Raw genomic sequence first — 72,089 nt, forward strand, 5'->3', positions numbered from 1 at the left:
AATACCAACACGCAAAACTCAAGACAAAATATTGCGCACTATATACATATTATTATGGACACGATGGTAAAAATGTCATCACAAAGTAATTCCTTTCAATTGTTTTTTGACGGAAACACAAGTGTTATGTGTGATTTTCTCATATATGTGCTACGATATGTAAAATGATTTGCTATTGCTAGCAAGAGTGTTTTACAGCAGTAAGCAGAGTCATAGAAAAACAAATACAAAACAAAAACTTATCTTAATTTCTTAATATCTTTATTTTTCACATCCTCTTACTATGAACACGATGCATACCAGCTGAGTAAACCTTGATGCTGGAGACACATCGCAACGTGGTCTGCCAATTTGCAATTAAATTCTTTACACTTGATTCATCGTCACATTATTGTTAACAGTCAATTTATTCACCATACGAATTAATAGATCATTTTAATGACTGGTATATTTCCGAAAAGTGATATAGGAAACTTCCCCTACACTCGTTTATTTACAGTTGCTAAAATCTCCATTACTGGCTGTTGCTTCATGTAATCGCCGATGTTTCTTCTTTGTCTTGATCCGTTCATGCGTTGTCACGGGCAGGTAGTCCAGACTACATTTAACGGAGTCTGATGCGCCTGTGTTGATTCAATCAATAATATGTGTGTGTAGGGTTATAGTTTTTGTATTTTGTCTGTATTGTAAATGAAATTGGTATATTTTCAGAAATACAAGACTAGAAGAAGTAACACCTCTCGCGAGAATGATAGGAAACTGGTTGTGTTCACGATTAAGGAGCAATTCACAAACAACAACTTTGATATTGTTTACATGTTGTGCCATGTATTTTTTAATAATAATATATTTTAATAAACGCAATTTATCGGAAAGTACACAATATATTGATCATGAAAATAGTACGAGAAAACGCCGTTTCCAAATTATTCAATCGTTTCGCGTTACAACGCTTTATAATTTTAAGGTTTAAAAATCGTCAAAAGATACATTTAATGGCTATTTTAGACCATGGTAAATGTTCAGTAATACTGTTTCTTCACAAATATCATAACTAAAACGAAAATTTGCGAATCTGAAACAACTTTTTTCAATTTTGTCAATTTACCAAAATGTGAAAAGGTCCCTTTAAATCTCTCAAAAAAAGGCAAAGCTGTAGGGCCAGACTTCCTTTTAAATGAGTATTTTACTGAAAGTATAGACATCTTGTGTGCTCACCTGTGCGATTTATTTAATGCCAATTAGAGTCTGGTTTCTTTCCCGACAAATTGATAGAAGGAGTTATCGTTCCTGTACATAAGAAAGGCGATACAAAAAATGCACAGAATTACAGGGGAATAACACTAGTTAGTTGTTTTTCTAAACTTTTCACAACTACAACTACTACTACTTCTACTACTACTACTGTTAGCGCTCTCCATTGTAATAGTGCTACTGCTACTGTTACTGCTACGACATTTGATCCAGCTTCGCTGGTTCGAGTCAAATCTCTGCGCGGAGGTTGATACAATGCTGGTTCCAGTCAAATCTCTGCGTGTAGGTTGCCGTTGTGATTGACATAAACGAATGATAAACGTTAGGTATAAGCAGCAACTTTTAAAATCAAAATCTATTTTCTTCAAGACGACATTATTGATTTTTAGTGGTGAACATCAAATACGCCTCGGTAAAAGTTATTTAGTTTAATTGAAAGAAGAAGATGAGTGTTTTGAAAGGTTTATGTGTTGTTGTTTTTACAAATATTCATATGCTAGTCAAATGTCAAAAATACGAGGTTAATGCTTATCTGCAAATCATAATGTATATTTTGATTGACGAATGTTGAGTGTGTGATTCAGTATATCTTTAACTATTTGAAGTGTAATGTCTGTACAGTATTTCAAAACTAATTAGTCTTATCACGTTCTAATTCCGATTTTCTCGTCCACACAAGTTGCGCGTATTTTCTTTGTTGTAACTTAAAGCTAGTATGGACGATTTAAATGTGAACACTGAGTGTTCTTAATATGAATCCAATTCACGAATATAAGCGAGAAATAGTAAATTAAATATATTAACAATCAAATAGCAGTACCAAACATAAAGTCTTGTTTACTTCAGTGAAATTCCAAATGACCAAGTTTACAGCAGTGAGCAGGGTCATTTCGTAGTTATCGACTGCACGCCTGTGATGCGATGGAATTTGTTTACATCGAGCTTCATATAAAACTCCAAACCTAAAGATATCGTTGTCAACCACAAGACAGTCTATTGCGCCAGCTTTACATATTGTCGTTGTAAAGGCAAGTTATTTACGTACTTTCTACATATTATTATGGTTAACCACAAGTTTATAGTAAATTGCGTCCTTATACACATCATCATGGTAACTATGATAGCAAACATGAAACCGTTTGACAGTCAACTGCGTGTACATACCATATTAGAAATCTTAAAACAGTTGTTTGCGTCTTTAATACATATTATCGTGCGTCACTAGTGAAAATGGTAATTTTTCAGATGACTTGTGAATTCAAATCGATAATCAATCGGTTTAACAAATATCATCTATTTACTTTGAACTTTGGTTTGCTCTAAGCTCTATTAAAAATCAGTCAAACAAGCCTATCAATTTGAAGTATTATGAATTGCGCATACCAACTTCAAATACTCATCGCAAGGAATAGTTAATAAATCATGTTTAATTGCCGAACTGGAACAAAATATTGATGTGCTGTAGCGCAGTTTGATCGGCTCAAGATTGAAGTTTTCAGATGGGTAAAATATAACTATAACTTACTGAAAATGATAACTGACCAAAAAGAAAGCTTTTCAGATCAGCAATTATAAAAAAATAACCAATTTGCTCTAGTAACAAAATGAAGGGCATTTCGCAAGTTTCACTGGCTAATTTATGCGTGCCCATATGATATGTATCGTGTGCTCGCGTCATGACTATCGAGTTCGCACGAAACAACGTTTGCGTATGGGCACGTCATAGCTTTCAAGTGCGCACTTATTAACTACCGCGCACGCACGTAATATAGACGGGTAAATACAATATTTAGTATGGCCAGTTAATGCTTCCGTTCGATCGATTAACTTTTTCTTTAGTTTAGTTAGTGTCCATCCAATCTTACGAGTTCACATGTTGTTCATATATTTAAATTATGTGAAGGGAAGGGGGGGGGGGGGGGATCGATGACTATGGTCAAATACGTGTTTAGCTCAACAGTTGCCATTAAGTATTGTGAGTTTTGTAGATTGTATTCTTGTATCGTGTTTTAAATCATATCATTATTTTCAAAAATCAAAAGGAAGTTTATAAACTTTCTTTTATTTGACAGTTAAAATAATGATTTGTGTAATAGACTGATTCACATACATGCATTATAAAACTCAACCGCGTGTATATACAACACCGATGCTAAACATTCAGCACAAGTACAAGCATTGGATCACACATGACTTAAACTCTTCACCACGTTTATAGTAGACTCTACTTTTAGAAAATATCTGTAAATAACACCGATGCATATAAATATTATGGCTAGAAGTGTCCAGAACAGAAACGCGTGATTGAAGAAGTACCAGACCACCTTCCCGTCCCAGTGGTGCCAGGAGCTGTCGTGGTAATGCACAATATAGTCACGGTAGTGAGGCAGAATGTAGAACTCGGACTTTCGAGGGTAGTTCAAATACCGGCCCCAGAAAAACGTCGTTCCTGAAAACGTTGTACAGTTGTCAAAGGTAAATCTTTTAATCAGTAACAATTGGTAACTAAATTTACAATTGTTACACAAGGAGGTGACGATCAACTACTTCGAAGGTCTCTTATTCTGCAAATTTAGCTACGAAACTCAAGGATTATGATTGTGAATTGCAGCTGAATGTGAAAGTATTTTATCAACATTTTGTCGTTCGTTAGTGTTTCTTTAATAATAAATGCTAGCTTCAATTGCTTATTTTTAAGATATACATGATCGGTATGCAGGATAGTCAGTACCTATGGAGAACATGTTGGTGGCGTAAGGGAAGACGAACCACCGCTTGGCATGCGGAAGTGCCGTCATAACGCTCCACATAAATGGGTGACGCGGCGTGGCGGCGAAGAAATCGTTGGAGAAGCCAACGGGGTCGGTCATCCGAACGACGACGGTACTTCGATTCCGCTCGGCTCCCTCCCTGATTGCTTCCAGTCTTTATTAAAATTAAATTTATCGCTAGGTAAAAAGAAAGATAATGTCACGGATCTTACTGCGAAGTTCTTGTTCTTGATATTATGACTATCATTTACTGTCATTACCATTTGTGCGTTGTAGTCATACATTTAATTACAGATAATTTACCAAAATTCAATAAAATATAACTTAATTATATGGTAATAAAATAATAATATTTACCCTTGTATGCATTCCATGTCCATGTCTAAGTAGAAGCCTCCATAGTGATATATGAAGAGATACCGTGCCATGTCCACCCTCCATATCCATTTCTCATAGCTAAGATAGAGGTTCAATAGCTCCGGGTAGTCTTCGTTGATCAGTTTTAATACACGCTGTTCATCCCATAACGTGTACGCATAATCCGGGTTCTGCACTCGACATGATCGCTGCGTCTTCTGCAATCGCACCGGAAGTTCACTGCTGCCATCTTGAGGGTAGTACACCTGGTGAATATGGCGAGGAAAGCTGGCGATCTGAGATGACTCCGTAGCTGCGCCACGACAGCGGTCACATTCCGTTATGTATATATTGCTTTGAAATACAAACTCGTTAAGCAAGTAACTAAATATTGACAATAAGTAAGTCACAAAAATAATAACAAAAAATGCAAAGATAAGCTTCAAACAAGCGCACGCATTTAATTTCTTCCATTTCTCAACATATAACGAATAAACATTTCCTAAATGGCGCATTATTTGAATAGCTTTCGTACTGTTTCAACGAACTGTTCATTTAAATTAATTTTTGAAGACTTCGATGTGACTTTTTTTATATAGTTTGGCGCACGATTGAAATGCTGATCGTGTACTCATTGGATTTCAGAGAGTATATATATTGAACGTTCTGGTACATTGCTCATCAATTGAATGAATGCTTACTTTATAAAGTAGGCACTCCATCGCAAAGCAACTAATTCGTTTACAAGGAATAACAGCAACCACGGAGCGTATATTGATACGAGATGAATCAAGTATTTGACCATTACTGTAGTAAATTCAATCTTATGCAAAAATTAATCATCCGATTTTATTGGTTTATACGTTATCTCGCTGCTTATTCATTCCTCTTTAAAAAAATAAAACTTTAAGTATATTCTCGTTGATATTAATGGATTTATAGCGAGTTAAACACAAGAAATAAACATGTTATGTTTTACCACCGCGCATTAAACCGTGTCGTAACTGAGTCACGTGACCGGTAAACATCGAACTTTTATAATTAGCGAACATCGAATCGCCAAGTTTAGACATTTTGATGTACCCACTAACGTCTTTTTTAAATTAGAGTTTTATATCTCGGCCGATTTTGACAGATTATATGTCATTAGAAAGCCTACGTTACGTAGTTTTCAGATATATAAAAATACATGTATATATTAAGATTTTCTTCTGATTTGGGCAGCCCGGCGGATTATAACTTTCACTTTTGCAAATATCATACCGTTTTGGAGTTTAAGAATCTAGATTTACGGTTGACGTGTTCGTACTTTATACCGATTTGTAGCGTTTATATTTGGAGTTCAGTTTAAAAAATTACATCTTGCTTTGGAGGATAGAATTCTGTATACGATCTAAAAAAGGTTTAACAAGTGAAAGTAAGTAAGGTTACATGAGGGTTACATGTTATAGCATGTTCCTTTGTTCCGACAACTCTTCGTGGAGATTGTTTGTTTATATTCATATTTTTACGTAGCTCATAGTGCTGCACTGCCGCCCCATAAATTTGCCGCCCTATGCGACCGCCTAGTTCGCCTAGTGGTTAAACTGGGCCTGGCGAAAATGAATGCATGTTAAGTTGCCTTATTAGTTATTATTTAAAATAACAGAGGGATTAGACACCACTTTCCATTTATGAACCACATGAGTTTAAATGGTGAATATACCAAAAATAATTATTTAACAGAGACGGGTTAAAACGGCACATACAACACATGAACCAAACACTAATATGGGTACCGACTGTGAAAATCTTCAAGAACTTATATTGGCTGCAACGGCATAAAGGAGTCAATCAACAGAATTTGTCAGCCAAGCGCACTTTTCATTTACCACACTAATGGCCAACGGGTTGAACGAAATTTGCGTTTAAATTTCAACTGGACCGCCATATGAAATGAGCATCATGCATGATTAACAGATGCAAGGGAACGCATTGACACGATTCCTTATGTCATTTAAATAGTGGTATTTGTCGTGTGTTAGCAGTTTATTCATTGTTTATTTTACTAAAATTGTCAGATTTGAATTATATATACAATAAGTAATCTTAGGGTTAGCAAATTGGTAAGCTATCATTTGTTTAGTCAATTACTTAAATGTATTTTTCCCCCCAAGTCTTACTAGCACGTATATTGCCGATCTCAAAATACGTCATTAAAATGAGTATATTTTATTATAAAATCTGTGTTATTTCAACCACATTAATAAAGCGTGATATAGGTTATGATAGTTTATCAAAGGTAGTGTTTTTAACCGTTTTATGGAAATGTCCATTATCTCATAATATCTGTGATTAACCTTGATATTTTATTAACCTTTTCATGCTATTGAGTTTACTCGTGTGAATACGTTGTTAAGTAGAAACATTTTAGCAAGTTTCTTTTCCTCGTTTTCACATTTAAGAGGAATACAATGCATGCATACATTGATCACATCTACAGAAATCACATCATGCACTACATTTGCACACGGGTGGTTTGCGTGTGGCTATGATATAAGCAAGTAAAAACATCATTTTGAATGTAAAATAATCAGATGTTAACAAAAATTAAAATACATTGTACCGTCAAATGCATCGCATTCGCATACCAGTATGCGAGTAAATATTGAAATCAATGTTTATGTCACCTTTGAGCTAATTACTTAAAACTGAAATAAACGTCGTATGTTTTATACAGGGTCAACCGCAAAAAAATCCATATGTTTAATTTTGATCTCAAATGAGTAAACGCTCTTCAAGACATTGATATCAATCTTAAATCCATTCACGATTGTTTGTTCGTGTAATAGGTTTAGGATTGTTTTACGTGAAGTTAGTAGTCAAGTAAATAGTAAATAGTAGTACTTAGTAAATGTATTATACGTGTAGTTATTTGCTTTGATTTACTTTCGAATGCTATTTTTTTCCTTAATAAAGCTTTTATAAAAACATTAATTTGTTCAGCTTGAATAAGGAATAATGAACTGCTCATTGTTCTTTATTCCAATAGCAATAAGGGTAAGGAAAATAGGAAAATGGAACCACCGTACCCTCCTTGGTCTCGTGTACCTAATGGTATATATTGAGTATGGGTGCGGAAAGCGTCTTATACACTTTATTTTTCTACCTATCTTGCTTGTTTAACATCAGCAAAAGCTGTTCTTGACATTAGTGTTTGGTAAGGAGCCTGTTGTTTATAGAGAATAACAGTAAGTTTTTTGCATTGCGTCATTTTAGTTATTATTGTTATCTATGGTTCGCATACGGCAAAAAATGTTTGCATTGTAAATATGATACATAATTAAAACATTATGTATGTAATCGATGGTATATAATTATACCTGTGTATATTATTAACCGTAACAATGCACCAATTTATTTATGAACAGAATAGAACACAACACATATTTTATTCAATTACATGTAAGTATAATTCAGGTCATCGTGTTTTTGAATTCATAATAGGAAATACATGCGAGAAAATAAAAAATAGTAAACAATTAATAATCAAAGAGCAGATAAATAACAGCCTATGAACAAAATAATGGATCTGATAATCTACTTGTGTGGGAAAATGGTGTACGTGCTTGCATGTGTGTATTATCGTGTGTATGCTATGTAGGATCGACTATACGTGTTTTCTATGTTTTGAATTAATATCATTTAAATGCAGATACCTTTTCTTTCTGTGTGTTCTTAAACTCGTAAAGAGGTTGAAAAATGAACACTAATTCCCCATATTCAATTATCTCGGATATTGTCCAAATCTTGCGCTGGCTTGTCAAAATACAGTTTTGTTGACTTGTCAAACCGTCATATTATCTTGTCCAAATGTGGTGTTGACTTGAACAAGATTTGGACAAGATATAACGACTTTTTGTCATAATAGGACTGTGTTTTGACAAGTCAACATCAAGTTTATAATGTCCTCCGCGCCTGAGGCTGCATTATGTGAGGTCCCGAAGTGTTTCCCAGCACTCCTACCTCATTTACATAAGAGACTCACGAACCTTTGGACGAAAAGTTAAAATCCAGCTGCAATTTCAAGTTATTAAGGTTTAACTGAAAGATATTATTGTGTGGTATTCAGCTGTGGGGGAAGTAGCAGTACCCAAAAGAAACCCCGCTAGAATTTGCGTCTGAACCCTGGTCGCCTATGTGAGAAGCGCATGAACCACTGTCCTCAATCCGCAAACACGTCCACGTTATTAGTTTGAAAACGTCGGTTATATATTTGTTGTTGTCAAATTCATCTTTTATGCAGATTATGGCGTTAACGACATTGACAATCCTACGCATAGATCCAGCGGTGGTTTTCTATATAAAAGCCTTTTGGGTATCGATGTATCATAAAATCGAATAATCGCGTTATGTGCATAGAACGCATTTTATAACAACATTTCAATAAGGATATTGCAAGTTAAACTTGTTAGTCGAAGGTTTGTTGAATAAATGAATGTTGAATTTTAAAATCGTATTACAAGTGCTTCGTTCCTTTACGCAGTTCCAGAGCTCTACAAATGAACTATCTTAGACATACATGTAGTAAGTATTATTAAACAGATTAAGAAGTATTGACGAAGTATTTAACGTGTACAACTTTACTGTCGTTGATTTCAGACCTTAAAATGAAAGGAAAATTCGACATTAATTTATAATATTCTTTTACACAACCGCGTCTCTATAAAATCTCTAAAACGAGCTCCGTTGCAACAGTTTTGATGTTGAAGTTTTAAACTGAACACAAGTGTGTGTTTTTTGGAAAACATATTACACGAACCAATATTATATGGAAGCAATATGAACTTGTTTTAACTGGTATGAACACGCGTGTTGCGCATGCTCGGCGTAAGTCACATGTTATTTAATTTGCAAACATGTACACACAGCTCCTTCACTAGATAACCTTATGTGAGTGTTTCTGGCAATAAACGCCACAAATTCAATTAACTCGCATTATACAGAATAGTTTTATCCTCTTCAACAAGTACCTATTAATACACAGTAGTTTCTATATGTTCCTATGTGTATGGCCCCCCTTTTCAAACAAGTTTTATATTTTCATTCCAACGAGTGTTTCACTATTAACTAATGAAAATTGACCATGAAGAGCATATTAATAGAAACAAGAAATATCTTTAAAAAAAGATATACAGCGTTGATTGTGGTAGGAGTTGGTGAAAGGTAAAGAGATCAATGAATGAGATCAGAGATAGCGAATGTCTTTTTCTGTGCAGTTCTTAGCTGCATCACACGCAGTACGGGATGTTACGCGGAGTTTTCGCGGCTTATTTAACATTATTACATATTGCTGGTCATAAACCTATAGATACAAAACAGAAAACCAAAAGAAGAATGGAAGTGAAATTAAAACATATGAGTCAGCCGGCCACACGCGAAGTATCCGTACATATTTTAAATATTTATACGCGCGTTCTTCGAACAAACCTGTTTTAGTGGTTTGTCGGGCATTGCTATTTGATTCGATTATTAACAGTATCGAGAATCATCGCGCTCATGCTTAATACATTAGTCAATATGGTGGAATAATTCGTGTTAAATTAATCAAAATAATATATATCATGGTATTGTTGAAAACACATTAAGAATCTATTATTGACATACCATAATTATATCGCTGAATATCTTCATTTAACATATTTCTGGTCTAAAGAAAATTCCAGTTCACTTAGTTCACGCGATAGCGTCTATATTATATAACGATTGTTTTACTGGCCGCGAACTGACACTGATACCTTGCGGGTTGGAGTGCGATGCATTAAAGTGAGGCCACGCTTCCACTGCTGGAACGACGGCTTGTTTAAACTTGATACTTTTACATGTTAAATGTTTAATTTCGAAAACAATTTAAAATGGTTTGGCCAAAACGAATATCAGGATAGGGAAAAACGATACTTTTATGAACTTAAATATACTAGTACACAGACAGGAATATGAAAGAAATTACTAAATATGAGAACATAGCCTTTAAGTACAAACGCTCTAGCGCTGGCAATCCTCTGAAAATAATAGGTGCACGCACAAACTGTATTGCTGTCGAGTGTTTAGTGTAAAACTGTTCTATCTATCAAGCCTTTTCATTAGAGATAAAAAAAATCATGCTAAACACGCAGTAAAACAGTGTTACAAAGACGCGTTCATGTTTCCAATGTTCTGGTGGTATTCTCAAATCAGCCAACGGACTAAATGAAGTGTATTCATTCGTGTCTAGCCGCGGGAAATTTTATTTGAATTTTATTGGACACTTACAAAGGTCAGGTAAGGTAAAAAGCTGGCTTATACAGCTATGCCGAAAAATCATTAATATACAAGTACTTGACATGAATGTTCGTCATGCGGTTTATGTTGTCTTTCTTACAAACAACAATGTCATTTTCTCTTATCAAAACATTCACTATCATGATCAGAACTTTGCAAGTAATTTTATGTTTAAAAACGAAATTCCGGTTAGCAAAATTAAATGCCCCTTTAATAAATATTAATCCTGATTTTACGCACGCGTTTAAAAATCAACCCCCGCGCAGAGATTTGACTGGAACCACCATATCTGGATCAAATACCTGCCGTTATCACCAACCACGTTATTATAGCCGAGCCACGTGGTACAATATTTTTCTCGTTGTTTTTTTTACTGTTCTTTTTCTTAATTTAAAAGTTGTTTTTTATTTTGAACCTAAATTTTTCAAAATATGAAAGAAAATGATACAACTTTCCATAATATAAAACTTAAACAATAAAAATAAAATCCTTCCGGATCTGGAAGTATTCTTTTGTGAGAAGGGGTAATCACATAGGGGGTAATCATGTGATAGGCATTATGGCGACGTCCATGCCGAGAAAGTTATTTTTCGCCGTTTTATACCCTTTATTACTGTTGTAGATTTTTTGTAAATGACGCACGCTTTCCAGCCATATCAGTAAACATGTGAGAAGCCTTTATTTTGTATTTAAATTCGCTTTATATATTGACTTTACTCCCTGCATTTTTTCTTAGCGGAGCCCTAATTAGGTCATTCCGCTTAGAAATTTCGCAGCGAATTAAGTCGAGATATAGAGCGAATATTACTATGAAATAAACGTCAGTAACTTTTTGCTAATATGGCTGGAAAGTGAGCGGAATTAAAAAAATAATACTAGTTATAAAGGGTATACAACGGCAAAAAATACCTGCCTCGGCATAGACGTCGCTATCTTGATAATCGCGTGATTACCCCCTCTGATGACAGCAAAGTGCACGCTATAATTTTAGTGATTTTAAGTAGGCTAATATAGTTGTTGTCGTTTCAATATTTGAAGTAAAGAAACAGTGGTATAGTGAATAGTATGATTAAGCTAGGCTTAAAAAAATAGAAAAGAAGCTTTGTACAACTAGTTGATTTTTTATTTAACCAAGTATTCCTCACCGTATGCGGGTTGCTATTGTTAAAGCGTTGTTCGTCCGCGCGTCATTCCACCCATATCCATGGATAAGAGGATGATGCACGTCAAATGCAGTCGCAGTTCATTGGCATGTAACGGAGTTATAGCCTTTTTTACTTGAAACTAATCACACTTGTGTGTCTGGAGCCACATAAGAACACTGTTTGGGCAGATTTTATTGAAATTAAGTATGACTGTGTATATGAATTATAGGATGATGCTTGTCAAATTGCGACGCAAATCATTTTGAATAAATTCACAAAAAATCTTAACTGTTAAGACATCACATTACGTCATTTTTACGACAAAGACTTATTTTATGCATGTAATTGTATGTTGTTTATGATTTGAATAAAGACTTCTTAATCAAATATCGCTCAAAGCCTTCGGATCCATCATAACTTATATAGGGCCATAGAGACTTGCCATTGCCTGTTCGTCCGTTCATTTTTCGGATTTTGGTGTCGCGCGCACTGCGAAAGCTATTTTTTTTCTATAGTGAATAAATTTAACAAATTTGACGAACATATTAGTCAGTGTGTGAGCTTTCGCACATGGATATTTCGATTAATGCTCCTCTCAAAATTACCCATTTTAAGCCAAAATTGATATTTTAAACTAAGAACTTGAAAGAAATATTTCTACAATTATGGAATGACACTTTACAAAAATATCAACCAGAACGTAAATTTCCGCACATGCATTTTACTAAATAACCAATATATGACCCGCTTTTAGCAAAAAAAAAAAGAAATTGAGTTTGTGTCACGCCTAACTAAAATTATTGCCGCTGAAGTCACGAAATTTTACACAAATACGAAACAGCTTGTGAACCAACAATTAAGTATGCTGGTGCATATTTTCGACATAAGTGAAGTTACGCACAAAATGAATCTGGGGGCGAACGTGTCCTTCGGAGACTAGTCGTGAGTTTATGCTAACAACATTATCAATTGTCATACTAAAGCGGTTTAATATTCATAAAAATGATTACTTTAATACGATTTGAGAGCGTATTTTTAATTCTTTTGTCTCTGTGCTTCTATTTATGTTTTTGTTCAGTTTAATTGTGTGCATGAGGCTCTAAGAGACAATCACTCCTCTAGAATCATACCAAAATGTTGCGTCGCCTGTACTTTTTTTCGGTTACATTGATTACGAATGCCTTTCACAAATAAGGCATGGTGCGCTTGCTGTTCGTTCATTCTGAAATACTTTTTACAAACCGCTTTTGATAAAATCCTCCATTTCCGTCGTCGCAAAATTAACAATATTTCATTATTAAAATTTTCGGAATTGTCATTAGGGCACCTTCGTTAGTTCAATTGGTACATAAAATGTCAAACAATTATTCTGTTTACTAGTTTTGTTACCCAGGTTCAGGCTTAGTGATTCAAAAAAACAATATTTCTTTTCTGAAAATGTACATATCTTGTAATATTTTTTTTACAAATGCTGGGTCAAATTTTAAGAAATAACGCGATACACGCCTCGCGTGACCTACACGATATCTACATTTCCAGAAAGGATATTTATTCCTGCGTTTAATAAGACCATGGAAATCGCTGCACGAGTAGTGAAGTTATGGCTTTTCAAAGCGATGCTCCCCGTTTTCGGGTCATTTTGAGTTGAAAGAATTGTTATATACATATTTGATAGTGAAAGTGTTTTTTTCAGAGAAGTTAATTTTTCGTTATAAATTGATAACTTTTTATTCAAATGGTGTTTTTACTAATTAATATCATAGCAACACGCTAACCACCTATGCACGCCGAGATAAAAAAACACACACCTAAACACACTATTTTATGTTCTTGTTAATTCGTCATCAACTCTTAGTTCGCTATGTAAATTGAACCCACATGTGTTTTTACTTATCTTGATAAATCTTGCTCGAAACGTTTAACGCATTTATGCCTAGTGGACTCTCCCATCCTTCTCCCATCTTTCTTACTTATGAGGGTTATTTACCCTCGGGACTTCGGTTAAAAACCCTAAGCCGATTAACATGAAAAATCAAAGCGCTGAAGGCACTTAATTTCAGTTGTTCGCTCTTTGAACGTATTTAATATTACTTACAGCCACAGGACATTAAGTTCGACTTTTTAACGTAGGCCAATCGGCCGACCACGAAAACTGCAAACACCCATGTAGTTTACCTTTAATTGTCAACACTGGTGATATTTTGAAAAAAAAACATGAAAGAGGAAAATGACATTGATTAACAATCTCTCATAATTGTAAACAGGATTCACATAAACTCCATTTATGATTGCAAAGATGAAAAAGTCAACTTATATCTACGTTGGCGCTAAAGAAAAGTCAGTGAGTATAACAAAGAATGAATAACAACATAAATATAATAATAAATGTATAATAAGAACTGTATTGGTATCAACGAACATTGTATTAAATTCTCAATCAAACTGCATTAAAAATATTTAATATTTTTTGCTTGACATTAAATGCTTCATCTAATGTATTTCCATTTGATTGTTTATTCATGTCCATGTACTGACATTACCGTGTAGCTTCTCTACTCTCCCACCCGTCACAAATATTTTTATGAACGTGACATCTACTGCAATGTTTAAGTTGTAAATTAACATATTTTTTCTATAGTTTAAATGGGTCAATACTTTCTCATCGTGGGCATTTATTCCGATTTACATTTTTGACGATGCTGGAACAGCATCGTCTAAGGTATGATAACCATCAAAAAATTCTTCACAATGGCGACCTATGTAAAGACCGAGCTAGTCCGATTGAGATAACTCGATTATTCAGTTACTTCCCTTGGGCATTCGCCACTGCGTAGGAACATTCTCCTAGCAGAGTTGTCGTTCGTGTTTCAACATTCAACAATGGCCGCCCCCATGAGAGTCTCGAGTCAAAACTTTCTTACTTCATAAATTGGCTTGTTTCGCTATTTAGAAGCTGTCATTTATGATATATGAAATATTTAATCACTAAATCTCCGCTAATGACAACAATGGATGGAATTCGAAGGATATATTCGATGTGAATGGATCACTTTCTCTGGCTTCGCCCATGAGAGACTTGATAACACTCGTGTCAAAACTTTCTTACAGCTTAAATCGGCTTGTTTCGCTATTTAGTAATGCAACAATAAATGGAATTCGAAAGATATATTCAATGTGAATGAAGCACTTTCTGGATCTCAACAGTTTGACAAGGAAAAACTGGCATACTGATGATACTGTTATTTTTAGTTATCAATTTAAGTCACATTTTGCTTTAGAAATTTTCGAGCATTTTGCGACTTATTGAATGGCTATGATACCCGATATCTACATGTCATATGGGATTTGCATATCACCAAGCTGTCCTGAAATACAACATTGATTACAAACTCTTTACTCAAATTACTGGTAAGTATGAATTCTTTCTTCTTTCTATTTAAGTAGTTGATATCATTATAGTCCAAATAATTAGACGTAATTTACCGTTTAGTCCATGTATATTGACCTCATATTTATAGGAGTAGATATTATGTTAAAGGGGCCTTTTCACAGATTTTGACATGTTTTGAAGTTTGTCATTAAATGCTTTATATTGATAAATGTAAACATTGAAAATTAAAAGCTCCAGTTAAAAATCCAGAATAAAATTCTTTTTAAAAAAGTAGTCCGCAGCAGGGCTCGAACCAGTGACCCCCTTAGTCCTGGAGTAAAAACGCATTAGCCTGCTCGACTATTCCGCCAAGTATAAATGGTTGACGTATTTTATACCTAAGATAAGCAATCTTCGTAGTTTCACACAATTGAACAACAACAGCTTCACACAATTAAACAACAAAAACATAACTCTTTCTGACAAAAAACTGGTACCATGAGTAGCATGAAACAATAATTTGTTTAAACATTTGTAATTGATAAAAGATGATTGCAAAAATATTATCTAGGGTCTAATAAAGCATTTTTATTTTATTTTAATAGGTTACTCTGAAAATTCTATTTTTCATGATTATTTTTTTTGCAACAAGGGGTTATGAAATTTAAAAAATGTTACTGGATTTTTAGACCAAACTGGTACTATGATAATACTATGATGCACTTCGCCAAAACATTTATAATTATATTGTTTATTCTTGAAAATGTATTTCCCCTATTCACTTAAAATAACACTTTTTATCAGAAAATTCATATATAATGATGTTTACTTTTATTTTCAAGAATTATAATGCCTCTTTTTAGTTGTATTCAGCCACAAGTTCTCGTCAGCCACTTAAGGGTTATATGTTGCCTTTCTTTTACTAAATGCAAAATAATTCTACACTTTGAGACATTCATAAAATATTTTATGTCTTTACAACACAGACAGGCTAATAAATTTATAAATCAAGTACTTCCATACTAACAAGACCATTCTAGGCGGGCAACCTAGCAACCTTGATTTGTTCATATCTTTCTATCAATCTGTTATATGTGTTATGAATCATTTGTTCGGAGAACATTTAATGTTTGTTATAACTTTTAAATAATTCAATGTTCAAAGTGATATTGTTATTGACCGATAAACCAACATACTGATTAAAAGGGAATATTTTATTAATTATTTGCATTTTATCTCACATGAGAAATATTTGCCATTATGTTTTTCAAACTATAGAGAAATCTATACAAAATTAATAATTGACGACGTTTATAAAAAAAAAAACATTTATGAAATGGAAGTTTAAAGATAAAAATAAATAATGCAAGTCTTATCAGATATTCGTAATAATTTCCAATATAATTGAGTGTCTGAGCAATGTGGATGAATGAATATATCGGATAAAACGAACACTTGTCACTTAAATTATGATTTATTTTTCAATATTTTATGCCCTTAAGTTTAGCCTTAATGCGTTTTTACAGGGACCTATACAAACATGTATAGGTCCCGGGGAGCCGTTTCATCAACGATTTACGACTAGTTGTAAATTACGATTTACATAAATTACGATGTTTCAATGAAATCGCGTTTCATCAAGCAAATCGTAAATTAAAATTACATAAATTTCATACATAAATATACGACTGGGTAAGGGCACCCGTAAATTAACGTAATGGCGGTCGTTTTTGTTATCCACGCTGACAGGAGACGAAAAATTACCAATGCTACGGCTTTTTAGGGGGAGAATTGTTCTCGAAAACCTAAGAGATGAGAACATTGCTTCGATATATCGCCTAAGTAAGGACGGATAGAGCGATTGTTGGTTTTGATCGGGGAAGACATAGCATCAACTTGCCGGCGAGCTCATCCCTTTCATTCCGTCGCTTAGGTATGTAAATAAGGCGAAGAAATCATTGATTTAAACAAGTATATTTATAAAATTGTATTTATTTTCAAATAGCAAATAAGTAGAATTTAACACAAAAACTTTAGAGTAGTCGCCCTTTGTTTACTTAGCATTTGAGGTTACAATATACTAAATCTTTTTGGAGTGCAATGCTATACTCTCTAAAAACATGAACATCATTTATTTGAAGACACGGTTCTCTGTAGGGTCACTTGCCATGACTTTATTTTAGTACATTTCTGTGTGCATGTGGCAGGGAAAACATTGTTGTTTACTAGAAATTCACTCTTTTATCTGAAGATTGGAGACTACATAAGACTTTGACAGATGGCGGGAAACCCTCATGAACTAGATAGAAGCCGGTAAATAGATGGCCGTAAAACAGTGACTTTTGATTCGTGGCGAGTTCTTTCTTACATGTCGCGTGACCTATCTTTTTTATTGCTTAAATCAATTCGGCTTGGAATGCTCTTCGAGAAAAGGTTTGGTTATGAGGGTCTCTATGCGCAAAAGTTTGACTTTATTTTTCGTTAAAGTTATTGCATTTACATTGAATTTGTGTAGGAAATCTTTTACTATATTGTAACCTTGACAACTCGGATTGTGCAAAATGGTTGAAGAATAAGTAATTGTTGTATCTTTTCTTAATAAAAGCATTCGATGATTACCGGTATTAGTTTAAGCATTTATTGTTGTGTTTCTTTACAAATGACTTTATGTTAAACTCATTCTATTTTGTGTCGACGTGCACTTGTCGATGACTTTAAGTGCAGACTGATTTACCGGTGTGTAGAAATACCGAAATCCCCGTAATTACCGAAATCCCCAGAAATCCCACGAAATCCCCAATAATATTTATTATTTATCAAAATACTGCGGATTTTAAGATAGAATATTGCAAAATACAATCAATTTACTGATGAAAAATTGTTTATATCCATGTTTGGTAGTGAAAAACTAAAATATATACATAATTATTGGGATTCCGAGTATGAATCCATAGTGCATAGTCATCAATGAATTGATTGTATTTTGCAATATTCTATCTTAATATCCGCAGTATTTTGATAAATAATAAATATTATTGGGGATTTCGGTAATTACGGGGATTTCGGTATTTCTACACACCCAAACTACCCCTGATTTACCCCACCCGCTAATGTTGAACTTGTAGTTGTACTACTTCTAGTTGTGATTGAACAATACCTTGAAATTGTTGATTTTAACATCATGATCATGAAAATGAAAATTTCTATATTGTCATCATTTGATGACAATGTTGTTCGATTGGTCATTGTCAGCTCGGATACTACTTACCTGCACCCTGGGTACTCTTTAAGTATACTTACATGTTGAGCTAACCCTGTTACAGTTAATATACTTTAACATAGCCGGAAATTTAATGCTAAATGGGTTGTTGTAGGCTTAATTTTTGGCCTGGGGCGAAGCCCCTAGGCAAAAGTAGTTAAACCGTTTTTTGAAGTGAGCTGACTTGGCTGGCTGCCAAAACAACCGCGAATGAATGAATTTGGAAAAGTCCGATTTACCACTTGGCGGTCATTCATACGCAATCAAAGAAGAGGGACCTATACAAACAAATAGGTCCCTGCAAAGAAGTTCTCAATTACTCGCATTATGAATACATAACATCACTATATAACATGACAGTGTCATAAAACGTGTAAAAAATATTATTGAAGCAAAATTCCTAAGCATTGGATACGGCATAGTTTTTATTATTGTTTGCATATTCATGCGAGAATCTCACTTCCGTTTTATGAATGAAATTCCATTTTGATGACGATGTTCTACGTTTCTAATCACGTGACCAATTAGTGGCATTTGATTGGTTTACTTTTAATGAAACGCAAAACAACATACAACTGTTAGCAATTTTTGTATTCTTTTTCTTTTAAATGTCTGCAAACGTGACGACGGTTGGGGTTTTTGGTTGTGTAATTTGAATGTATTGGATTACGGCGAAATGTGTAAAAAGAGTGTGACTAGTGTCCACTTTTCGATTATAATTTTATAAGAAGTTGACACTGGCTCGATGGACTGCCGACTGCGACAATCAAAGACACGGTTGATCAGCTGTACAAAGGCGTAAAACCTCTTGTATCTTGATCATTTTGGTGAGAAGTAAGTAAAATCCTTTCTTTCCGATTTCCTTGGTATCGGGGGCTTCCGCCCCCAAAAACCCCGCGTTTTGATGGACTAAATGAATAAACATAGCGGACGAATTTTGTTTATCATTTTCTTAGCAACGAAACGTGCACCTGCTGAAAAGTTTTCTGGAATATGCACCAACATGTTAAACCTGTTCAAACATGGTTACAAAATAGTCATCTGCCATATTTTGGATGGTGATTTTATGCATTTGTAACTAGCACATTAACCTTACACCGAACACAAAAACATGTGGGAGCCAGACAACTCGCCCCAAAGCCAACTCGCCCCAGGACAAGTCGCCCCGAAAATCTGGACAAGTCGCCCCAAATATGTTGGACAACTCGCCCCAATCGAAAGACAACTCGCCCCAATTTTGTTTCTTATATATAGTATTATAGAAATTTTGTTCATATAAAATTTGTTAAGTTTAATGTATTAATATTCGTGATTATTGTTTTTAGGAAATGTAGTTGTATGATGTTGTTTTTTTCATTTCATATTGTAAAACTTTGTAATTCAATAATTGTTTACATACCGGATTGCTTTTAGTAATAAATTGTTATTAGCTTTTTTATGAATGTGTTTATTAAAATAAGCCCCATTTAGTTCGTCTTGTTTTGAAAACGTGTGAAATGTTAAACGTTTATTTTGACGGCATGCTTTCATTTTCTGTTCAAAGATTGTTTAATGAGACATTTTGTATGATAGTTTGGTTTAATTAAAGAATAATGGAATGTCTTTGTGTTAGTTATGTTTTGAAAACGTGAATTGACGAAAATTAATTAAGCCGGCATGCTTTTATTGTCTGGTCAAAGATTTATTAATAAGACAAACGGTATGACAGTTTGGCGTGATTAAAGAATAAATAAGGTAACACGCTTAACCAGACAACAATGCTGTTTGCAAAGTAATTATAAGGGCTGACTATATATAAAGAGGGTATCTGAATGAGCCCAAAGTATGTGTTTTGTTTGTGTCGGACAATACTATTTGTGACTTGGAATACGATTGCTATATAGTTGTGTGGGTTTCAGTGCATCTGCCATGTGTTCAAACATATATGTGCTTATTTGATGTCGGATACAATAATTTTCTAGTGTTAGTTAGTTTTGTGTTTGTGTTTCTGCAATGGCAGAAGTGGCAAAGTGTATACATTGTCACATAGGCTGTGATTCTGGTAAGTAAACTTATAATATAATTATTTGTTGTGTCTTACATTTTTTAGGTCAGGCAGCTTTTGTTTCCCCATAAATAATGAATCTAAATTGTTGGATACTTGCATATTATCGGGTAATCAACCAATGTCCGTTAATCCGTTGACACATAACAGATGTGTTTTACGACCTGATAACGATCATAAAACCTTTCAGATAAATGTCAGAAGTCACTGGACCGTTATCTTTGCGTTATTTGGGTGATGTATACCGCTTTAAACTATTGCTCATGGTGTAATATTGAATGTGTTTACAGTTTTTTTTACTTGTCAGTACAAATATATTTTAAACGTTTGTATATATCCTTAGTATTGAACATTACTATCTGCTGAAATGATTGAATATTATGATAAAATGTGCATTTTATATTTATGATAAGAATTTACATTAACCTTTTATTTAATATCCTTCATGTATATACATAAGTCGCATATTTTGAAAATAATTACTTTGTCAAAAAAGGCGTGAAAACTCGACACTAAATAAAGAAATATCGTATTGTTTGTTAAGTGTATGTGCTTGACATATTTTTAAAATAGCATTTTGTTGTGGTAATTCTGACGCTATTGGTTATTGAGATATCGCTGTTGACAAAAAGCCGTTCAGTTTGACATGTAAGGTTCGTTTGTCGGGATATGCTAAACTTTAAATTGAAACAGAACCAACATATTATCAAATAAGACGAATACTACCACCAATAATGTTTATTAATATTTTTTTCATAATTGATTGAGTTATTGTAAATATCGTACTCTATGTTGGCCTCTTCTTATTGAAAATGCGTGTATACTGCCAGTGTCATGCGAATATGGATCTTATTTCTTAATATCCACCTTCACACTTTATTATCGCCTCTAATTAAACTATCTCTATTTAAAGAACATATTACTGCGAACTTAATAGTACCCCATTATAATACCATTCTAGCTACCGCTACCGTAGATCATATTTCAGTAAATAAGATTACTTCGGAATTATAAAAGTTCGTATGCTGTGATTAGAAGATATAGAAATTTATTAACTGTACTGTGATATCCACATAAAATAATGACTTTACCTGTATTGCTAGGAATTTTACGCGTTTATAAATGCACAGAATACCTAGTGTATAACATTATTTATCGAGCGGACAGATGCATTAATCTGCACTGGACCGCGCGTTGGGTATTTACTGTTTAGTAACATCTTAATACCATCATTTTTAAACTGATAACGAAATAATAAAAAAAATCGTTAAGACAGACAGACACACAATTTGATTGTCGAATACAATCAGTACATAGCCATATAAACATTATACATATTTCAATTAAACAGCATGTCAAGGAAATGTGATTCATAGAATTTAGTTTACCAGTGAAGACTACACACAGGTAATTGTATTACCCTTACAGTTCGTACCCTTACGGATATTTACATATGCTTAAATATACAGTATTAACAAACATTCGCTCACAGCCTGTGAATGTTTTCACACTCATGCAAACTTGAAAGTTGAGTGACTAATAAAATCAATAAAATCATGAATAAAAAAATAAAAATGATTTAACACACGCGTCATTTTTCCAATTATTTTCCAGGTTTTCAAAGGCGTCATGGACATCCTCCATAACGAAACTCGAGTGAAAGAATTCATGGTCGATGGCTCATTACAAACTGTGTTTTAAAATTATTTTTAAAATGAGTTAATAAATGGAAATGTTTGATAATATTTTGAATTGTCTTTTCATTCATAAATCTGTGTAATTTATTTCATTTTATATGCTAAAATTGATGCTTTGTATGTTTTCAATAAAAACAAATGTTAGTATCGTGAGTCTGTAATTGTTATAAATTATGAATAAAATTATGAATATAACACATTTCTATTTTTATTTTTTTCCCCATGTATTATTCGTTTTCTGTATTCAGCATTCCTTTTAAAGTCAAAAATGTTATTTAATACATTTTTTTCACAAAGAGTATTATATATATGACAAAATATTTCGTTGCACGCTGCCATTTAATTTGGGGCGAGTTGTCTTTTATTTGGGGCGAGTTGTCTTTCGATTGGGGCAGTTTGTTGTCCAATATATTTGGGGCGACTTGTCCAGATTTTCGGGGCGACTTGTCCTGGGGCGAGTTGGCTTTGGGGCGAGTTGTCTGGTAACCAAACATGTATGTTTCCGGTTACACGCTTAAAACAATGAGGGTCAGTAAGTTTGGATATTTTTTTATATTTGGTTCGAAAATGTTCGGAATTTTTTGATGTTCGTACTCATATTGTACCAACACGATTCAAATAATTTAAATGAAAGTTACAAACAAAACAAATCAAGATATTACAGATATTACAGATACTGACCATCTTGTGATAATCAAGTACTGTTTCACACTGGAGGTTACCGCACAAAACAAATCAAGATATAACACATACTGACCTTCTTGTGATAATAAAGTACTGTTTCACACTGGAGGTTACGATTTCATTTAATAAAACACAGAAACATTTACATTTAAATGAATGCAGAGCTGTCAAGCTTCGCATCGAGGGAACGATTGGTTTTTATAATTAAATAATAAAAAAAAACTACCGGAAATTAAATCACAATAATTTGAAATAATGTTTAAAATGTATTAACATTTTATAACAAGTCTGGTTGTATTAGATATAAACATGACTCTGCCTTGTCATTGGATTTTTTCCCCTACCCTTAATTCCAAAATGGTGGAAGATAATGGCAGCTCTGCCTTCTTGTTAAGCCACTACGCTTGAGCAGACGGCCATTTTCAAAGATAGCGGCGTGGTTTAAACTTCAGGCCTTTTAAGATCTACATAGGGACCAAATAGTGTCAAACAATATCGTTGTTGTCCACTCGCGATTTTTTTATAAAAGAATTGCAGTCACGGGTAAACTCTGACGGTCGATCGGTAACAGGAAATAAACATAATTTTTGTTAGGCCTTATACAATTAACAGCTCGTAATGACTAATCTTAACCCTTTTACACTCCATTTTTAGCTCATCTGAGCACAACATACTCATGGTGAGCTATTGTGATCGCCATTTGTTTGTCGTGCATCATGCAGCGTCAACATTTACCTTGTTTACACTCTAGTGGCTACATTTATTGTCCATTCTTAATGAAACTTGTCTGTGGGTGTGTCTGTCCGAATATGCTGCGTCGCGTGAACCTCCAAAATGCTTGAGCTAAAGACATGCAACTTAACAGGAATATTGGTCAGCATGTTGTATATCCTTCAAGTCATGCACACCATTACTGACAGCTGTTGTCATTTTGCCATTAACTCAATATGTATGTAATCATGTTATACAGGATGAAGAAGAGCGTGACATCCTGGTAGGAAAGTCGAAAAGTCCGACAAAGATGAGATCAATTTACATACAGGATGCAACGGTGGACAGAGTAAAAGTGGCTTTGTGGAGAAACACCAACAAAGACGTCAGAACTGGGGATTACGTCAAAATCACTGATTTGACAATACACACTTACCAAACAAAGTACACAACTGAAACCAGCTTCAATTCTACCTACACAACTTCAGTTACTGTAAGTAAATATTGTGACTGCATACTTTAAGGATTTTTCAAATAATTTAGCTAAGATGCACTTATGGTGGGCAGAACACCATGACAAGTTGCCTATTTTTGTGCCCCCCCCCCCAAAAGAAAAACCCTTGTCCGTCTGTTTGCTGTTCTTCTGTGCGTCTGAGTAAAGTTTGTGATATGCATATCTACACAAGTATAAGACCTTCACCCTTGAAACTTAATAAGATTATTGCTTAACACGTAAATTTGTGCACCTGTGGTTTTCCATTTGCTTTCAATATCTTAAAGCAGAGTAATGGCTCTCAACTTAGTAAAATTATACTTTAAAAAAGTTTGCGCATATCTATTAAAGTATAAGACCTACAGTCTTGACACTTCAAGAAAGAAAAGACCTACAGTCACTGTCTTGAATCTTTTTAGCATTATTGCTCACTATGTGAAGTTGTGCATCTGAGTTTTTTTATGCCCCCCTTCGAAGAAGAGGGGGTATATTGCTTTGCTCATGTCGGTCGGTCTGTCGGTCCGTCCACCAGGTGGTTGTCAGACGATAACTCAAGAACGCTTGGGCCTAGGATCATGAAACTTCAAAGGTACATTGATCATGACTCGCAGATGACCCCTATTGATTTTGAGGTCACTAGGTCAAAGGTCAAGGTCACGGTGACCCGAAATAGTAAAATGGTTTCCGGATGATAACTCAAAAACGCGTAGGCCTAGGATCATGAAACTTGAAAGGTAGATTGATCATGACTCGCAGATGACCCCTATTGATTTTCAGGTCACCAGGTCAAAGGTCAAGGTCCGGTGACCCAAAATAGTAAAATGCTTTCCAGATGATAACTCAAGAACGCTTATGCATAGAATCATGAAACTTCGTAGGTAGATTGATAATGGCTGGCAGATGACCCCTATTGATTTTCAGGTCACTAGGTCAAAGGTCACGGTGACCTGAAATAGTAAAATGATTTTCAAAGGATATCTCAAGAACTCTTATGCCTAGGATCATGAAACTTCATAGGTACATTGATCATGACTCGCAGATGACCCTTATTGATTTTCAGGTCACTAGGTCAAAGGTCAAGGTCACGGTGACCCGAATAGTAAAATGGTTTCCAAATGATAACTGAAGAACGCTTATTCCTAGGATCATGAAACTTCATTGGTAGATAGATCATGACTTGCAGATGACCCCTATTGATTTTTAGGTCACTAGTTCAAAGGTCAAGGTGACCCGAAATAGTAAAATTGTTTCCGAATGATAACTCAAGAACGCTTATGGTTAGGATTAATGTCTGATGCTGCCTTATCCCTGAAAGGTAATGTTTGTATTGCCATATGAAGTATTTCCTTATTTTTCCAGAAAGTCGAACAACCAACTGTACATGTGACGGTTACAGTAATAGGTGCCTGTGTACAAGATGACGTTACAGAACTTCTCCTCAGTGATGACTCTGTGAGGGCAATACCTTCACAATTATTAATGGCTGCCCTTCCACAAGAACTTGATGAAGACTTGGATCCAGAATCTTTCTTTGCAGAGAGAAAAACAAACTTAAGGCTGCAATTAAAAGGATCAGAAGTACTTTCAGTGATACTTCAGTAAACTGTTATACATATACATGACATTATTCAGCATTCCTAGTTTTTCATAGAGTTTTTTTTTTATATAAATCTACTACTTTTTCATACATTTTACAACAAGCTCCTACTTTTCCTAGTTATGCCCCTCTTCGAAGAAGGGGGATATTGCTTTGCACATGTTAGTGTGTTGGTCTGTCTGTCCGTCCACCACATGATTGTCTGATGATAACTCAAGAACGCTTAGGCCTAGGATCATGAAACTTCATACGTACATTGATCATGACTGGCAGATGACCAACTATTGATTTTGAGGTCAATGGACACAGGTGAAGGTCATAGTGACTTGAAATAAGAAAATGGTTTCTAAATGTGACTCCAGAATGCTTACACTAGGATCATGAAACTTAATAGAGACATTGATCATGACCAGCATCTGACCCCTACTGATTTTCAGGTCAATAGGTCAAAGGTCAAGGTCACAGTGACCTGAAACAGTAAAATGGTTAACTGGAAATAGCAAAATGTTTTCCGAATGATAACTCAAGAACGCTTACCCCTGGGATCATGAAACTTCATAGGGGCATTGATCATAACTGGCAGATGACTCATTGATTTTCAGGTCACTAGGTCAAAGGTCACAGTGAAACGAGGCAGTAAAGTGGTTTACTGGAAATAGGAAAATGCTTTCCAGATGATAACTCAAGAAGGCTTACGCCTGGTATCATGAAACCATCACCACCTCCACCACCACCACAATGACAAAAAACGTATTCACACAATGGCTGCCGTTACAACTGACAGCCCATATGGGGGGCATGCATTTTTACAAACAGCCCTTGTTCTTTTTCAAGTAACCAGTCTTAAAAACTTTTAATGGGCCAAAAAATAATTTGGTTTTGTTAATTTAATGTCACCTGAATATGTATACATGTATTCATAGTGTTTTAAATATAGTGAACTTGTGTTTGCTGTAGGTATAATGGCATTTTTAACATACCTGAAATTACGCATATACTTGCTTGATTTTGTCATTTGCAAAGATTGCCAACATACAACATGAAGAAGTAATTAGGCAAAATTATTTTTACAATACTTGAGGCTGAACCCTACACATTCAGTTTAATTGGGTCTAGCCACTCATTAGTTATCAATAAGAAAGCAGGGAGATTTAATATTTGAGTTTCATCTACAGATCATGAGATGTAGCATTTATAGGTACAGGAAAAGACTCGACCTTGTATAAATGCAAAGGATCTTTCAGTTATAAAATTAGAAGTTTTAAAATTAAAAACAAGCTTGATCTTGTAAACAGAAAATCATTCATTGAGTACACGACTTTCCATTGATTAAATCAGGAACTCCTAACTTAAATTCTTCTAATTCATCATGTATGCTATTGGTTTCTCTTATATGATCCATAAGAATACTTGTAACATAATAAATGACTTGGTGCATATTTGAGGATGTTGACTGCAATCCACAGTCAATAAATTTGTTTGGTAGCATGTTATATTTAATACCTGACATACAGTTGTCCATTCTTATAAATGGTTAGTTTATTCATGTGATCAGCAAGAAAATTTACATGATCCATTGTTGTAGTGCCGAAAAGTCCTGTTGAAAGTTTATCTATGAAAAGCAAAAGTGCACTTTTACTACTCGATTAGATTATGGTTGATTAAAGAATGAGACTATAAATACTCGAAATTGTACACTTGTATTTTGCTCCTGTTCATTGTCTGAGGCTTTTTATTCGAGTCATCATGTGAGATAACATGTGACACGATTGATTGTTCACTTAACAAGCTTGAAGTGCAGGCACATCAAATTAATTTGTGTTCCTCTTCAATTAAAGCATGATGTCTATTTATTTAGAGGGTGTTATTTTCAACTGCTAATATGTAAAAGGTGATTTTCCTATAAAAGACTATTTTACATCTTAACCATTCGAAAATTTAAGTGCGTTTTCCTTTGTTATTTAGCCCTTTTACATTTACAGTACATATGTTAATACTCATACAAAAGACAGAGAATTACATGATGCTATTCTTGTTCCAAACATTTAAAAATCATTTTGTAGAACTAGATTATTATGCCCCCCTTCGAAGAAGAGGGGGTATATTGCTTTGCTCATGTCGGTCGGTCGGTCTGTCTGTCCACCACGTGGTTGTCAGACGATAACTCGAGAACCCTTGGGCCTAGGATCATGAAACTTCATAGGTACATTGATCATGACTTGCAGATGACCCCTATTGATTTTGAGGTCACTAGGTCAAAGGTCAAGGTCACGGTGACCAGAAATAGTAAAATGGTTTTTGAATGATAACTCAAGAACGCATACGCCTAGGATCATGAAACTTCATGGGTAGATTGATCATGACTTGCAGATGACCCCTATTGATTTTGAGGTCACTAGGTCGAAGGTCAAGGTCACGGTGACCCGAAATAGTAAAATGGTTTCCGGATGATAACTCAAGAACGCATACGCCTAGGATCATGAAACTTCATGGGTAGATTGATCATGACTCGCAGATGACCCCTATTGATTTTGAGGTCACTAGGTCAAAGGTCAAGGTCACGGTGACCCGAAATAGTAAAATGGTTTAGGATGATAACTCAAGAACGTTTACGCCTAGGATCATGAAACTTCATAGGTAGATTGATCATGACTTGCAGATGACCCCTATTGATTTTGAGGTCACAAGGTCCAAGGTCACGGTCACCCGAAATAGGAAAATGATTTTCGTATGATAACTCGAGAACGCTTTTGCCTAGAATCATGACACTTCATAGGTACATTAATCGTGACCCGCAGATGACCCCTATTGATTTTCAGGTCAAAGGTCAAGGTCACAGTGACAAAAATCGTATTCACACAATGGCTGCCACTACAACGGAAAGCCCGTATGGGGGGATGCATGTTTTACAAACAGCCCTTGTTAGTTAATACTTCATTATGCAAAGTTATATTAAGCTTTGATGTTTAAAACCATCAACTTCCATGTTCTACAAGTTGTTAATGCATTGTATTCATTAAATTGATCTCAGCACTAAATACTTTTTTTCGATGGTATTGGTAACTCTGCCCTGCCTTTATTTAGATTGATCTCGGTACAATTTATAAACATTTCATTATCAATAGCACTTTGCTTTTTGAGTGGTTACTCCTCCGTTGTTATATGAATAATTTAGTGAAAATGTTAAATGTGTTTAAATATTGTTCCAAAATATTTTATAACACTCAATAGTGATGCCATCAGATTCCGGACTTTTGCTATTTGGCATTTTTAAACGAGCTTGTCAATATTCATATTCAGTTTGTAATCCTTCACATCATTGTTATCTTTTCCTTTAAAGCATAATGTGTTATATTAAACAGGTTGTTTTTTTCAACATTCTTTCGTTTATAGTTTTCCGCAAAATAGGCTTCTCCTATAATTTGACTTTTATTTGTTATGTCTTTGCCATTAACTACTAGTCTGTGTATAGTTTTGAGTTTGCTACTACGTTTTAAAATGTTTGCACAGTATTTTGTATTGTTTTCATTGTGTTCAACATGCTGTGCCCATGCTCAAATTAATATGCCGTTGAGGTGTGTGTGATAAATTCCTTCCATTATTTTTTTGGTGTGTGAAAATTTCCATCTTCAATGGAGGTGGTATAATTTGTGTTTCTTTTATGCATCTGTTTTTCAAGTGCTTCAATGACTTTTATGGCTTCATTTTCAAGTTTGTGTGTTTCTTTTTTTTTTTTAGCTTACCTGAGCACAACGTGCTCATGGTGAGCTTTTGTGATTGCCTTTTGTGTGTCGTCTGTCGTGCAGCGTCAACATTTACCTTGTTAACACTTAAGAGGTCATATTTATTGTCCAATCTTCGTGAAACTTGGTCAGAACATGTGTCCCATTAATATCTTGGACAAGTTCGAAAATGCTTCTTATTGTTGAAAAACCTGGGTGCCAAGGGGCGTGGCAGTTTTCCTAATATGGCTATTGTAAAACCTTGTTTAAGACTGTAGAAGTTACATTTTTTGTCCAATCATCATGAAACTTGGTCAGAACATGTGTTCCAATAAAATCTTTGACAATTTCAAAAATGATTCCGTTGGAAGAAAAACATGGCCGCCAGGGGGCGGGGCAGTTTTCCTATTAAGGCTATAGTAAAACTTGTTCACACTGTAGAAGTCAAATTTATTGTCCAATCTTCATGACTTAGTCATAACATTTGTTCTAATGATATTTTGATCGAGTTCGAATATGGACTAATTGGTTGAAAAACATGGCTGCCAGGTGGCGTGGCAGTTTTTCCTTAAATGGCTACAGTAAAACCTTCATAACACTCTAGAAGTCACATTTTTAGATCCTCACAACATGTTTCCCTATAAAATCTTAAATGAGTTCGAAAATGGTTCCAGTTGAATAAAAAACATGGCCGCCATTGGTCGTGGCAGTTTCTTTCGTTTAGTGTTTCGAAAAATAAGCTTCTTCTATCATTTGACTTTGATTTGTTACGTCTTTGCCATTAACTACTAGTCAGTGTATAGTTTTGTGTTTGTTTCTACGTTTTAAAATGTTTGCACAGTATTTTGTATTGTTTTCATTGTGTTCAACATGCTGTGCCCGTGCTCGAAGTACTATGCCTTAGGGCCTAACGGCCCTCTTGTTTTAAATGACGTGCATCTTATTGTTGTGTTAAGTATCTTGCCTTTAATTATTTCCTATAAGGTGTTTGGATTTGCGTCTTTGTTATCTTAAATTGTATTGGTTATTACCTGTTATATTTGTGTTTCATATTGTGTATTTTTCAAAAGCTATTATTTACTTTTATAAAAAAAAGGAACATTTTGAATAGCATAATTGAAAACTACAATTTCATAAACATATGGCATACAGTTAATCATAATGAAAGAAAATTCACCTGCCACTCAAACACAAAACCAGCAATATTTTGGAGTAAGATTTTTTTTAATATGCGAGTCTATTTGCAACATTATCGACACATGCAACATAAAACCAGGATTTATGACTGATCACTCTGTAGTTGAACTTTAACTGCATGAAATACAACCTGAAATAGCCCAAGGTACTTTAAAGATTTCCATTTCTTTTATCTCTAATAATGGGTTAAAAACAATATTGAAATCCTCTCCGACTATCTATGTTCGGACCATAAACGTTCATTAATGTTAATTGTGTTCCGTGTATTTTTATTCCCCTCTTCGAAGAAGAGAGGGTATATTGCTTTCCTCATGTCGGTCAGTCCGTCCGTCCACCAGGTGGTTGTCTTAGACGATAACTCAAAAACGCTTGGGCCTAGGATCATGAAACTTCATAGGTACATAGATCATGACTCGCAGATGACCCCTATTGATTTTGAGGTCACTAGGTCAAAGGTCACGGTGACCCGAAAGAGTAAAATGGTTTTTGAATGATAACTCAAGAATGCATATGCCTAGGATCATGAAACTTCATGGGTAGATTGATCATGACTTGCAGACGACCCCTATTGATTTTGAGGTCACTAGGTCAAGGTCACCCGAAATACTAAAATGGTTTTTGGATGATAACTCAAGAACGCATATGCCTAGGATCATGAAACTTCACAGGTAGATTGATCATGACTCCCAGATGACCCCTATTGATTTTGAGGTCACAAGGTCAAGGTCACGGTGACCCGAAATAGTAAAATGATTTTCGAATGATAACTCAAGAACGCTTTTGTCAGGATCATGACACTTCATAGGTACATTGATCGCGACTCGCAGATGACCCCTATTGATTTTCAGGTAACTAGGTCAAAGGTCAAGGTAACAGTGACAAAAAACGTATTCACACAATGGCTGCCACTACAACGGACAGCCCATATGGGGGGCATGCATGTTTTACAAACAGCCCTTGTAATATCTATACTTGCTTGTCTGCCAATCATTATTACGTTCAAGTAATCCACTGTTATTCCTCTATGACTTTTACTCAGACAAGCGATGCATTGTTTATTGGTATGTTGTCCGCTAAGATAAATATCTCCGTCCCAACCACTTTTCAATGTTTTTTCTTAGGTATGTTTTAGGTGACTTTCCTGTATAAAAAAGACTTATATAACCTTTTTTTGTCCAACCATTTGAAACTTTTTGTGCAGTTATCTTTGTTTTTTAGCCCTTGTACATTTACAGTACATATGTTAATACTCACACAAAAGAACGAAAATTGCATGATACCATTCTTGTTCCAAACATTTTAAAATCATTTTGTAGAGCTAGATTATTAGTTAGTTCATTATGTCAAGTTATATTAAGCTTTGATGCTAAAAACAATTATCTTCCATGTTCTACAGGTTGTTGAAACATTGTGTTCATTAAATTGATCTCAGCACTAAGTACTTGTTCATTTATTACGATGGTATTGGTAACTTTGCCCTGCCTTCAGATTGATCTCAAAACCATTTTCAAACATTTCATTATCATTAGCACTTACCTTTCAAAATGCCATCATTGTCATTATATTGACTGAAAATAGTCTACCAGTCACACAACTTAATTAATATCTCCCTTTTTAGCTCGACTTATAGAACAAAGGTAGACGGCGTCCGCGTTTGTTTAGTTGTCTGTAATGTCAATTTCCGCAAAGACTATCAAAGATATCCTCTTCAAACTTACAATACTTGCTCAATTTCGCCTGTTTAGTCCATACTGACAAGGCTGGACCATGCTCTAACTTTGTGGTTCATGATTGGATTTACTTTATTTTTGTCCAAAACTCATTTACTTCAGTTTAGTCACTACACTTCTTACCAAGCACCCTAAATCTAGCCCCAGGCCTTCAGCGCCTAGGGCGCTTTGATTTCTAATTATGTTCACATTAATGTCAATTTTTTCTCAAATAGTCTTTATATCATCGAAATTTATACTCAAAAAGCATGTTGATGCAGTTTTTTCGAAAGGTAAGTTTTATTTAGATAAACAATATCGCTTTACATTTATCTGTAGTGCACTGTACCACATCGGATTTTGGGCAGGAATACAACTCGGGTACAGTCTAATAAGGACCGGGTACGTTTAAGTATATTATCCTTAACCGAGGTACATGCAAGTATGCTTAATGGTACCAGGGGTACATGTAAGTAGTACCCAAGCTGTGAATAACCAATCGAGCGTGAGTGAAGTAGATTGTACCTTATGTCTTAAATAATTGCAGAACAATTACCTTAATTATTTCTATATTGTTTTCGTTTGATTACAATTTATTTATTTGTCAAATTCAATTCTGGAGTGCTATAAATATGCTGCTTGCACCCCCCATCCAAAAAATCTATTTCGTCCATATTGATGAGGCTTTTTTATTTATTTACTCCTTTTCTGCATTCCTCCCTTTTGTATTGGTAATGTGAACATGAAATAATGAGCACTCTCATGTTAATAAATAACTTTTATTTTTTTATAGATTTTGGCATATTGCATATTGCCAAGGGAGATGTTTACTGAGGATTCCATGCCATTAATGTGCAGGCTGTTGCTGACGCCAGCATGAGGTAAATGTAAATACAGTATTATGATTCATTACCTTATCATTAAATTTGGTATAAAAGCAGATTAATACCATAAACGGTTGAAATGAGCGTAATGCTTATCATCTTTGACATCTAATAATAATTAGTTACGTACATGCGCAAAAACATTAACTACCACAATAAGCATCATTAGCACTGTGTGATCAAGCTTTTGTTCTTTTATGTGTTAGCCAATGCAGCTATCAGTATTATCTTTAAATATTGTCTTAAGTTACATTATTTCATCTAGGTAACTAAAATATAGTGATTTGATAATACTTAAGCTAATTTTGTGAAATTTATTGAGATGCTTTCCTACCTTAATATAACAATATTAACTGTGGACTGCTGTTTTATCAAAAACAAAGCAACTGCCCAATAAAATATTTCAGTTTACAGCAATATCTGAGCACCAATGATGAGGGTCATCTGCTGGGAGATAGTGGGTATCCGTTAAGGACTAACCTGATGACCCCTTAACCTCATCCCTCCCATGCTGCGGAACAGGCCTACAATGACCATCAGTGCGAGATCAACTTACCACACAGTATTTAAATGAAGTATTAGTGCCAATCTCTTTCTAGTGCCTCACAGTGTCTTAAATCAAACGTAACTTCTAAAGCTTGATAACGTACAACTTTAATTATCAAATTTTAGAATTTATATGTAAATTAACTTTTATTATAACTGAGGGTTGTTTGCATGTGTGAATATGATGTTTCATAAAAAAATGTCCGTTAAAATAAACTGATGATTTATTCATTTTATTTTAAATCTTAAAAATTCATTTTGCTTATCCTCAGACACTATGTATGAAATATTGTTTACTAGTGCATTTAAATGATTTTGTGCATTAATAGTGAATACAGGTACAAATAAAGTGTTTTGTAGGCTATATATTATATATAATTTTTATTGAAATTAAATTAATGTCAATGGTATCAGGACAATTTAGTCACTTAGACAAATTTCTATGTTTAAGAAATACTTTTGATATTTGTTTAGATATCTGCATGCCACTGGTGGATGTTGGCCTTTCAAGTCCAATTAGTGCTGTGAAATATCAACTGTGTACATGCCCCTGCATAACCTGTGTCTGGATTCAAACGCTCCACTGATAGAGGAATTGGTTGGAAACGTGATGGAACCGGAAGTTATGAACAACACACCAGTACATCGAGCAGCATGTGATAAGAGGCAGCAGCTGATCAAACTGTTTCATAAGCATTAATAGACAGTGTCCCTCCCGAAAATCAAGGAATTATTACTTGTCATTCATTTGTTTAATGGTATACAATAATTTTATGGTAGAATATTTGAGAAAAACATTAGAAACGAAACTTGTCATTGATGAAATTTTCCATATGTTAATGGAAATTACCGATCGTCAGTTTCCGAAAAACAATACGTCACGGTTTCCAAAAATATGATGATTGTGCCGAAAGATTTTGGTGTTAATGAATATTACTGGTTTATATTTTAATAATTTCGATTCTCATTTGATTAATAGGTAATTTCAAGGCTGATAAACTTGAAATATGCAAAATATTCTTTCATTTTGAATATGTCTGTCGAAACATCTGTACAATCGGTAATTTTCGTTACCACTCGTTAAATGGTAGCAGACACAAGTTTAAATGAACAAAAATATGTTTTACACTAATATTCTACCTCTTTCTTGCTAAAAACTAATGCATGAATGATTTAAAAGTAATATTGCATCGTTTTCAGCCAGGAACACTGTCTATGGCCCCGAAAAAAAACATAACAAACTTTTTGATTTACGATATTTACTTTATAAATAGCTTGCATGCGGCATGGCATTGCATGTTCCGCAAAATATATATCTCGACTTTATTTATTGGATGATTTCGGACTGTTTCATCCAATCAGAAAATAGCTTTTAAACGTAATTTAGACCCATGTTTAGCGAGATAATTAAGTACCACTTTTTATACACTGCTAAATTGTGACATAACAAGTTGCCTCCCTTGTTGGTTCATGCTTCTGTCTTATTATGCCCCCCTTCGAAGAAGAGAGGGTATATTGTTTTGCACATGTCAATCCGTATGTCCGTCCACCAGATGGTTTCCGGATGATAACTTAAGAATGCTTTTGCCTAGGATCATGAAACTTCATAGGTACACTGATCATGACTCGCAGATGACCCATATTAATTTTGAGGTCACTAGGTCAAAGAGCAAGGTCATGGTGACCCGAAATAGTAAAATGGTTTCCTGATGATAACTCAATAACACTTATGCCTAGGATCATGAAACTTCATGTGTACATTGATCATGACTCGCAGATGACCACTATTGATTTTGAGGTCACTAGGTCAAAGGTCACGGTGACCCAAAATAGTAAAACGGTTTCCGGATGATAACTCAAGAACGCTTATGCCTAGGATCATGAAACTTCATAGGTTCATTGATCATGACTCGCAGATGAACCCTATTGATTTTCGGGTCACTAGGTCAGAGGTCAAGGTCACAGTGACCCCAAATAGTAAAATGGTTTCCGGATGATAACTCAAGAACGCTTATGCCTAGGATCATGAAACTTCATAGATACATTGATCATGACTCGCAGATGACCCTTTTTGAGGAAACTAGGTCAAAGGTCAAGGTCACGGTGACCCAAAATAGTTAAATGGTTCCCGGATGATAACTCAAAAAACGCTTATGCCTAGGATCATGAAACTTCATAAATACATTTATCATGACTCGCAGATGATCCCCATTGAATTCAGGTCACTAAGTAAAAGGTCATGGTCACGGTGACCCGAAATAGTAAAATGGTTTGTGGATGATAGCTCAACAACGTTTATGCCTAGGATCATGAAACTTCATAGGTACATTGATCATGATCAATGAGATGACCCCTAATAATTTTCAGGTCACTATGTCAAAGGTCAAGGTCACAGTGACTCAACTTTGAAAAATGATTTCCAAATGTTAACTCAAGAATGCTTACGCCTATGATCATGAAATTCTTATGTACATTGATCATGACTCAAAGATGACCCCTATTGACTTTCAGGTCACTAGGTCAAAGGTCACGGTGACTTGACACAGTAAAATGGTTTCCGGATGATAACACAAGAAAGCTTAAGCCTAGGATCATGAAACTTCATAGGTACATCGATCATGACTCGCAGATGACTCCTATTGATGTTCAGGTCATTAGGTCAAAGGTCAAGGTCACAGTGAGTCAAAACTGTTGAATGATTTCCGGATGATAACTCAAGAATGCTTACGTCTAGGATCATGAAACTTCATAGGTACATTGATCATGACTTGCAGATTACCCCTATTGATGTTTAGGTCACTAGGTCAAAGGTCAAGGTCAAAGTGACTCAAAACAGTAAAATAGTATCCGGATGATAACTCAAAAATGCTTACGCCTAGGACCATTAAACTTCATAGGTACATTGATCATGACTGTTATATAACCCTTATTGATTTTCGGGTCACTTGGTCAAAGGTCAAGTTCACAGTGACTCATAACAGTAAAAAGGTTTCCTGATGATAACTCAAGAATAGTAAGGCCTAGGATCATGAAACTTCATAGGTAAATTGATCATGACTGGCAGATGATCCCTATTGATTTTCAGGTCACTAGGTCAAAGGTCAAGGTCACAGTGACAACAAATGTTTTCACACAATGGCTACCACTACTACTGACAGCCCATATGGGGGCATGCCTGTTTTACAAACAGCCCTTGTTTGTCTTATGTTGGTAAATGTTCATTTCTGTCAATTCTAGGTTAAGTTTGAAAGTAGGTCATATGTGGTCCAAACTAGGTCAACAAACCAAATCACAGAAAAGGTTAGTGAACACTCCAGAGGTAAAATTTTCTTCCAGATCTTGATGAAAATTGGACAGAATGTTATCTCGATGAAATAAAGCATAAGTTTGAAAGTTGGTAGTTTGTCAAAAACTAGGTCATTAGGTCAAAATATAGAAAACTTCCTTTACCTTTCTACAGGTCACATTATCTTCCTGATTTTCATGACAATTGCTTACAATGTCCATCTTAATCAAATCAAAAGCTGAATTTGCAAGTTGGTCCTGGCAGGCTAAAGCTAGGTTACAACTAAGTCAAATTATACACAAGTTTTTGACACTATAGAAGGAGTTTGGGGTGAGCGATACAGGGCTATCTTGTTTTAGAACAGCCTATAGTAAGAAAGGGAAGGTATTGTATTTGTTTCAAAAGTAACATTTTATTGTTATTGGAAGTAACTGGGCAATTATATGGTGTCATAGTTTTGGTTATTTTGCTCACTTGTTATGATGTGACAAGGTGAGCTTTTGTTATCACTCTTTGTTGTATTTTATCCAAAGTTTATTGTGAACACATAAGATATCATTTTACAATGTTTAAATTTGGGTGTCACCTTTTTACCAGATTCTTATGAAACTAGTCACCTCTATGTCATTTTGGGTTTCATATTCTATCAAAAATTAGGGAACAAAGTCAAATATGAGAAAAGGTCTGTTAATACTTTAGTTGTCACATTCTCTCTCTGATCCACTTGTAAATTGGTTAGAACATTATTTTAAATGATTTCAAAGTCAAGCTTGAAAGTAGCATATTCAACATTTAGGTTACAAGGTCTAGTCTCAGTGATTAACAGGTCACGTTCCAAAGTGGGTCATGTGCTTCCAAGCATTTGATCAATAACTAAAATCATTAAAATCTATGTTAACACTTACATTTTTTACCTGATCTTCATGGCAGTTGATCAGAATGTTCAAATAAATAAAAGTAGGAACTCGGTAACAAGGCTCAACTAGATCGGATAGACGCAAATAGTTTGTTCATACTCACAATGCCTTTTATTTCTAGATCATCATGAAGAAAGGAAACAATCAGTTTCAGATGAGCCACATTGTGCTGTTAAAGCTATCTATGTATAGTATAGATTGTTACAAAACCTTGTTTATCAATAAAAATAAATGAAAAAAAATGGCTTTTTAAAAGTTGTAGTCTTGGATGATATATTCCTCAACTTATAATCAACGACAATATTTTGAGAAGATAAACAAAATATGACTATTATTATACCCCAACATACTGTGATTGGGGGCTAGCACAGGACTTCTCAATTATGTTCCTCGAAAAAAATGGGTTAGCATATTGTTGCTGTTTTATCTAGTTGTCTGGACCATTACTCCCAAAAGAGCTGTAAGTTCAAATATGAGATATTTAGGTAAATAAATTTCATCGAAGGGATGCAGTGTCCAAGAACGAAAACGATTGCACCACAACCATTAACTATTGACCTGCCGATAAATGACAAGCAATAAAAATTACACAATTGCGGTGATGAAGATTAACTTAAATGGATGCTTATTTATGTTATGCTTTCCGGTGATTTATACAGAAATATCAGTGAAATAAACTGGTATTTTACTGTTTTAAACAGTGCAAAATAACAGTGAAAATATCGATATTTTTCGCAGTTTTTCTGGGAAAATCGATATTCCACCGAATCCAACAAATATCCTCTATATATCCATCCTCTTCAAAAGGGAGGCGGAAAACTACAACGGGCGAGGAATGGTCAGGGGTGATAAATCCAAAAAAGGGTTAGGGGTCGGGTTTGGGTTAGGGTTGGGTTTAGGCTAACCCAAACCCTAACCCGACCCCTAACACTAACCCAAACCCTAACCCTCTAACCCCCCTTGCGCAATACCATACCATGCCTCGCCCGTTGTCGTTTTCCGCCTCCCTCTTCAAAAGCATCGTCAAACCAGTACTTTCAGTACTTTGATTGATAATAAAATACTACATACTGAATAGCACGTCTATATATTTAATTATAGCACCTGGTCTGTTGCAACACGCACGCTTTTCATGCGCGGAACTGGACAGACGATAGTAACAATGTCGCACTCTTATAAATACACGGGATTTTTAGATGCGTACGAAGGGAATTGAAAAAGCAAATAACAACACATGGCTATAGAAAATCAAAATATACATGTACTGAAAACAAATTGCTACCACGTAGATTCTTTAAAGGTTGCTGTTTTCACAACTTACTCGCCATAAGGATTTAATGCTCACCATTTGCTTTTAAATGTTCATAAGTAACTTCAGTTAAAAGGTGGTAGTATGAAGCCCGACATTATCTTTAATGTACTGTGTTAATTACCGTCATATTACGTAAACAGGGGTGTGATTTAAGGACCACCTCAGGGGAGGAAAATGCCCTACCACCCCCCCCCCCTTACAAGGTTCAACTTAACCCTTCGTTTCTATATAGATCAAGCAAAGTTTAAAACTATTTGTAAAATTAGTTCAACATTGAAAGGGAGGATATCAGCGGAAAGGAGGAAAAATCACACCCCTGGTAAATGGTAAAACTGTAATTATTTGTTAAACAATCTGCTATAAACGCTGACTTTAATGACCGTCAATAAAAAAAAGTCGCCAGATAACCCCGCCCTCATAAGCATTCTCGGAACCGATTGGACGGCGACAGTTACAGTTTGGCGACCAGAAAGTAACCTGAGAACATCACTACAACTTACACCACCGACATCAGCACCACAATCATCACAACCGTCACCAAACAACCATCACCAAGATCACCGCAACCATCACCCCCATCATCACCACTACCATCCCCACCACAATTACCACAACCATCAGCATCACCATCATCAGCAACACCATCACAAGGACCATCACCAACAATACCACAACCAACATCACCAATATCACCACAAACATCACCAATGCCAGCACCACCACAGCCATCACCTTCAAACCATCGCCACCACCATCTCCACAACACCATCGTCACCACCATCAACACCAACACCACCATCACCACAACTTCCATCACCTTCCCCACCACCATCACCACCACCCAAACATCACCAACATCATCATCACCAACTCCACAGCCACCATCACGACCACTATCACCACCACCGCTACCATCAAAACGACCACAATCGTCACCACCACCATAACCACCATCTACGTTACCAATACCAACACCGCCACCAAAACCGCCATTATCACTACAACAACCACCATAACAATCACCATCATCACCACAAAAACAACCACCACTACCATCAAAACGAACACAATCATCACCACCATCACCACACCCATCACCACCACCATCACCGCCACCATCACTATCATGATGACCATCATCTTTATCACTATAACTAACACCACCATTATCAGCATCACAATCATCACAACCGTCACCAAATCATCAACATCACAATCACCACCACCGTCATCAATTAACCGTCATCACGACAACCACCATCATCACACCCAATCACCATCACCACCATCATCGCCACTACAATCAACTCCATCATCACCACCAACATCATATTCACCAATGTCACCACCACCACCACCATCACAAGGACCATCTCCATCAATACCAACACCACAATCACCAATACCACCATCACCATGACCATCATCACAACAACATGACAAATTACCTCCATCATCACCACCATTACCATTTCCACCACCACCACGGTCAACGATGTTAAAACGTCCTAGCTCTATAAATCAAGTCGAACGGACAGTGTTGTCTGTCTGCATACCAACAGCAGTAATGCTTACCAAAGGAAGTCAACAACAATCGCACATCACAATTATCTCTTTTAGCATACCTGTCTTACGTCATCTTTGACCTTTAAAAAATATATCACTTATCTTTTTATTCACAACAATGGCAGAGATGACATCCATATTCCAGTCTGGTAAAGGTGACCTTCAGCGGTTGGTCATGGTGTCTCGGAGCCCATGTAGAGTTCCTGCCCTTATCCCAATGCACGGACAGCTGTTGAACAAACATTTGTTAGAGATACCACCAGGACATATATTGGATACAGACAATGAATACATTGCCAATATTTTTTGTTCAATTATGTTGATAAATTGTAAAGTGTTTCAAATGACAATGTGCTATTTTTTTTACAAAATAGTTGCAGATAAATAACGTAAACATGTATTAGCATAATAAATATATAGGTAAATTAGAATACGTCCATTTGCAACAAAGGGTCAAAGTTTACGTTATAGTGCAGCACTGAAAAAAGAGAAAAGATGATGCAAGACCTTGCTTACTGCCTTTGGTAACAGTATTGCTGTTGGAAAACAGAACGAAAACGCTATCGATTAGACTTGAGTTTCAGAGCTAAGGCGTTTTAACACTGTTTACGCTGACTCGGACTCGCTTTCGCATCATCGACCCAGGTCAGTGTGTTTACGCTTGCGGGCACAAGTGTGTCCCTCGCTGTAAACTGAGGAGCCTTGCCCGAGTATGAGCGTCAACGATGTTAAAACGCCCTAGCTCTATAAATCAAGTCGAACGGACAGTGTTGTATCTCTGCATACCGACAACAGTAATGCTTACCAAAGGAAGTCGACAACAATCGCACATGACAATTATCTCTTTAAGCATACCTGTCTAACGTCATCTTTAAAGGGATCTTTTCACGGTTTGGTAAATTGACAAAATTGAAAAAAGTTGTTTCAGGTTCGCAAATTTTCGTTTTAGTTATGATATTTGTGAGGAAACAGTATTACTGAACATTTACCATAGTGCAATATAGCCATTATATGTATCTTTTGACGATTTGAAAACCTAAAAATTATAAAGCGTTGCAACGCGAAACGATTGAATAATTTGGAGAGTTCTGTTGTTGTCGTTTAAATTTACGAAACTACGAAGATTACTTATATAAAGTATAAAATACTTTCACTGTGTATACCCGGCGGAATAGCCGAGAGGGTTAATGCGTTTTTACTTCAGACTAATTCCAGGACTCCGGGGGTCACTGGTTCGAGCCCTGTTACCGGCTACTGTTTTTTTCCTTTTTTAAATTTTATTCTTGATTTTTTACTGGAGCTTTTGAGATCCAATGTTTACATTTATCAATATAAAGCATTTAATGACAAACTTCACAATATGCCAAAATCTGTGAAAAGGCCCCTTTAACCTTTAAAAATGATATCACTTATCTTTTTATTCCCAACAATGGCAGAGATGACGGCCCATACTTCAGTCTGGTATAGGTGACCTTCAGCGGTCGGTCATGGTTTCTCGGAGCCCATGTAGAGTTCCTGCCCTTGTCCCAATGCACGGACAGCTGTTAAACAAGTATATGTTAGAGATACCACCATGACGTATATTGGATACATACAAAGAATACATCGCCGATATTTTTGGTCCAAATATATTGATTGAATTGTAAAATATTCCAAATGACCATGTGCTATATTTGTTTCCAAATTAGTTGTAGAAAATATCGTAAACGCGTATAGCATATATAGGTAAATTAGAATACGTCCATTTGCAACAAAAGGTCAGAGTTTGTGCTATACTGCAGCACGGAAAAAAGAGATAAGATGATGCAAGACATTACTTTTTACCTTTGGTAAACAGTACTGCTGTTGGAAAACAGAACGAACAAGCTATCGATTAGACTTGATTTTCACAGCTTAGGCGTTTGAACACTGTTTACGCTGAATCGGACTCGCTTTCGCACTATCGACCCAAGTCAATGTGTTTACTCTGGCGGGCAAAAAAGTGTGTCCCTCGCTGTAAACTGAGGAGCCTTGCCCGAGTTTGAGCGTCAACGATGATAAAACGTCCTAGCTCTATAAATCAAGTCGAACGGACAGTGTTGTCTGTATGCATACCAACAGCAGTAAAGCTTACCTAAGGAAGTCAACAACAATCGCACATCACAATTATCTCTTTTAGCATACCTGTCTAACGTCATCTTTGACCTTTAAAAATTATATCACGTATCTTTTTATTCACAACAATGGCAGAGATTACGGTCTATACTTCAGTCTGGTATAGGTGACCTTCAGCGGTTGGTCATGGTGTCTCGGAGCCCATGTTTAGAGTTCCTGCCTTTATCCAAATGCACAAACAGCTGTTGAACAAACATTTGTTAGAGATACCACCACAACGTATATTGGATACAGACAATGAATACATCGTAAATATTTTTTGTTGAAATATATTGATACATTGTCATGTGTTCCAAATGATAATGTGCTATTTTTTCCAAAATAGTTGCAGATAAATAACGTAAACATGTATTAGCATAATAATTATATAGGTAAATTAGAATACGTCCATTTGCAACAAAAGGTCAGAGTTTACGTTATACTGCAGCACAGAAAAAAAGAGATAACATGATGCGATATCTTGCTTACTTCCTTTGGTAAACAGAATTGCTGTTGGAAAACAGAACGAAAAGGCTATCGATTAGACTTGATTTTCAGAGCTAAGGCGTTTTAACACTGTTTACGCTGACTCGGACTCGCTTTCGCACCATCGACCCACGTAAGTGTGTTTACGCTTTCGGGCAAAAAAGTGTGTCCCTCGCTGTAAACTGAGGTGCCTTGCCCGAGTTTGAGCGTCAACGATGTTTAAACATCCTAGCTCTCTCTGCATACCAACAGCAGTATTGCTTACCAAAAGGAGTCAACAACAATCGCACATCGCAATTATCTCTTTAAGCATACATGTCTAACATCATATTTAACCTTTAAAATGATATCACTTATATTTTTATTCCCAACAATGACAGAGATGACGGTCCATACTTCAGTCTGGTAAAGGTGACCTTCAGCGGTTGTTCATGATGTCTCGGAGCCCATGTAGAGTTCCTGCCCTTGTCCCAATGCACGGACAGCTGTTGAACAAGTATATGTTAGATATACCACCATGACGTATATTGGATACAGACAAAGTATACGTCGCCAAAATTTTTGGTCCAAATATTGATTGCATTGTAAAATATTCCAAATGACAATGTGCTATTTTTTCCAAATTAGTTGCAGATAAATAACGTAAACGCGTATTAGCATATATAGGTAAAAAAGAATACGTCAATTTGCAACAAAAGGTCAGAGTTTACGTTATACTGCAGCACTGAAAAAAAGAGGTAAGATGATGCAAAACCTTACCTTTTTCCAATGGTAAATTCACAACCCGGACATTCGCTTCTACATAATTTTTACATCCGGACATTGGTTCCTACAATTAAAGGAAATACCTTAACTGTGAAACAATATGTACATGTTTATATATAGTAAATGGCAATTCCTTCAAATTCAATTCAAACATGGAACTTCTATCCAACGAACGCGGTCAGACTGTCTTATGCTTCGAGGGTCACTCGTAAGCCAAGAAACACACGTCCAAGTCTACAAAACGGTGACCATGCCGTTAGTCTCACCGATTTCCGCAAAGTTTTGGATATTGCAAATATCAGTGTTTGTCGATATATTCTAATAATTTTAACGTTACACGAAATATTTTAAAAACTGAATAAGAATATGATAAAACTATGAAAAATAGCACACTATTTTAATAATGACACATTAATAATACCGGTTAAAAGTGTATAAAAATGCCATATTAATTTGCATAAAATGTGAGTATAATGACCAGGATAGCAATAAAGTGAGAATCGGTGTCCGGGTTGTCAAAATAATGTAGGAATTATTGTCCGCATTGTCAAAATAACGAACGAACGATTGTCCATGTTGTCAAAACAACGTTGGAACGAACGTCCATCTGTGTCAAAACGAGCGTAGGAACGAATGTCCGTCATTCACTTTATAATTATGATTAAACTGGCTAATATCTATACAGTATTAAGTTTCTGATTGACAATCTGTAAGGAAAAATTACTTTCAATTTGAGTATTTGTCGTTAAATCAGTCCTAGAAATGAATACGCAATACTTCTACCAGGAGATGACATGTAGGTATTACACGTTTTGTTTATTGACCAGACATCTTCTACGTGTGGTTTATGACAACTTGTTGTTAGTATTTGACGGCAAAGTATCTGATCACAACGAGATACTAGTAATTGTTGTGTACCTGCATAATGGCAATAAAACCACAGTTCTATCAATAAACATGATTATTGATCGATCTTTGATAAAACACCGCTATAAAAGTGCTAAAACGAAGAGTTTTAAACTGTCTGCAAACAATTGAATTAATAAAACAAGTACGTTAATTAAGAACATTTATTTAATGCATAAATACTTGAAATCGGAATTATATATTACTGCTAATTCTGACAATGTCATCTGGTATTGACAATATTATTACGTCGCGGCGTCGAATGTTTGAAAGAGTGAATGTTTAAAATCAGATGCATTTGATACACGTTCAGCCTCGTTCTGGAATTCTGCGAGTCACGTGACTTTGACCTCTTATCAATTTTGGCGTATTGTGAAAAGGGTCCATTATTTAGAAACGAAAATTTCAAACTTTATTTCAAAGTCAGCATTTTCGCAACTCATGTTCAACGTGTTATAAATTGAGAACAGTGAATATAAACAAACTTAACCTTATACTATTGCGTTGTTATCATCCGTGCAATTGAGATACATGTGATATTGCCGCTACCTCTTAAGAACTAACGAACGTTTCCCGCTGTTGTAGCGAGCACTGGTTTTTGCAACAGACGCGTGATAGTGTATTGGACTCTCCATATGAAACTATACTTGTTGATCAGCAGTAAAAAAAAATTCCAGCATCTATTAATAGCCTCATATTATGAATGACCTGTGCTGAGCAAAAATACCACAGATAATAGACTATTTAAATCATATCATTCATAAACATTGTCTTCCGCAACAACGTGCCAACACGTATATTTTTAACACTGTCTTATGATTCTTTTCTATATACGCTCCGTTCAAAAATATTCCATTTAACACGATATTCACATTATATTTCCATTTGCGAAAGAATATTATTGAGAACTCAAACCTCTGGCATAAATTATACAACTCTTTCTCGGCGCGGATGCGGCAGTTATCAGGTTTATCGTAGTTACGAAAACTGGCTTGAAATGCATGGTATTAACCTTAGTTCGCAAGCGAACAACTAAAAAGCGTCGAGAGGCTGGATTAAAGGCTGAGATATGAGACCAAAATGAAGGTTACAATGACCTCATTTTTGACACGTTGTTCTTCACTTTCGTTTTCTTTAATTTAATGCGTGCACAAAGATCAGGAACAAACCAGACTGAAAAATATACGTAAAAACGGAATTTACGAATGCCATATCAATCTCGTCGAGCTGTTGATATGATCACTTCATTGACAAAGTTTATATGAACATCAATGCTACCTATGCTGATAATAAATATATTTATATTTGATCCATGTTACTCCATCACCTCAATAAGTTTGTTTTAAAAGTCCTGTCGAGTATTTGATTGATACTGAAATATTTACAGAAAGGTATTTTTCTGATAAATTCGCTTTTACTTTCGCCGTGTTAACATTTTCGCTTTAGAAAATATATTTTACTAGAACATCAGGTGAGAGAGAGAAATGTAGTATACATTCAGACATCAACTCGTACAAAAGCGTTTACATATTTCGCTACATATACCTCGTCAATATTCACATGACACTAAGGTAATCTTTAAGCATGAATATATTAAACTAACATAACAGATATAGAGAATACTAGGTCGGTGCCGAATAAAGCAAAGTTTATTTTGCGAGGCTTAGAAAATCTGAACCACGAGCCTTGGCGAGTGGTTCAGATTTTCGTGCCGAGCAAGATAAACTTTGCTTTATTCGGCACCGACCTAGTATTCGATTTATCCCATCAATTTTCTTGGTCGTAAATTATTTCTTTAAAATAGAATAGAAAAATCGAACTAGACGGAAAATCCCAAAGATATTTTAAGCAAACATTGTTTCATTATTTTAATCGTGTCGAGCCTAATACATTACAAAAAGATCAGTAACCAACCTGTTTTTCGTTTATCATACCTCTACGTCCCCGATTATTAAGAACTTATGAAAAAAAAGACACTAAACAACTGCATCTTTAGCGTGAAACAACATGCATTGTGTCGTATGACGTATTAATAATGACGTCACGAGTACGCGCACTTAATATTTGTAAATAATGTTTATTTGCTTTTTGAGTTGCATTATGTGTAAAAACTATATTACATAGAGGATATTTGTTGGATTCGGTGGATTATCGATTTTAATTCACGAGTGATCATAGAAAATAATATTTTCACGAGTGGCGGAGCCACGAGTGAAAATATATATTTTTTATGAACACGAGTGAATTAAAATCGATATTCCACCGAATCCAACAAATTTTCTTTTTATTTTATGCTTATTTTCACCGTTTATATACATTTTAAAGAGTTTAACTAAAGAATTTCGCTGAGAAAATGACGTCATTTCGTCGAGAAAATAACGTCATTTCACAGTAAACAATGAAAATTATCGATAATTTTCACTGATAATTTTCACTGTTTGAAACCGTGTAATTATCAGTTTTAATTCACTGATATTTCTCTATAAACCACCGGAAAGCATAAAATAAATCTTGGTATCAAATTGTTTGTTTTGTTGAATCTGATTCGATTTTACTAAAAATGATTACTTTATAGTTGATTCCGAGTAATATGAACATTCTTCGCCGCGCGTGACAGCTATATTTCAGCACTGCTGAAATAAAGGTAAATTTATTTCACAGTGGTTTATTTCGACAATGCACGTCTGATGATGGGATAAAATCGTTTCCGTACTGGAGGAGATCGAAATAGATTGAACCATTCCTCGTTAACCCTTTGCATGATGGGAAATTTGTTGTCTGCTAAAATGTCGTCTGCTGAATTTCTAAAATTAGCAATTTCTTCGATTTTTTTCAAAATATCAGAATAGCAAACAGTTTGGATCCTGATCCTGATAAGACGCCACGTTTTGTGGCGTCTCATCTGGATTCAAACTGTTTGCAAAGGCCTTCAAAATTTGGTTCCAGGACTGAAAGAGTTAAGCTCGATCAAACCGACTGCAAATACATTTAATAATTCAACAGTATAATGCCTGCTCATTGAGATCATGAGTGCCATATTAAGCTGTATATGCATTACATTATCTTTGTTGGAGTTGGATTAGGAAAACAATTTTTCACATTTAGGATATCATATTTTAGAATAATGAAATACGCTTATATTAACTAAATAACGAGTAGTTTTTACTGCCATTTACTTTTAGGTCTCGTGCTTAATTATCATTGTCAAAACGCAATAAAATACTATTATACTTTCTTTTCTTTAACGTGCGCAACTTCGTCTTACAATGTTTCTATAAATTTGCCAGTTATATGTTCCAACAACAAGCAGGTAATAGAGCTCCAGATATGAATGCCATTTCTGATGATGGTACATACTGTATATGAACATGCAAGTTGTGTTTTATTTTTTATTATGATACGAGTCATTGAATTGGTGAATTGGTATAATACATGTATATAAATACAATATTATCATTCCTATCTGTTGTATAAAATAATTATATACAGAAAAACAAACTTGCATTTTATAGTTCCAACGTCTGCTGTAGACTACTGAAATAAATGTAAGACTACGGTAATATATTTTATGGCTGAGACTTGCAAAATTCAATCCATAAAAGTCAGTGCTTCCAACTGTTAAAAGCTAGAGAAAGCTCTGACTCGGGGACCTATACAAATATCCTGGCTGACTATACGAGTCACAGGTCACTCATGTGAGCTTGAATGGTATCTACCAAGTTCTATATCTATTAAGAAGTTTGTTTGATACAATATAATTATCAGACTTTGATACCCGCTCCTTCCGATATTGTTGGAATACTTATGTTTTATGTTTAAAGAGTTTTTTTAGTATAATTATGACTTCAAGAGTGTTCAAAAGCTTTTTATTTACTCTGACCTTCTCATTGATGTGAACTTGATGCTTTGCTTTAGAAGACCCACTTTAAAGCTTAGATAAAAGCGGGATAATACAGAGGAAGTATACAGAAGAGCATTTACAAGAAGCTATGAGCTAATGTAAATGTATTAACAAGGTATTATGGACAGCTAATCCACTAAATACTAAATGCTACAGACATTTCACACTTCATATGTGACTACAGTATCATTAATGTATCAATAGCTTAAATGGCTTACAGCGGAAGACAAAAAAAGATTGCAACACCTAAACATTCATATTATGTGTTGAAGTGAGCTCAGCAGTGTAAAGTCCATCTTTAAGCATTGGAATGGTCCAATCAATTGCACGATAATACAAATAATTTTGTTTGTTCCTTTGGCTGAGGCGCACATAAACTGATGTCCTTGATGGTTTTACCACACTAGCTTATGAGCTGGCTGATCAATACGATACACATCATGAGCCATCACAAAGTAGCCACGGTACTGTACAGACTGAGGAGTCGTGTCATAATGGTAGTGGCCGCCTTCCCCTTGGTCATTGAAGCAGTGGAAATGCTCATCTCGCAGGTCATAACCCTGCATTTACAAAGACAAATATATAAATACAATTAAGCTCGATGTTAATGTCAACAAGAGGTCAACAAAAGCACTGAGTAGCTCACCTCTGTTTTGTTATTGGCCGGAGAAAAAAAATTAAAATGATATGTATGCCCCTCTATGACAAAGAGAGGATATATTGCTAAGAGCCTGTCTGTCAGGGGTTCAGATGGTCTGTCAATAGACCATTTATTTGCCACCACTATATTTTAAGAATGCTTTTACCTATCAAATTGAAATTCTGGTAACTTGTACAGGCAAAAGATGCTTTTTTTATAGATTGATTGGTCAAAAGTCAAGGACTTAATACATAAAATTAACAAGGTCCCAACATGAAAGTGTTAATATTCAATAAAATTAAATAGTTCCCAAGATAAGAACTGTTAATATTCGTAAGAATAAAAAGGTCCCCAGATGAGAACTTTTAATACTCGTAAAATTAAACATGCCCCAATATGTATCTTGTTCTGAGAAAACTGGGCTTAATTCATGTGCGTAAAGTGTCGTCCCAGATTAGCCTGTGCAGTCCGCACAGGCTAATCAGGGACGAAACTTTCCGCTTTAATGTTTTTTTTAGTTTCAAGGAAGTCCCTCCTTACCGAAAATCAAGTTTAGGTGGAAAGTGTCGTCCCTGATTAGCCTGTGCGGACTGCACAGGCTAATCTGGGACGACACTTTACGCACATGCATTATGACCAGCTTTCACAGAACAAGACACATATGATAATTGTTAATACTCGTAATATTAAATAGGTTTCAATATGAAAACTATTAATACTTGTCAAAATAAAAAGGTTTGAATATGAGAATTGTTAATACTGAAAATAAGCATCCATCTTCCAATCAAAATAAAACTACATCTCAACATAGAACACTATATTTTCTAATGATTGAACAGTACTGGTACTGTATGGTAAATGTTTTTAAGAATAATATCTACCAAGTTGCTAGAAGAGTTGAAAACCCAACATTAATTGGTCTAAACACTCCATAGAAGACACACAGACCAAGTGCTATAATTCTGCTAAAACCGTAAATATTAAGGTCATTTAACTGTGAAAGGTTCAACAACATGGACCGGCTAAATAAGGAGGAGTTGAAAACAGAAAATTATGGCATGACGCAAACTTTAGTTTTTGATATTGCCTTCTATCTACATACTGAGTTTCAGCAACCTAGATTTAGTACTTTTAAAGTTAATCCTGGATCCAGATATTTTGGTCAGATGATCAAACAGACTCAAAGAAACTCTTAAAAGTAACATGCATATTACCCATATAGCCCTCTATCCATATACAGAGATTTATCAACTTAGCTTAAATACTTTTTGTTATAGCAGGATCCCGATTTAACAGCAGGAAACGCAGACGGACAATAAGAAAATGTATAGTTACCGACGGATTACTGGTAGGGGAGTACAAAAAAACAAAATGGCTATAATCCTGCACAGATCGTTACAGCCAAATGTTCCCATCTTCAAGATCATTAATATAATAGTTAAAAAGTGAACTTTTGAACAAGAGCCAACCAGAAGTTAAAGAAGTTAAAACATAATCTTTGCGACAAACATACCAGCATAACTATGCATGGATGAAGAATAGCTATAATAAATGTTTAATTTCTCCCACTCTAGAGGGGTATTATAACTCGTCCCAACTTTTTAAGTCCGGTTAAAACGCCACAGCTAGGAGGGGAACAAAGCTTTGCAAGAAGCCTGGTTTATTTTATACAAACATCTCCTTTGGATTTATCTTCACGGATGAACAAATGGAGAGAAGATGCAAAACTTATGATATAAATCCTTTAAAAAATTCACCAAGCAGTTTGTTAAAGATGTTTTTACTATGTTGTTGTCAGCAATGATTGATGGTGACTGACCAGAATAGCTTATCCAGTATGAAGAATTTGTGCTCTGAAGAGTTAAACATTGAAAAATGAACAAACACACTTTTGGTCGGGTTGTTAGGCCACTTGCAAGCATTTATTTTTTTATCTGAAAGATCTGTGACATAAATGTAACAATTGTTTTACCGGATCATGGCTAACCAGCTCCCCAAGACAGACCAGTGTTGATCCCATCTCGAAGAACTTTAGCCATTGATTTACCTGCTCCTCACTGGTGATTGGACTCTCTGAAAAATCAGACTAAAACACAAAATATGCAGTTACACCAGTGTGCACATAACTGTTCTCACAGACTTGATCTTATGATTTTCTAAGTAAATGACATAATTTGCAAGAAGAAACATTATAATCATCATTGTATTATTACTATCAATACCAGTTTGTATCAAGTAACATGGCACTTGAAGCTGTGCCTCTGGTCTAATGGGATTTCACACATCAACTCATGTGCTTCGAGAAAATGGAGTAAAATGCAGTCCGCACAGGCTAATGAGGGACAACACTTCCCACTTTAATGGTAGATTTTGTTTGCTCCTTTTAGCAAAAATCCAGTTTGGGCGGATATTGTCGTCCCTGATTTGCCTGTTTGGACTTTACAGGCTAATCAGGGACGACACTTTATACACATGCATTAAGGCCCATTTTCTCAGAGAGAGGCTCATATGTAAGACATGAGAACATGGTCTGTTTACGGAGTTTAAATATTTATAAAATTAGGGATGTGTATGGTGGTCCAAAATGACATGCATATAAATGAGTGTCTGAATAATAGTTACTATTTATATAAACATAAGAGAATACATATGGAAAGTCCATGGAAAAGACAGTACAAGTCACATAACATTTCTACGATGTTTACCATAATGTGAATGTTAGCCTTTCCCTGCTCAATGAGAAACACTCCACCAAGGGCAACAGGCTTCTCTCCATAATATCGTTTCAGGCTGTTCTTCAAGCAGCGACTGAAATCTTCCTCTCCAATCCTTGTGCTAGCTTTGACCTCAAAGACCTGCATAATAAATGATAAACAGTGAAATTTTAATGAAAGTATCGTGAGCAGGCAATGGGCTATATATTGACACTTACACAAATGGTTAACATAACTATTATTTAAGTATACACAGGGGTCAATTCAAATGTATTGAATTGGTTAATAAAATTTACTAGCATGACCAATGATTGTTAACTGATTCTAAATTATTCACATAAATTCATGGCAGCCTATAACAAGCAAATAAATCAGAGATATGAAGCCCTGAACTTGTCCTACATGTATATGCATTTATTATACCAACCCAAAATAATTTTGTTTGATGAGGCTGACTATATAAGCTGGATTTTGACATAGATTTCTTGAAGTAATTTATGTTGTTGCAAATTGAATGCCAATCAAGTTTTGAATTTTCCAAACTAAGATAATGCAAACACACTGTAATTTTTTATCTATAAAATATTTGAATATTTGATGACAATTTAATTATCACAATTGTTTTGTGTGGTTAAATATAAAATATAAAGAATATCACCAATCTACACCTTAAAATTGAACATGTTTTTTGCACAATATTCATTGTGTTATGTAACAAGCAGAGTGTAGCGCTCATTCATATAATAAAATAAATAAGTACCTTGTGTGAACTATATCCATGTGGCATCATTTCTGTATTTCTGTTTTTTTCTTTAGAAAGAGCCATAATTATTAAGCTATTATTTCGTTTTTTATTTCATTATTTTGTAAAACTAGCATCGCGTAATCTCAATAACTCGTATGCTATGATTTTCCTAGTGAACTTTCTATAAATTCAAACAAAGCATTTGGCAATCTTATGATAATACCTGTATTATAACCGTTGTGATTTAAATAAATAAGAGAACACAAATCATAAATTCAACAAGATATGTGTTTGTACAAAACACAATGCCACCTATTGCGCCGCTTTGAAGCCACATATTTGACTGATATGGCTGGGAAGTGAGCAGAATTTAAAAAAACAATTACAAGTAATAAAGGGTATAAAACGGCGAAAATACCTGCCTCGGATTGTTCGTCGCCATCTTGACTATCATGTGATTACCCCCTCTGTACCTAGTCAATATTTACCTGGCCAGGCAAGCCATCACAGACCAAGAAGTTGCCCATTAGATTGAACTCATCACAGGGCATTGGCTGCAACTGACAGGCATTTGTCTAAAACAAAGGTAACAGCATTAGGTCAAAATACACCAACTAGTTTCCCTATATAATTCAATGTAAAAGCGACAACTTTGAGCGAAAATAAATGCAACATTTTGCACATAGAGACCCCCATAACCATACCTTTTCTTAAAGGCCATTCTAAGCGGAATCGATTTATGCAATAAAAAAGATATGTCATGTACAATGCAAGAAAGAACTTGACACAAATCAAAATCGACTGTTTTTGCAACTTTTTTTTTCGGCCGTTTCTTAGTGGAATGTAACCTTTTCTAGTGCAATGGTTTACTATAGTCTTCAAGTGTATCATATTTCAGGGATTCAGTAGTGAACACCTATTCATGCCCTACCATTATCTCCGCAAGATAACACCTGAATAATGGTAAAAAGTGTAAAACATGCCTTCCTGTCAACTATGATATTTTTTAGAGAGTACAGCCCTACATGAAGCGATCATTTAGTGTATTGTAACCTATAAGACAACGTTTACTGTTAACATCGCGAAAAATAAGCACTTCTCGATACTTATAAACCTATTTTCTATGTGCATGCCAATTTTCAGACCGATCTTTCACGTAGAAATGCTTGAAAATGCATTTTATTATAACACCTGATAAGCCATGTGGCTTTCGCGTTCGGAGCTTTGATTTATAACGGGCGTTCAGGCGTAAAACGATTACCCTAAATAATTACAATCGGTCAAAATACTGGAATATTGTTACAAGCTATGTAGAAAAAGAAGTAAACAACTATTAAAACGTGTTCATGAGCTCTTTAAGCACAAATTGTTGCGATTTGAGATGCTCAAGACGAGTTTTTGTACATTTTTTTTCTTATTTTCCTCGGAAAACGTATTTTTTTCTTAAAAACTCACGATGCTCCTTAAATTCGTGAAGAAAACGCATTTATTCCGTGAAATTTGCCAAAACGCATCATATCTCACTAAAACAAATGATGATTTTCTGTAAATACAGCTTCTTTGTGACTAGGCCTGGTTTTGCGTTCACAGGTGGTTAGCGCGTGGCTATGATATTAATTAGTGAAATTATCATTTTGATTGATAAATAATCATATTATACTTATTAGACTTGTGTTCAATGCAAAATTAAATTGCTGCTGTTGTGACTTTTATGCTGCATGGTTTCATTATCAGTAAAAAAATCTTCAATAGTTAAGAGACGAGTTTAAAATGTTAATAATTGGTAGAAAAGTTGGTTAAATTTACAAACAAGAATGCCAAGGTTGCCTAGAGTGTGATGTTTAAATGTGATATTTCAGATAAGAGTTACACAAGGAAAACTTTGTTAATTAAGTCTAGATTAACAATGTGATCCTAGGGTAGGGTTAGATTTTTACCCAAGGGACATTTATATGAACAAACTTTATAATAAAATTTCAAAACTTAGGGGACTTCCGGTACATACAGATAGTTATATAGTGGACAAAAAACAAAGAGCCATAATTTTGCCAAAACTTGCATTTCTCACTTGGGTTTACATTTTGATTATTTAGCTGAGAAAGTTTGAGCTTATTCACAGTTAGCACTTGCAGAGGAGTTGCCACTTTGAGAGATTTTGACAAGGTTGCAAAGAAGACATGTGAGGAAAACTGCCTCAACTCCTAGTGGACATGTGTTTCAATGGACCAAAACCATTTTCAAACTACCATTCAAAATACCATTTGCAAAAATGTTTTGAGCATGTTTTTATGAAGATTGGACAAAACAATTTTCCTTTGCATAGGATTTCACGCATAGGGTTTCACTGCTGCTATATAAAACAAGAGCACCTCATAACGGGTGCCACTCTCGGCTGCGGGTGCAGTTTTGAATAAATGACAGCTTGCCATATTTTTTTTTGTTTTTTAGAGGTCATGGTGACCTTGACCTTTGACCTAGTGACCCCAAAATGGGTGTGGCATGTAGAACTAATCAAGGTGCAGCTACATATGAAGTTGTAGGTTGAAGCACTTTCATTTTAGAGCCAATGTTCAAAACCTTAAAAAAATGTTAAGGTTTTAGAACGACGCGGACGGCACACGACGAGCTGGCTATGACAATACCTAGGGTTTTCTCCGAAAACAGACGAGCTAAAAAACTGCAAAGCCCACTCCAGGCCATCTGCAGCAGCCATTTTCTCAACCAACTTCCATACATACCAATATAAAATGCCAAGAATGTTTTGTCAAAATCGCATACTTTTTGCAAATGGGTTAATATGTAAACACATATGAAGCTAGAAATGTGTAGATAGGGAACGGATGCACTTGATAAACTTGGAGACTTTTCTAACGCATCAACAATGATGAAATTTAAATTAAATTGGAATTATATAGCCTTGTACTCCACTTGATGACTTTTATAACGCAAAATTTTTCAAACTTAAATATCTCAATTATGAGTATATATTTTGATTTAAAAGTGTACATGCGATCATATTACAGTATAAGCAAGCTAAGGATAAAATCATTCACCCGTGACAATCAGATGCGTTAGCAAGTCGGGAAGGTAGCCTGCAACACACCGATTGCGCGGTTACTCTCCTGACTTTGTATACAAGACATTTTGATTTGTAAATCGATTTAATGTTTTCCCTGGTGTATCAACCCACCTTTAATGAAGAAATTTAATTCAAATGATACGGTAAACTTATCGCGTTTCACTATTTTTTCACATGCAAAAAGATGAAACCACACCTAAATGTACCCCACTTGAAAAAGTGCCTAATTTTCTAGGATGAATGATTATATTGTTATCTTGCAAAGAATATAGTAACATGATTACATGTGCAATTTTTTAATCAAAATCTTAACTCATTAGTGAGATATTCAAGTTTGAAAAGTGTTGCGTTAGAAAAGTCTCCAAGTGTACATGTAACTGTTACTGGACTCAGAAAAGAGTGTTGTGAAACAGACATAAAATGTGAACACTTGACATTACCATAAAAACTCACGATGCTCCTTAAATTCGTGAAGAAAACGCATTTATTCCGTGAAATTTGCCAAAACGCATCATATCTCACTAAAACAAATGATGATTTTCTGTAAATACAGCTTCTTTGTGACTAGGCCTGGTTTTGCGTTTAGGTCATAATACACCAAATAGTTTCCCTATATAATTCAATGTAAAAGCGACAACTTTGAGCGAAAATAAATGCAACATTTTGCACATAGAGACCCCCATAACCATACCTTTTCTTAAAGGCCATTCTAAGCGGAATCGATTTATGCAATAAAAAAGATATGTCATGTACAATGCAAGAAAGAACTTGACACAAATCAAAATCGACTGTTTTTGCAACTTTTTTTTTCGGCCGTTTCTTAGTGGAATGTAACCTTTTCTAGTGCAATGGTTTACTATAGTCTTCAAGTGTATCATATTTCAGGGATTCAGTAGTGAACACCTATTCATGCCCTACCATTATCTCCGCAAGATAACACCTGAATAATGGTAAAAAGTGTAAAACATGCCTTCCTGTCAACTTTGATATTTTTTTAGAGAGTACAGCCCTACATGAAGCGATCATTTAGTGTATTGTAACCATTAAACGCATACTGTATTATCGAAGAAGGAAGTTTTGTATTGTATCCATGACCACAATAACACAGCTACCATTAACAAAATAGAAAATGAGTGCTAAAATAATGAAAATTTATTTGAAAACATTTTTTTTTCAAAAGCCCTTAAAATTTCTCAAAAGATTTGGAACTGAAGCATTTATTTAACTTGAAGATGACTGTTGATCTACATGACAGATTTTCTTTGAAAAGTAAAATATAACCATTAATATTTCATATTTTATCACTAACCTTTAAAGAACCATACCAAAGTAAAAACTTACAATTTTGTCTATCTTAGCCACATATCCTCTGTTGACAGACTTTCCATTTGGTTCAAGTTTGATTGTGTTCATCATCTGTAAATGACAATCCAAAGCATGATGACAACATGTTAAGTTCACAGGTGGTTAGCGCGTGGCTATGATATTAATTAGTGAAATTATCATTTTGATTGATAAATAATCATATTATAACGAAAAATCAACTTTTCTGAAAAAAATATTTCACTATCAAATATATAATTCTATAAAAAGGTATCCAACTAAAAATCACCCGAAAACCTGGTGCATCACTTTGAACAGCCATAACTTCATCAATTGTGCAGCGATTTTCAGGACCTTTTTATTAGAGATAAAGTAGATTCATGATGAACACGCATTAACCATCGTTTCAAAGACGCGGTTGTGTTGCCGATGTTCTGGGGAATTATGCTCAAATCAGCCAATGGAATAAATTAAGTGTATTCATTCTGATCTAGCCGCGGGAAATTTTATTAAAATTTTATTGGACACTTACAAAGGTCAGGTATGGTGAAAGCTGGCTTAGACAGCTACGCCGAAAAAAGCTACCCTTTGCACATGTTTATCTTTAATGTTCAGCGTGACCTTAACCTTGGCCAAAAGCAAACAAAATATTTGCATGTGACACATTTGCAAAAAATTATTTAAATTTTCATGACAAATGATGAAGGTATAGTCCAGACCCATTCTATAATGCTTAAATTGAACATTTGAATTAGTGAGACATTAACCATTGAGCATGGAGACAAGTTGCACAGGCAACATTCCATTTGCAGATAAAGAAAACTTGTGGTAAGCTTGTTTTAAATGACACCATGAATGATAAAGTTGTTGTCTGGACATACTGTATAATACTCAAAGTGGACCATTGACCTTTGCTTTGAAACTAAAAAAGCTTGCATTTATACATGGTAAAGATTGGTTGCAAATTATTTCAGAATTCCATGATGACTGATGAAGTTACAGTCTTGACAAAATGTTTAAGAACAAATGTTAAACTTTGACCTTTGAGTGTGACCCTAACATATGAGTAGGCAGATGGTTATTACATGTGAAACGCTTTAACATCATGGTGAACATTAAAAATATTATTTTGAATTGTTTGAGGAATAAAGAAGATAGAATCACAGACAATGGTTTTTATGCCCAATAGTTCCTTTGCTTATATTAACACATATGTATACATTTTTTCAAAGTTATTTTGACAATTATGATGATTGATTCCTACCTTTTTTAACAGCATAAGCAATTGGTTCCTACGTTATTGTGACAGTCTGAACATTGGTTCCTACATAACATTTACAGGCTGGGTATAAAGGTTTATTATCATAACAGTATGTAGTTCAGTCAATATTTCTTGCACTGTTATATAATCTTGAGTATGGTTTTTGTTTTAGACTGTGCCCTACTGTCAGGCTGTGAAGTAGTAATCACCTCAGAGTTGACACCGAGCACATGAGCAGGACCAGCCCCTGCTCCAAGCATGAACGGCTCCTTGCTATCACACATATCAGCTATGTGCCGAAAGGAATACACCTGCAATGTAGTGATAAAAACATATAAAACAAAAATAAAAGTTAAGAACATATATGTTCATCTTAGACTTGTGTTCAATGCAAAATTAAATTGCTGCTGTTGTGACTTTTATGCTGCATGGTTTCATTATCAGTAAAAAAATCTTCAATAGTTAAGAGACGAGTTTAAAATGTTAATAATTGGTAGAAAAGTTGGTTAAATTTACAAACAAGAATGCCAAGGTTGCCTAGAGTGTGATGTTTAAATGTGATATTTCAGATAAGAGTTACACAAGGAAAACTTTGTTAATTAAGTCTAGATTAACAATGTGATCCTAGGGTAGGGTTAGATTTTTACCCAAGGGACATTTATATGAACAAACTTTATAATAAAATTTCAAAACTTAGGGGACTTCCGGTACATACAGATAGTTATATAGTGGACAAAAAACAAAGAGCCATAATTTTGCCAAAACTTGCATTTCTCACTTGGGTTTACATTTTGATTATTTAGCTGAGAAAGTTTGAGCTTATTCACAGTTAGCACTTGCAGAGGAGTTGCCACTTTGAGAGATTTTGACAAGGTTGCAAAGAAGACATGTGAGGAAAACTGCCTCAACTCCTAGTGGACATGTGTTTCAATGGACCAAAACCATTTTCAAACTACCATTCAAAATACCATTTGCAAAAATGTTTTGAGCATGTTTTTATGAAGATTGGACAAAACAATTTTCCTTTGCATAGGATTTCACGCATAGGGTTTCACTGCTGCTATATAAAACAAGAGCACCTCATAACGGGTGCCACTCTCGGCTGCGGGTGCAGTTTTGAATAAATGACAGCTTGCCATATTTTTTTTTGTTTTTTAGAGGTCATGGTGACCTTGACCTTTGACCTAGTGACCCCAAAATGGGTGTGGCATGTAGAACTAATCAAGGTGCAGCTACATATGAAGTTGTAGGTTGAAGCACTTTCATTTTAGAGCCAATGTTCAAAACCTTAAAAAAATGTTAAGGTTTTAGAACGACGCGGACGGCACACGACGAGCTGGCTATGACAATACCTAGGGTTTTCTCCGAAAACAGACGAGCTAAAAAACTGCAAAGCCCACTCCAGGCCATCTGCAGCAGCCATTTTCTCAACCAACTTCCATACATACCAATATAAAATGCCAAGAATGTTTTGTCAAAATCGCATACTTTTTGCAAATGGGTTAATATGTAAACACATATGAAGCTAGAAATGTGTAGATAGGGAACGGATGCACTTGATAAACTTGGAGACTTTTCTAACGCATCAACAATGATGAAATTTAAATTAAATTGGAATTATATAGCCTTGTACTCCACTTGATGACTTTTATAACGCAAAATTTTTCAAACTTAAATATCTCAATTATGAGTATATATTTTGATTTAAAAGTGTACATGCGATCATATTACAGTATAAGCAAGCTAAGGATAAAATCATTCACCCGTGACAATCAGATGCGTTAGCAAGTCGGGAAGGTAGCCTGCAACACACCGATTGCGCGGTTACTCTCCTGACTTTGTATACAAGACATTTTGATTTGTAAATCGATTTAATGTTTTCCCTGGTGTATCAACCCACCTTTAATGAAGAAATTTAATTCAAATGATACGGTAAACTTATCGCGTTTCACTATTTTTTCACATGCAAAAAGATGAAACCACACCTAAATGTACCCCACTTGAAAAAGTGCCTAATTTTCTAGGATGAATGATTATATTGTTATCTTGCAAAGAATATAGTAACATGATTACATGTGCAATTTTTTAATCAAAATCTTAACTCATTAGTGAGATATTCAAGTTTGAAAAGTGTTGCGTTAGAAAAGTCTCCAAGTGTACATGTAACTGTTACTGGACTCAGAAAAGAGTGTTGTGAAACAGACATAAAATGTGAACACTTGACATTACCATAAATTTTTCTGATTAATTTTGGAATCCTTTCTTGTAAAATAAATAAATAGACTGGAAATAATGACCATCAAATGGCTATGCACAAACTTGTACAATGTGATCTGGATAAAGTAGCTGCAGGAAACTTGTCATCTCCATATTAATATAATTTATGCCGACATAATGATATGTAAATACAATGTATACTCAAGACTTAAAAGGTCAACTGTGACCTTGACATTCAAGCAAGGTAGTTACATGTTTAACATCTTTAACAATTTGTTCTATTTCATTTCAAAATCTCATCAGACAAAAAAAATTAATTGGTCAGACACCATTATGTAAAGCAACTATATCAACAGGAGGGAATATGCAAAAGTTCCTAAATGTCCACTGTAACCTTGACCACTAAGCGAGCAACATAGTTGAAACATGTTACAAGTGCCTGCATATTTTTATCCATTTGTGCCAATTCATTTTGCCATTTATTACTTCCGAAGAAAGTTTAAATGTACTATAATATGAGGCACATTTACACACTCCAAGTGTCCACTGTGATCTTGACCTTTAAGCAAGCAACATGGTATTTATATGCAAAATAAAACAAAGTTAAATAGAAAATTAACAATATGTGTACCGGTACATTCTTGCCAAAAATCACAAGATAATGTCTTAATTGGACATAAGGCATGAAAAGTCAACCCCTTATCATGAGTACAGTACATGTACCATGTTTTCAATACAAAGCTCTGTTCTCACCTTGTCCCGCTGGGCGTATGGAAAGAGAAAGGGTGGACCGCCGATGTCTACAAGTTTAGCATTGCCACACAGACCTGGTGCTGACAGGTTGAACGGCGCTGATGTGAGGTCAGGACACTCCACAATTGATACATGCACGCTGGCAAAGTTTTTGGAAAGTCCTTCCTGCAAAACTAAAATAGACAAGAGGGTAATGATGGCCCAAAGTATTCACTTGCAAATGGGCAATGGAAGAACTGATGTGACATATGAATGTCATTGCATAAAAACATACCAAGACCCATTTGATATAAAACAAGAGCACCGCATAACGGGTGCCACGCTCGGCTACGGGTGCAGTTTTGAATAAAGGTCAAAGTGACCTTGACATTTGACCTAGTGACCCAAAAATGAGTGTGACGTGTAGAACTCATCAAGGTGCATCTACATATGAAGTTTCAAAGTTGTAGGTGGAAGCAATTTGATTTTAGAGCCAATGTTCAAAACCTTAACAAAATGTTAAGGTTTTAGCACGATTTAAATCTATGTTAGATGGGACCACAGGCAAAGATGAGATGATGAGAGTGAATTGTTAACAGGTTGACAAAATGACAAGTTTCACACAGCTGTAATGCATGTAGAATCAAACAACAGGCTTTCACCAGAGATCCAAAGGAAATATTTTGAGCAGGAAGTGATCAATAGGTTTAACATTAAAACTGCCCTGGCAGCCATGTTGTTTAGCAAACTACAATCATTTTTAAATGACAATGGTTTATATATATATATAGCTAGATAAGGAAACTAAATACTGCAAACCTCATTGTGGCAATGATTTTCAATGGATTGAACTCATCAGCATCATCATCAACATCGTCATCATCATCATCATCATCATCCTCATCATCATCATCATAATCATCATCATCAAATACAACTTCAATATTACAAAACCATACCTACCACTTTAATAGTTGTAATCAACTATAAAAACATCTAGTTTTGTTAATAATGCTGATTTAAAATTAGGGAAAGAAATGTTGACTTGCAGATGTGTATTGCTTTTTCTGCTATGCAAGTGGCTGCAAGTGGCTAAAAGTTGCCGCTAAGCAAGTACGTGTTTTAATTCCTTAAACAAGGATAAGTGTAAGAGATGGGTTGGGATTTCTGATAATCCATGCATTCAGGATTTATGGTTAAAAAACAATCCAGTTATAAACAGTTGCTTCTCTGCTAAGTCATTTTCAGCAAAAAATATAACTAGCAGAAATTTGAGAATACCTGTACAAAATGTTCTGCCCGGATTTTGCACGGAATTGCAAACTACATTCTCGGTTTAAAAATTATTTCCCAGGGTATTTTTCTTTGTTTAATTTAAAGTAGAGGGGCGGAATCTGGGCAGTTTCTGGGCAAATTCTAGGCAAATTCCGGGCGTAATTGTGGCAGAAATCAGGGGTGAAGTATTTAAATGAGATGGGACGGAATTATAAAATAGATGTACAAGCGGAAAGCGGAAAGCAGTCTACAGGCAGAATTCAGATTGCAGGTGAAACTTAAAATTACTACGGTGGCATAGAGGTCACATTCACTCCTCTTTTTTTAAATTGCACTCCTCTTTTTTCTATCTCATGGCCATTAGTTAGCTAAGTCGGGATCTTGAAATAGAAAAAAAAGAGGAGTGCAAAACTGAATTAAAGAGGAGTGCAATTAAAAAAAGAACAGTGCAGTAAATAAAGGAAGGGTAGTAGCAGTAGTAGTAGTAGTATAAGTAGTAGTAGTAGTAGAAGTAGTAGTAGTAGTAGTAGTAGTAGTAGTAGAAGTAGCAGCAGCAGCAGCAACAACAGCAACAACAGCAGCAGTAGTAGAAGTAGTAATAGTAGTACTAATAGTAGTATGTTATGTTATATCAGAGCCTTGCCTTTAGGACGTTTTCATTGGCTGATTAATTTGAGGGAAAAAGATAGAATTTGATTGGCTGACTAACTCGTGGCCACGAGTTAGCTAAGTCGGGATCTCGAGATCTCAAAATTCTCTCCTCTTTTGTTTAATGCACCCTTCTTTTATTAACTGCACCGCTTCTTTTTTTAATTGCACTCCTCTTTTATTTAGTTTTGCACTCCTCTTTTTTCTATTTCGAGATCTGAAGATCCCAACTTAGCTAACTTGTTGCCACGAGATAGAAAAAAGAGGAGTGCAATTTTAAAAAATAGAAGTGAATGTCACCTCTATGCCACCGTAAATTACAGACGTAACTTATATTACAGGTGGCTTTAAGTTGATTACAACTATTAAGTTTGAATGCAATAGCTTTGATACTTTATGAGAAAAAAGGACCTAAACACAAATCTTAACAAGACGCTGACGCAGGCGCTCAGGTAATATCAATAGCTCATAATTTTTTTTCAAAAAATAGATGAGCTTAAAATGGTCATAAATGATCTTTTTCCGGGCCATATGTCAATCATTGTGAGATTTTAAAATTACTCTATACATTTGTTCACAATCATTGAACGGTGTGTCATGTAAAAGAATTACGTCGATATCTTCAATGTCAAGGTCGCCTCAACTAAAACTAGATTGAATTTGACACAAGGGGGGTAACTAGGAACAATCAGTAACAATGCACCTTTTGAATTGCCTCCCTTTTTCAGACTTTTTTTCAAATTGAAATCAAGGTCACCAAGACTAAAAATAGATTGAATTTGACACAAGGGGGGTAACTAGGAACAATCAGTAACAATTCACATTTTGAGTTGTTTCCCTTAATCAGATTTTTTTTCAAATTGAAAACCTGGTTTTGTGACAATTTTGTCCCTTGTTAATTTCTAAAATGTTACAAAATCCATTTGAAATATGTTATTACAGCAATCAAAGCTACCATTTAATAAGGACCATAGATATACAATTGTCTACTCATGTAATGAACAATAATAGCAATTAAATAATTCAAAATAGGTATGAATTAAAGAAACAATTTACATATAAATTATTTGCATATTATATTAATTCATTTAATATGTACAACACAACTTACAAGCATTTGTTAATGGGCATTTATCAGTCCTAATCAGCAGAATAATCAGTGTCTGTAATGCTTTTCATAAACATTTTTAACAATTTTCATCAGTTATTTGAACAGATCGGGGTATTTCTATTACTCACATAGCATTCATATTAACTTCATTCCTACAGCCTGGTAACTTTGTACTTTCAAAGGTGTCAAGTTGGAATCCCAGTGATGAAGTTTACTAGACACTTTTCTTGATAATTAATTTGTATTTTAAAATATTAAACATAATATATGTATGTTTCTTGGTATAGTATGAAAAATTTAATGACGATTGTTAAAAAAACAGAAATCTGGTAACTTGTTTATTTAAAAGCAATGTAGGGATAAAGAATACATTCTGGTGAAATTTTTGTGCCAAACTGTTCAACAAAAGGGCAGAACCAGTGAACAGAAATAGGTTTTAACAAATATCTGCTATTTAGTAGATTTAAATGCATTCATCTTAATCAAATGGTATCATCTAAACCACTTGGCTACTTTGGCATCAGGTTTTAAGTAGGGCAGTGGTCAGTTGCTGGCATGTGTTGGTAAACTTAGTTCCTTAAAAAACTGAATTACTGTTGGGAACCGCAAAAAAACACCTAAACAAACATAAAAATTATCACATATAAGACTATAACCTTAATATGCCCCTTAAAAATTGTTATGTCCATAAATTGATTGTGAAACCTGACAGACATGCAAACCACAGGCTGCTACCCTCCTCCCCCCAAGGCAACCCTCCTCCTGCAGCTGCTACCCCTCATGTACCCCTACAAAACATCTCATTTGTTTTACACACTAGCAAATATTTAAGTGACTCAAAAGTGAGTCAAAAAAAGGGGGAGGGGATAGCAGGGTTGTGATGGTGGTGTGTTGGCGGGGGAGGGGGGGGGTATGGTAGCAGCTTGTGCCGATTTGCCTGTGATGCAAACCAATACATATGAGTTGAATATTACAATGCGTTTCGAGTGAAGTCACAATGAAGGACATAAATTAGGACGTATCACGCCCACAAAGACAGAATACATGCACAATTGATTATAGTAGCATTTCAATTTTTTACAGGTCTAAATCATAATATAAAAATGATATGTTACCTTTTTGAACTTCGTCCATGTTTGGAACATGCATGGGTATTTTGCAAACTTTCAACTTATCCATGATTTATATTTTTCTCAATTGTTTACACCTCCAATTTTTAATTGGGTCGTCTGTCAAATAACTTGCCCAACTCTAAGCCGGGTACCAGGTTATGCGCGTTGAGGGATTATTGTTATGCGCGTTCAAGAATTATTTTAGCCGATCTGACTCGAAACATTTCGTTTCGTAATTGTAGAAAAAAACTCGCGCATTCCCTTCGAATTGGATACATTTATGTTTCAAACTTTTAAATCCGCTCAGATGGCATAATATTAACAAAAATGGATCTTAAAAGGACGTAACACTCACAAAAGAGGACACTAGATCCGCCCCTGTGATAGGCTGGACAGACGCACGTTACGAGAGGGTAAAGCCGAACGGTCCGGAAACGGTGGATTTATGGAATACAGTGTACTTCTGTACGTTCCAAACCTCATAGGTAGCTAGCTTATATAGATTTGCTTCTTCTTCCATTCAGAACTTCTTCTAGAATGAAGATTTTGTGCCAGTGACTTTTGGTAAAGAGGTGAAAACTGTACAAATGTGATCGGTTGGGTCTTAATTTAAAGGGATCTTTTCAGATCTTGTTTCAGATTCGCACATTTTCGTTTTAGTTATGATATTTGTGAGGAAACAGTAATACTGAACATTTACCATGGTCAAATATAGCCATCATATGCATCTTTTGACGATTTTAAAACCTAAAAATTATAAAGCGTTGCAACGCGAAACGATTGAATAATTTGGAGAGTTCTGTTTTTGTCGTTAAATTTTGTGAAACTACGAAGATTGCTTATATAAGGTATAAAATACGTCAAGCATGTGTAGTCGGCGGAATAGCTCAGTAGGCTAGAGCGTTTTTACTTCAGGACTCTGGCAGGACTCCAGGGGTCACTGGTTCGAAACCTGCTCCGGGCAATGTTCTTTTCCTTTTTTTAATTTTATTCTTGATTTTTTACTGGAGCTTTTACGATCCAATGTTTACATTTATCAATATAAAGCATTTAATGAATAAGTTAAAAAATGCCAAAATCTGTGAAATTATTTAAGGACATATCACATAAATCCATTGACACCAGCTGGAACCTACACTACTGTAAGAGATAATGTTAGAATATTATTAAATAGAACACAATAGAAACAATGCAAAAAGGATACTTTTGTAGAAGGAAACAAATGTAAACAACTCGAGTCAAAAAATAGTACACTTGAAAAAGTATGGTGGGCCAGAAATATAATTTAAAAAAATAAATATCAAAGATACAGAAATATTGAAAACATTTGAATAAAATCCCTTTAATTTTATAGCATAAGTTTATAATATATTGATAATGATATATACATGTGTTTGTTAAAGTGATGTTTTACACTGTTTCAAAAAGTTTTAATCATATTTATATTTGTCATTTCTGGTCAACCATACTTTTTCCTACTATTTTTAGACTTCTACAGAGAGTGAAGGTTCCAGCTGGTGTCATAGAGAATACTAGGTCGGTGCCGAATAAAGCAAAGTTTATTTTGCGAGGCTTAGAAAATCTGAACCACAAGCCTTGGGGAGTGGTTCAGATTTTTCGTGCCGTGCAAAATAAACTTTGCTTTATTCAGCACCGACCTAGTATTCGATTTATCCCATCAATTTTCTTAGTCGTAAATTATTTCTTTAAAAATAGAATAGGAAAATCGAACTACACGGAAAATCCCAAAGTTATTTTGAGCAAACATTGTTTTGTTATTTTAATCGTGCAGAGCCTAATACGTTACAAAAAGATCCGTAACTAACCTGTTTTTTTGTTTATTATACCTCTACGTCCCCGATTTTTAAGAAATAATGAAAAAAAACACTAAACAACTGCAGCTTTAGCGTGAAAGAACATGCATTGTGTCGTATGACGTGTTAATAATGACGTCACTAGTACGCGCACTTAATATTTGTAAATAATGTTTTTTTGCTTTTGGAGTTGCATTATTTGTTAAAAATATATTACATCTTGGTATCAAATTGTTTGTTTTGTTGAATCTGATTCGATTTTACTAAAAATGATTACTTTATTGTTGATTCCGAGTAATATGACCATTCTCCGCCGCGCGTGACAGCTCTATTTCAGCACTGACGAAATAGAGGAAAATTTATTCCACAGTGGTTTATTTCGACAATGTACGTCTGATGATGGGATAAAATGGATTTATGAACAAAAAAGAAAATAAGGACATATACAACGTCCATGAAGAAAGTGGTTTAAAAGGTGAAAACATGTGATTATTTACTCTTTTTGAAAGATTTCATTAGAACTGGTTCATGTATCACTGAAATATATGTTATTTTAGTTCTGCATGTTGTTCCAAACTTAATATAGAATGCTAATATGAGGAACTATTATTTGACATTACTCTACCCACTTCTGACCATTTCAGAAAGTGATATGTCCTTAAAGTTGCAAATTGGTTTAATAACTTGGATAGTTCTGTTATTGTCTTAATAATTTGTGACACTACGAGGATTGCTTACATAAAGTATAAAATACATCACTCATTGAATGAGCATGGATGGCCGAGTGGTCTAAGTGTAACCCAGCCAGAAACATTCCCGACCACCATAGGGATCGAACCCGGGACCTCCCGGTTCCAAATCAGGCAGACACTCTACCGCGTCGCTATAAAAGCTAGCTCATATAGCAAGGCAGTATAAGTTCTCCTTATACCGAACCCTGCTACATACATCCCCCTCCAATTCTGAAATTCTTCCACGAATTTCCTATTGCCATGACATCTGTGGGACGTCTGGCATACCTGGTGGGTTTTTTACGTTGGGCGCCAATGTAACCCAGCCAGAAAAATCCCCGACCACCATGGGGATCGAACCCGGGACCTCCCGGTTCCAAATCAGGCAGACACTCTAATGCGTCTCTATAAAAGCTAGCTCATAAAGCAAGGCAGCATATGTTCACCTTATACCGAACCCTGCTTCATAAGCATTAGACTTTTACTCCAGGAGTCAGCGGTTCGAGCCCAGTTGAGGGTTACTGTTTTTTTTTTCTTTCTTTAATTTTTTTGTGTTTTTACTGGAGCTTTTTAGATCCAATGTTTACATTTAAAGTATCAATATAAAGCATTTGATGACAGCTTCAAAGCATGCCTAAAATCTGTGAAAAGGTCTCTTTAAAAACATTTCTTGTCAAAACTAGGCTTTAGGCAGAATTTTTATTTAAAAAGTAAGTGGTTTGTGTTTAGCACGCATAATATCTTTCTCCTGCAGCAACATAAAATGTCCGAACAGATCTCGAGTTTTTGTCTGAAATAAAAGGCATGTATGCTTTCAGGTTATGTACGCCTTGCTCTGCTGGCAGTTGCAGCAGCTGTCTATCATCAGCCATGGCTATTCATCACTCTCTACTGCCTCTACACGGCTCTTGATGGTAAAATCCTCCGTATTTATAATGCCTGGCTTGCCTTTGAATACAGGATCGTTCGTTATGAGAAAGCATAAAAATGTGTTTTAACTAAATGTTAATCCTAAATCATGGCCATTTTGGACCACAGATGCATGTTTTGAATTAACCTTTTACAGGACCACTGTCAGATGTTTCAAGCCAAATATCAAAGCTTCTTGTGTGTCAAGATGATTTGTACCAAGGTTTCAACCATGTTGATTATCCTGGTTATTAGATTTCGTTTTTTTCGACAGACAAGGTGGTTTACATTAAAACCTAGTTGAAATTGCTTTGCACCCGAATGGCATCAGTCACTTTTTAGTTCACCTGAGCACAATGTGCTTATGGTGAGCTTTTGTGAACGCCTTCTGTCCTTCGTGAGTCGTCTGTCCTGCGTTGTGCTGCGTCAACATTTGCCCTGTTAACACTCTAGAGGCCACATTTATTGTCCAATCTTCATGAAATTTGGTCAGAAGATTTGTCTCAATGATATCTTGGATGAGTTTGAATGGTTACGTTTGCTTGAAAAACACGGCTGCCAAGGGGCGGGGCATTTTTCCTGATATGGCTATATATAGCTTTAGTAAAATCTTGTTAACACTCTAGAGACCACAGTTATTGTCCGATCTTCATGAAACTTGGTCAGAAGATTAATTTTGTCCCAATGATATCTTGAAGGAGTTTGAAAATGGTTTCGGTTGCTTTAAAAACATGGCCACCAGGGGCCGGGGCATTTTTCCTAATATGGCTATATATAGCTTTAGTATAACCTTTTAGAGGCCACATTTATAGTCCAATCATCATGAAACTTGGTCAGAGGATTTGTCCCAATGATATCTTGGATGAGTTCAAAAATGGTTCTGGTTGGTGGAAAAACATGGCTGCAAGGGGGCGCGGCATTTTTCCTAATATAGCTATATAGTAAAACCTAGTTAACACTCTTAAAGCCACATTTATTGTCCGATCATCATGAAACTTGGTCAGAAGATTTGTCCCAATGATATCTTGGACAAGTTCAAAAATGGTTCCAGTTGCTTGAAAATCATGGCCACCAGGGGGCGGCGCATTTTTCCTTATATGGCTTCATGAATATTCATGAAACTTTGTCAGAATGTTTGTTTAAATGATATATTGGATGTGTTTGAAAATGATTCTGTTCTGTTGAAAAACGTGGCTGTCAGGGTGTTCACTAGTCATGAAAGTTGGTTAGAACATTTGTTCTAATGACATCTTGGGCTGCACAGAACAGGTCAGTTCCTTTGAATCTCATGTAAGCAACTTTGGGCCTCTCAGGCCCTCTTGTTATGATATCTAGGTAGAGTTCCTTTATGGTCATAGTCTGTTGAAAACATGGCTGCCACAGGACGGGATAGTTTTCCTTAAATGGTTTTATAGTGTAACCTTGTTTACACTCTACTTAGAAATTACCAATGTAAATTGTGAATGAAATTTATGCATATTATGGTATTCATTATCTCCATGCAGTCATCTGAATATTAATTCTGCCTATAAGATACAGGGGCGTTTCTGAGCCACGTTTTGGAAATTTTATTCATCAATTTCTTGCTTGAAAAAGACCGATAAAAGGAAATATTTCATTAAACATTGTCACCAGCAAATATACTTTTGACCATAATTTTATTTGCTAAGTTTAAGTGTCAATTCTTAAAAATCAAGAAGCCTTATTGCGAGGAGAATGAATCCGTAGTTGCATAGGTGTGCGAGGGTGATTGAAACTCTATTGCTGGCGGGAGTATGGGGTCCTCCCCTAGAAAATATTATGGAAATTTCTTTGCAATCTGGTGTTACATTTCTGGCACATGTTGGCAATGTTTATTCTCAAATTTTAGCTTGAAAAAAAAATGAGAAAAAAAATATTTTCAATAAACATTGCCAACTGCAAATATACTTTTAACCATAATCTATTAAGCTTAAGTGTCAAGGCTTAAAATCAAGAAGCCTATGACTGCGAGTGAATGGGTATGTAAATGTGAGGAAATGTTTGACTCTTTCTTCCTCCTCCAGAACATTTTGGATTTCATTGCAGAAGGAGCGTTTTGTTGTTATCTTTCAGCTACATGTGGCAATTTTATTCCGCAATTTCGTCCTCTAAAAAAAAGTAAAGGATTTAGCATGTTTTCAATGGAAACCTTTCTACACAGTGATTACTACGGCTCATCAGTGAAAAAAGACTTTACTTTGTATGTTTGGAGTTAAGACTGTGTTGTGTTTTGTACCCACTATTATTTTCTAAAAGTGGACGTCTTGTTTGCTTGTTTACATAATTATACCTCTTACTCCCCTTAGCCCTAATTTTTAATTGCATTTTTCGAATTTTAAAAGTTTTCGTTTATTTAAGTTTGAAGCTGAATTATACGCACGGGCGTACTGCCGTATGCCTATGTACCCCTCTGAGATATACAGTTAAATTGCCACGATTTTTATGTCTCCCAGTCTATACTGGGGGACATATTGTTTTTGCCCTGTCTGTTGGTTTGTTTGCATCAAACTTTAACATTGGCCATAACCTTTGCAATATTGAAGATAGCAACTTGATATTTGGCATGCATGTGTATCTCATGGAGCTGCACATTTTGAGTGGTGAAAGGTCAAGGTCATTCTTCAAGGTCAAAGGTCAAATATATGGGGGGGACATAGTCCTTCACAAACACATCTTGTTTTTATTTATTTTTTTTCCTTTCTGAATAGGATTATTATGATGATGATTGGTTGGGGATCAAGTGCA

The 72,089-nt window shown here is 35.2% G+C and overlaps 4 protein-coding genes and 1 long non-coding RNA gene across 16 annotated transcripts in view; 3 read left to right on the top strand and 2 right to left on the bottom strand.

Moving 5' to 3' along the window:
- Positions 1–3,318: 3,318 nt before the first annotated feature.
- Positions 3,319–4,933, bottom strand: LOC127853029 (uncharacterized). The gene is made up of 3 exons (XM_052387160.1): positions 4,383–4,933; positions 3,986–4,179; positions 3,319–3,703 (listed from the first exon to the last, which is right to left on the bottom strand). The coding sequence occupies exons 1-3, from the start codon at positions 4,895–4,897 to the stop codon at positions 3,438–3,440; spliced, it is 975 nt and encodes a 324-aa protein (XP_052243120.1). The 5' UTR covers positions 4,898–4,933; the 3' UTR covers positions 3,319–3,437.
- A 12,558-nt stretch (positions 4,934–17,491) lies between these two features.
- LOC127853095 (uncharacterized) lies at positions 17,492–38,179 on the top strand. 3 transcript variants are annotated; one of them, XR_008036453.1, is made up of 4 exons: positions 17,492–17,630; positions 33,104–33,191; positions 33,609–33,769; positions 34,215–38,179. It is a non-coding gene; the product is annotated as an uncharacterized LOC127853095 (long non-coding RNA). The 3 variants fall into 3 exon arrangements; XR_008036440.1 differs by lacking the exon at positions 17,492–17,630 and adding an exon at positions 17,735–17,818; XR_008036442.1 differs by lacking the exon at positions 17,492–17,630 and adding an exon at positions 32,538–32,712.
- Positions 18,832–25,721, top strand: LOC127853080 (uncharacterized). Of its 4 annotated transcripts, none has more exons than XR_008036438.1 (3): positions 18,832–19,290; positions 23,852–24,085; positions 25,445–25,721. XR_008036438.1 is itself a non-coding variant. In XM_052387280.1 (3 exons), the coding sequence occupies exons 1-3, from the start codon at positions 23,558–23,560 to the stop codon at positions 25,685–25,687; spliced, it is 480 nt and encodes a 159-aa protein (XP_052243240.1). In that variant the 5' UTR covers positions 23,491–23,557; the 3' UTR covers positions 25,688–25,721. The 4 variants fall into 4 exon arrangements, 2 of the variants coding, with proteins under 2 accessions (XP_052243240.1, XP_052243233.1); XR_008036439.1 differs by lacking the exon at positions 18,832–19,290 and adding an exon at positions 22,719–23,445; XM_052387280.1 differs by lacking the exon at positions 18,832–19,290 and adding an exon at positions 23,491–23,560.
- A 10,307-nt stretch (positions 38,180–48,486) lies between the features above and the next one.
- On the bottom strand, positions 48,487–66,017 carry LOC127853065 (ester hydrolase C11orf54 homolog). Its single transcript, XM_052387194.1, has 8 exons — positions 65,873–66,017; positions 61,745–61,917; positions 58,984–59,085; positions 57,532–57,606; positions 53,600–53,686; positions 52,358–52,507; positions 51,625–51,738; positions 48,487–49,572 (listed from the first exon to the last, which is right to left on the bottom strand). The coding sequence occupies exons 1-8, from the start codon at positions 65,934–65,936 to the stop codon at positions 49,408–49,410; spliced, it is 930 nt and encodes a 309-aa protein (XP_052243154.1). The 5' UTR covers positions 65,937–66,017; the 3' UTR covers positions 48,487–49,407.
- A 188-nt stretch (positions 66,018–66,205) lies between these two features.
- Positions 66,206–72,089, top strand: part of LOC127853074 (uncharacterized) — a 24,395-nt gene continuing 18,511 nt past the window's right edge. For 3 of the 7 annotated variants that reach the window (XR_008036427.1, XR_008036426.1, XM_052387207.1), the window contains exons 1-3: positions 66,209–66,354; positions 68,010–68,158; positions 69,233–69,328. Coding sequence is in view for 5 of the 7 variants with exons in the window: in XM_052387207.1 (XP_052243167.1) it covers positions 68,101–68,158; positions 69,233–69,328 (154 nt within the window). In the remaining 2 variants the exon portion in view is untranslated. Of the gene's footprint in view, positions 66,442–68,009; positions 68,159–69,232; positions 69,329–72,089 lie in introns of all 7 variants that reach the window. The other 4 variants (XM_052387218.1, XM_052387229.1, XM_052387250.1 and 1 more) reach the window with 4 other exon arrangements.

The sequence above is a fragment of the Dreissena polymorpha genome, chromosome 1 (assembly GCF_020536995.1).
Source record: "Dreissena polymorpha isolate Duluth1 chromosome 1, UMN_Dpol_1.0, whole genome shotgun sequence".
In the NCBI taxonomy this organism is placed as follows: domain Eukaryota; kingdom Metazoa; phylum Mollusca; class Bivalvia; order Myida; family Dreissenidae; genus Dreissena; species Dreissena polymorpha.

Bases quoted from the DNA above. Each gene is read 5' to 3' on its own strand.
- LOC127853065 (XM_052387194.1), bottom strand. From the start codon at position 65,936: ATGGATAAGTTGAAAGTTTGCAAAATACCCATGCATGTTCCAAACATG. The intron at 59,086-61,744 runs GTGAGAACAGAG...ACTACATTGCAG, and splicing joins CATACGCCCAGCGGGACAAG to GTGTATTCCTTTCGGCACAT. The intron at 52,508-53,599 runs GTAAATATTGAC...TTTATTATGCAG, and splicing joins GTGATGGCTTGCCTGGCCAG to GTCTTTGAGGTCAAAGCTAG.
- LOC127853029 (XM_052387160.1), bottom strand. From the start codon at position 4,897: ATGCGCCATTTAGGAAATGTTTATTCGTTATATGTTGAGAAATGGAAG. The intron at 4,180-4,382 runs GTAAATATTATT...ATTTTAATAAAG, and splicing joins GACATGGAATGCATACAAGG to ACTGGAAGCAATCAGGGAGG. The intron at 3,704-3,985 runs GTACTGACTATC...CAACGTTTTCAG, and splicing joins CACCAACATGTTCTCCATAG to GAACGACGTTTTTCTGGGGC.
- LOC127853080 (XM_052387273.1), top strand. From the start codon at position 23,716: ATGCTTGAGCTAAAGACATGCAACTTAACAGGAATATTG. The intron at 23,755-23,851 runs GTCAGCATGTTG...CATGTTATACAG, and splicing joins GCAACTTAACAGGAATATTG to GATGAAGAAGAGCGTGACAT. The intron at 24,086-25,444 runs GTAAGTAAATAT...TTATTTTTCCAG, and splicing joins CCTACACAACTTCAGTTACT to AAAGTCGAACAACCAACTGT.